At 41.2% G+C, this 72,089-nt stretch overlaps 1 long non-coding RNA gene across 1 annotated transcript; it reads left to right on the top strand.

Moving 5' to 3' along the window:
* Positions 1 to 33,825: 33,825 nt before the first annotated feature.
* On the top strand, positions 33,826 to 44,058 carry LOC132249347 (uncharacterized). Its single transcript, XR_009460776.1, has 3 exons — positions 33,826 to 33,892; positions 38,984 to 39,145; positions 40,051 to 44,058. It is a non-coding gene; the product is annotated as an uncharacterized LOC132249347 (long non-coding RNA).
* Positions 44,059 to 72,089: the final 28,031 nt, after the last annotated feature.

Raw genomic sequence — 72,089 nt, 5'->3', positions numbered from 1 at the left:
TATTTGGATCTAATGACCCATATACATGAAGCCTAGTGAGTATCTTGTGTATTAGTATTCAGAATAACTATTATGAAGCATAAATAATATAATATAGTGATGTATCTAAAGTGAAAAATGTCATGAAAAATCTGATCCTATTATACCTAGCATGGATGATCTCTTTGAAAAGTGGGTGTTTTATTATAGAACAGATGGACAAATAAAAAATATCTATTTTATTTGCATCAATCTTTTAATCTATAGTGTAGTCTTTCTTAACTGAAGATTTGGCTTTAATACATTTTGGTAATGGATTCAATGCACAGCAAACATTGTATAAAATAGTTTTAATAAAATAAGACTAAGATATTGTACTGTTAAATGATGGAAATAACAAAACTGTACCTTTAATGTACATTAATGTAAAGTTGCTACAGTAAAGAAAACAGACTCATAGAAAATTATCCTATTGTTCTCACTCCAAATTTGGGTAATTTTACAAGAAAAAAGTTTCATTAGAAGGAATTTATAATAAATTGAAATTAAACAATTTGCTTAATGTGTTCACAATATTTTCAGCAAAAAGGAATTGTCAAGGTACCAAAAACACATTCTGTTCTAGTGGATCTACTAGAGATGCCATAAAGCTCTCACTTGGAAGAATTTAATAATCTCAACAATAGCTGTGCTAGGAAATGGTAATTTGGCTATATCATCAAATTGTAATGTGTTCAGTTAGCAGATGTGTGCAAATAAAGGAACAACCAAATTTAGGTCTTGTGCCAATTGCTCTTTCATTTGTTTCCTTGTTTTTGAGGACTCCCCGTGATTTTTTCTAATTTACTTTGTGATGTTAACATGAGGCATGGTTTTGAACATACCCCTTTTGGCTGCAGCTCTGCAGTTTGCCAACAGATGGCATGATGCATTTTCATCATACCATGGACTTCAAACAAGATAACTCTTTTAGTACTCAATGGATGGCTGGAATAAATCCAACAAAACACCAGCATGAGCCCCAATTTGCAAAGACTTAAGCATGTGCATAAATTTACACATCAGTTTGACTGAATCTCATCTTTCTTAAAGCATAGCAGGCTGAAATCCTCCCTGCTGTAACTCCTAGTACTCCCAGTGTCAGAAGCCATATAATATGAGATCATTTAAGAATGTAATTATGATGAGGGAGTTGTGTTATGATATTACTATGGAGCTGTTCTTTATAGCATTGTCTAGCTGAAAGCATCTGATTTTAAACACAGAGTTTATAGGAATAATATACATGACTAGCAAATGTTGTGACTGTTTAGTACTTCAGTGAAAATGTTCAACCTGTTCTGTTTCAGATACATGTCAACATCCTAGCTTGAATTAGGGTGGTACATTTTTAAAGTACAAAGCTTTAAACATTTACTGGGAAGATGATATTATCTGAATATAATAGAATTAAATATATAGGTAATATTCAATTAGGATCAACATTATCTGCTGGTATGGATGATGCATATAATCTAGGTATGGATGGAATAATCAGGGATTGTGCCAGGATATTCAAGGAATTTACTTTCAATTAAAACTGAATTTGAGTTTGTAGTTGAACTATGGGATCAGGACTGATGCCTCTCTACTTTGAGATGACCAAGTAATTCCACCAAATTATTTTCTCTTGGGCAAGAACTCCACCCCATAGTTGCTAAAGAATTAAAGCAGGAGCACATTAACACCTGACTGTTTCTAGGACCCTATTAATAGGTACCATGTGGGGTACTCAAGGGGCCAATTGCTCCAAATCCTTCACTTGGGTTGGTCTGTCTAATAAAGGATATGCAAGACTTTTGCCTCCAGAATGCCCTGGAGAAAAAAAAGGTCCTTTGAAAGTCTGAAGAATCCTAAAAATCAATAGGACTAAGCCTTATTCTCAGTTTCCAGGGCAACTAGGTAAAAGAATACAGAAGCAAAATGAAATTATGGAAAAAAATGAAGAATTTTCAACTTAAACTTATAAATAAAATGCAAGAGAAGACCATCCTGGTAGTATAACTAAGTGTCAGTACAGTTAACAGTATGAGAGCCCATGTTTAGTAGCTTCTGACAGGAAGGCTGTCAACATTGTATCCCTAACTATCACTGTATTCTATATTAAGAAAAAAATATTGCCATAATGAATGTTGATTCACAAGTAATAATTTTTGTGTAAAAGTCTCTTACATTAAGTACTGGATCTCCAGTCTTCCTTTTTAAAGAAGCTTACATAGAAGATCATATTGAAAGAACCTAGGCAACATCTAGCATGTGCACATTTCACTGACCCTGGTTGATTTGGTGACAAACATGACAAGAGACTTTCATTTGACATGCATTTATGTGATTTTTAAATTCTATGGCTGCATAGTGTTTCCAGCATGTTTTATATTTCTGAGGGGAAAAAAAATGGTTGGGGTTTTGTTTTTTGTTTTTTTTGACACAGCCCTGAGTAAAGTCTAACCACAACAACAGTAGCCTTTGGGAAGCACTGAACTGAGGAAAAACTCTTCTGAGATACAATTGGATGCCTGATCCCTACTATTGCTGCTGGGGGAATAAGTGAATGCAGTCCTAGATTATCTACAATATACTCCTCACTCTTTTTTCATCTAAACCACCTTGGGCATGTCTACACATTCATAAATGCACCATGATTATGACCTATGGGCACTTTTAAAGGTGTTCCTGGGGTGAGGGGTTCTTTAATTAGAGCAGCTCTGACAGTCACTCTAATTAAAGCAGTGCTGTGTCTCCTGTATCAACACTTAAAAATGGTGGTGGGGGTACTTGAACTAAAGCAGGAGGCTGCTGGAACACAGCAGTTGCCACACTCCAGAAGACTCGATTAATCAGGTCTGCTCCAATACGCTAGAATCCCAGAATGTCAGAGCAGCCTTGGTGCTCATGTATAGGCACCCTATGCATTAGCGCAGATTAATGCTTTTTGTGTGATACTTAATGCCCATTGGACTAATCTACTGCACATTAGTGCATTAGGATGATTTTTGCCAGCCACACTAATGCACACTAGAATTAGTTCAGTGAGCATTAAGTGTCTCATGTAGACATGCCTCCTGAGTCATTAAAGCCAGAAGGAGGTAGCCTTTGATCATCTACCTGACTTCCTGAATGCCATAGGACTTCCCTGGATTTATTTTTGTTTGAACAAGAACATATCTTTTAAGGGGAAAAAACATTCAGTATTGATTTAAATATGGTTATTGTTACAGAATTGACCACAGCTTTTGTTAAGATGTTCAAATGGTTTATAACTCTCACTGTTAAAAAAATTATGACTATGTAGGCATGTCTATATGTGCAATTAATGCGCCAGAATTTTCTTTGCAGAAAATTTGGGCTTGTTAAATTGCTCCAGGGCACACATGTAGAGCATATTGCACCTGAGGGAAACAGTGCAGTCCAGAGCTGTTCCTGCCTTTCTCTGCCCCACTGCAGCAGCCAAGGGGAGCCCCAGGCTCCCCCAGGTACCAGCCCCAAGGCTGGCAGGGCAAACAGGGACCATTCCCATTTCCCACATGGCTGGAAGAGCTGTCCTGCTTGACAGGGATGCTGCCTGCCAACCACATAGGAATCAGGAGGTTCCCAATCCCCACATGGCTGGGAGAGCTGTCCCCACTCAGCAGGGACCATCCCCATTGAGCGGAGACATCTCTCCCAGCCATGTGAGGATTGGGTCCTGACCTGACCTCTATGTGGCTGGGATGTAGCTGCTAACGTGCAATCCCCATGTGGCTGGCACAGCTCCCCCCCTGCATCGAGACTTAGCCAGGCAGCAGTGGGCTCCCTGCTGCCTGGGTTGACCAGGAGCAAATTGCTCCCATTCAGCATTGATATGTGCACTAATGCACAGGCTAAAGTGCTGTTAATCTAGTACCTGTATTTCCTGGTACAAGCAAATGGCACATTAGCCTAATTTACTGTGCAGTAAGTCCCACACATGTATAGACAGTGACACTTTACTGCATGTTAGATTAGTCTGATGCACAGTGAAGCATTATGCATAGATGTATCCTATATAGTGGAAATGTGTCTAATTTCAAATTCTAATAATTGACTTTTGTTATGCCTTTGTTCATTATGTGCAATAGTCCTCTTTTGTATTTTTTACCATGGTGTGCTTATTGACTGATCAGACTTACCTCTAACTATGTGTTGTTTTCAAGGATCTCCATGTGTGATATGTTACGTAAATTGACTGTAACACATGTTTTCTAATTCAATATTCTTGTGCTTCTCTTCTGAACTCTATCTACTATTTTTAACATTATCCTTGAAGTCTAGGCACCAAAACTTAGGAGCTAGTATGCTAGTTGCACCACTGTGTACTTAATAGCAATGTCATCTAGGAACTCAAAACCCACCTCCTTGATGATGATTCTTTGATTGTAATCATATCAGTTAGCCAGTTTGTTAGTCAAGTAATTTTGAATTATTCAAGCTTCTTAATCTACTTTAAAATACTCTATAGAAGTTAATCATATTAGCACCATTACCTTCAACAACCAAATTTGTAACCTCATAAAAATATAATATCAGGGGTTTTTTTCCATAAAACTTAATTTATCAGCCATCGTTTTATTACACGACCTTCTTTAATAGTAGGTCTGTTGATATGGCACCAGCATGGCTGATGGGGGACTCAAAGAATTAATTAACTCATCAAGAAAACAAATAGCAAGGGACCAGCTCAAGGCTTGTCTGTTTCCCATATATTGTCTTCCATCAATTGCTTGTACTGGAAAGTACCTGAAGTCAAGAAATATGTCCCAGATTAAGGTCTAAAGTATGGATAGTTTTAATTCAGTGGGAGCAGGTGGGAGGGGGGAAGCCTTACACAGTTGCTCCACCAACAAAGACTCAGTTACAATCTAACCTTATTTCCTCAGTTTCAGTAGCACAACTGATCAAACTGGAGGTTGGGTGTTAGTGTGCTCAGACTCAATCTACAAGCAGTAAACTTGAGCTGATTTCAGTGGAGAGGAAGAAACAACCAGAAGGACTAGTTGCTCTTAATAGGAACAGTTGCTTCTAGGGACTGGTTGGCTCTCTGGATCCTGGAGTGAAACCGGAAAATACTTCTCATCATTTGTATTTGGCTGCAAGGTTGCAGCAGTAGCTGACATAATCTGAAGCACTCCAGTTTGGTCTCCTGCTGAAGGCAGAGAATTCACAGTGAGGGTCCTTAGCCTGTAGAAGTCATTTTCTAATCAGCCTAGCCAGCAGAGACTGAACCTGTTGGCTTCTGGCACAATTTAAAAGGTCCTTTTTCTCTCTCCTGGATATTTTGTAAGATGAGAAATAACAATTGGTGAGATGTGAGAGGCGTGTTATTGTGGACATTCTTGGCTTATAATTGGTGGCAGTTTTTATAACAGGGTAAGAATTAATGCAAAGTACTGCACAGGTGTATTCAAAAGGAAATTAAATTTAATGATGCAGTTAGCCTCTTATTGTTTAAAGCTTCTTCCCTGCTTATTTTTCATATCTCATTCACTTTTATCCCTAATCTGTGGGATACAACAAGTCCAGAAGTAATGTGCACATATATCTTTCCGATCATATGTTCATGGGTCCATACTATGCAAGAGGAGAGCTGCCTTATTTCTCCAACAAAGAGATTCCCATCAGTACAAGTGCATATGCACACTATTAGCCACCATTTCCATTTTAGTTTATTCTCAATATCTCTTTTTTAAAGTAGTGTCTTTTAGAACATAAAAAACATGAACTGCCATTTACTAGGTCAGACCATAGGTCCATTTTATCAGTATCTTGTGTCACACAGTGGCAGAATGTGGATGCTAAAAGGAAAACTTAACAGGATACAAGTAGGGTTTTTTTTCTCTGTTCCTCTCCCCCTGCAGCCTCCAGCATTTACGGTCTAAGAAGTTCTGATTCAGAAGCTGTACTCCTAACTTCCATGTTCAGTAGCTACTGATGCACCTTTCCTTCTTTTCACGCACCAAAGCTTGAAAAATAAGAAGCTGACACATTCACAAATATGCAGAAAGGCAAATTACTTACAGAGAAGCATGCCTCTTTTTTTATCAAGTGTCTTTAGGTGTACAAGCTTAAGGCCAAATTCTAGTTCCATGAGCAGAGTCTTAAGTAAAAGGATTTTGCCCACAGGATCTATGTGAATCTTCTTCCTGGAGCCTGCCAAAATGTTCTGAGGTACCCAGGCTGCAGCTGCTCCCACAATAGTAAGCTCGAGGCAGAGTACTTGACACAGACTGCTGCTACACCTTTGCAAGGATTTTTGAGAAAATAAATTTGTTCTGTGCACAGAGCCACTGGTCACATCTGTTCCAGACCTCTACACTCTCAAAAGCATCAACTACTGCATATGATTGCAGAAGAGCACGATGCAATGACCTTGATCAAGCTGTCCAGAATTGAGCAGCAATCCTGTGTGCTACAGAGCCTAAATACTTATTGGGCACATATACACAGGCACATTTACTGCGCAGTAACCAAAATTACTGCATGGTATAGGCATGCATCTACATGTGCACACCCGTGCTAAGCAATCAATTTGGTGACTTATGCCCACTTGAGAGTAAATCTGATACCTGCATTATGCCCGATACCTACAACTTACACCTGATTAGTTACTGTGAAGTAACACACATATAGATGCCTTTCTATTTTAAGGGGGGGGAAAAAACTGTGCGAGATGTAGGTAGGGGTTATGGAAACAGCAGAGAGTCTTGCCAAAGCAAATTTGCCAGAATGTCACGCCAGCCACTCTAAGCCTATGATCACAGTATTAGCAAAGCTACAAAAATATGGAGTGTACCTGAGTCCTCAGTTCTACTTGGGTTAATTATTAAAAAAAGGTGGAGGGGGCAAGTTTGAGAGAAATTATGCTTCTTCTGATTTCCCAAATAATCAAAGGGGTATTAGTCTCCCACATGGCATTTGAAACAAAATGAAGCAAAACATTCCAAAAGAGATGCCCTGATAAGGAAACTTCCATACCATGGAAACATTTGATCTCATATTTGTCCAGGTTCCAGGACTGAGTGTCTTTGTTTCCTCATCAGTGCCCAAGATAAAGTGACCAGATGTCTCAGTTTGATTGCTTGAGTTCCAATTTTTAATAGATTGGCCCAGTGTTTAGTGGTTTTTATTAGGCTGCAGAAACATGGTATTGTTATTCTGCCACTGATCCTCCCTCATTACAAAAATGAGTGATTCACAGACCCTGCTCCTCCTCCCCTGTATGTTGTGTCTACAGTAGATGATCAAATTCTCATTAACCCAAGGAAAGTGTACAGCCTGGCATCAGCAAAACATTTTCAAATGTGAATGCTTAACGTCTCTTGGCAATGCTGGTATCTAAGAGAAAGCCAAATGTTGGCACAGCCAAGTGTGTATTCCATGAGATCTCTATCCACAGGCAATTTAACTTGGACATGAGTAACTGGCATAGCAATTATCCACTTTGTTCTACTACTTTGTACTGGCTTTCACTTACCACTTTCCAGACATCCCTTTCCCCTTGTTTAGCTCAGTCCCCTCTTCCCTTTGGCCTCTGGTTTTTACCTTATTACAAGATGGAGAGATTGGTCCCTCCATAAAGCTAAACTCAAAGGGAGAATGTTACATGAAAATGGTGACTTTTTTTGGCCAGGTATGTTCAGAAATTGCTTGCTTTCTTTGGCATTTAACTTTGACTTTTGTAATCCTGCTGCTTGGGCCATATCTGGCAGGATGTCACTAACAAGAGGTTTTAATTTTTTACTTTGTTATTAATGTATTTTTGGGTCTTTGGGACTAACCAATGAATGAAGCCAGTAATCAATTTACACCTGGCCTCCCTGCTTTCAAAACTATGCACCCAAATCTTCTGCTGAGCTGAACCAAGACTCAAAGCACAGCATACAGTTGGTGTGGGAGGATGTCAAAGAGCCCTTTCCAGTCCTCCTTCTCATGGTAGATAATTGCTCAGCTTATTTTAGAACACCCTAACTTATACTACATGGCAATGGTACATAATCATCTAGGCTAGGGACAGACATTACACATAAACCTGTTGAAGTGATCAGAAACTGGTTTAAACCTGTAACAGAACAGATGTTCAGTGCACATAAACCAGTTTGAAAATGACTAAAACTGGTTTGAGAGAAATCTGGTTGAATGTAGTATCAGAATCAACTGATTTGGGTCAGACTGGTTTATGCAATGTCTGTCCCAGGTCCCTTCCTGGTTTAAGTTAAATCAGAGTCCCTCAGCATCTCAGAGGCTTTGCTGGGTGTGTCTCTGCTCTGTGCTCCAGCCCAGCAGGTCTGGCTCCTCCCCTTTGCTCTCTGGCTGCAGCTCCAGCAGAGAGGGCAGGCACATCAGGGTCTGCCTGGCTTCCTCCTGCTCCCCCCAACCCCACCACCACCACTCCCTGCTCAAGCAGGGATTCCCCACTCCCCTCTGCCTTACACAGACACCTCTTAGCATTAGCTAGCATACCACATGCTGGCTACGGTCCGTGCTGTGGAACACGGGACAAAGGCAGACAGGACAATGTTAGTTTAAGGCTTTTAGGAGGTAATCAACAGGTAGCTGGCAATGTCCCTCCATTTCTTCCTTGGAAAAGTTGTTTAAGAAGAGCTTGAACTAATGAGAGAGGCTGTTGTTTTCTTAATGGAATGATAAGCACTGAGTTAGGGGTGATAAACACTGCGTTATCCACCCTCTGGTGGGCTGCTCAGGAGGGAAGGGGAGAACCCCTTCCTAACCAAAGCATCTTGGGGGGCCTGGCCATGCCCCCCCACCTCAGCTCAGTACTATGGAAGGGAAGGGGGGCTGCTCTAGTGCTGCCCCAGCTTCTAGCCTGAGCCATTGTGAGCATGTGCCTGCATATCTTCAGTCCAAACGGGATATCTTTAGGGTTACAAACCAGTTTAGCCTAGCCAGATTAGACTAACGTGCAAAGATTAAATTAATTCAGGCTCAGGTTTTTTCAATGTCTGTCCCTAGCCCTAGGAATAGCTAAAGCTTTGCAGGCTCCAGCTATGCATCTTCCCTGGCCTATACTGGGACTAGGTTCTGGGAAGGGGGAAAAGGGGACCTGAGTGCAGAGCCTCAGCTTGCTGCAGGCGGCTCTAGCATGCCCTGGCGGAGGAGGAGATCCATGCCCCCTGGCTATAATGTGAGGGTTTTTTTGTTTTCTTGTTTTTGTTTCTTAGTAGTTTTGGAGGGGGGTTTTGGTTCCTTTTTTGTGGGGGTTTAAAATGTGTTTCACTTTGAAACATTTCGGCTGTTACGTCTGTTCACACCCCTCAGCCATTTAAGAAATGAACCTCTACTGTCTGGAATTTTTCTCATAAATGTTACAGAAATAAAAATATTACAGCAATTACAACAACTGCATAATTATTCCTCAGTTTGTTTTTTTATACTCTATGGTGATCACAGATTGCAATTTTATGCTTCAAACTGGCACTGGGCTGATACAAAGCTGTGTCCTGATAGTGATTGTTTGTCAATGGCAAAGCAGAAAAATTTGGTACCTGTTCTCATAGGAAACATTCCCTTCCCTTCCTAAAAACCATACAAAAGTTGAAAGTTGTACACTTCACAAACTCTGATGATATGTAACATTAACCTTTAGGCAAAAGGTATACTATCTGATGCCTTAAAACTATAAGTGGTATTAAATTTACTGAAGTGAAAGTTAAAAGCTATTTCAGTAACCCTGTCCTAAATGAATGGGTAATCTATCAACACGCACACAAGATACAGCAGGAGAAAGGAAAACTTATCTATTGTAGTCAATGAACAATAAACTTACCCATAGATTTTGATTTAATTCCCGCTGTAGAAATGTAAGGCTAATTCTAACTTTAAAGAAAGTCTCAAAATCGATCTAGGCTTAACCTTGAATTTTCTTGAAACACAATTCAACAGACCATACATTTTTAGATCACATTTGTATCTTTCATTGTATTTCTAGTCACATTAGTTCAATCTAGCATTTTCTCTTTTTAAAAACACAATATTATTTGGACACACTGTCTAACCACTAAATCAGTCTCTCAGTATGTTAAAATGTATAATAAATTCCTCAAAATGCTGCTTGTCTGACATTTCTTTCACAGAAAAAATTCTAATGTGACCAGGAATAAAGCTATTTGATGCAAAGTACTGGTCCTATAGGCAGATTTCCCCCTGGGCAGATGGTTATTTTTAATAGTCTGACCTAATTTCTTAGTAGTGATCCAGAGATAGCATAAAGCCCTATAGAGGAACTGTTCTATCATATAAAAGTAACAGGAGGGAAGACTAAATATTCATAATAGCAGCATTTGTTGGTTTCAGCTTAGCCTAATGCACAGCTGTCCATCTCACAGCACCATCACACACCATTAAGCAAAATTGACAGTCTCTGGTATTAGGAAGAAACCTTTTAAAATTGGATTATCATAAAGAAGGAATTATTCCTGATGTCCAAGAGGAGCTTGTTCTTAAAAGTTGCATTTTCTCAACAGTAATGCAAGAAAACTGTAGCACACAGTAGTTAGTCGTGTTAGTCTGAGATCAGGAAGAAGACAATTTTATGAAGCGATTCCTATCTATTCTGGGGGTAAAGGCATTGTTTTCTGTTGTTGGTCATATTCTCTATATATCCTGCCTTTTGGAGTTGCTTAGATATAAGGATGGTAAAAAATGTCAGTGAAAAACAATAGAGTGTAGGCCTGCTTCTGCTGTCATGGTCAGTAGGATATATTAGCCCAGGAGGAGCATTAATGTGGCTTTACTACAGTGGCTACCCAAACTAGCTGGCTGTGTATCTATCTCTTATGTAAAACTGTTTTGTACCTAGAATATATGCCTTTAATGTCTGGGGTGGCACATGGCAAAGGAGCACTCAATCTGCAGTAAGCATAGTGAGAGTGTAAGGTTGATATCAGTCCTGAGTGGCCTATGCAAATACAAAATAATTAGATTCCACTCCCAAATTGTATTTTAGGAAGTTTATTTCTGCACTTCAACATTCATCAGAGGCCAGAAAAAGTATCCTACTCTTTCAGTAACTTATTGTCATAATATATAATGAAAAAAAACATTTTTCTGACTATTACTGGTTAAGGGCATCACTGCATTAATTATCTCCATGGCACAGTTGAAAGTTTGAGACACCAAGCATAATCAATATAGCAATTAGATTTGAATAATCAGACAGTCTGAACATCACACATACAGCCTATTTAAGCCTGATCCTTCACTGCAGTTGAGCTGCTCTTTAGAATAATTATATAATAAAAAGGCGAATAGAACCTCGATTCCCTATTTTTAAAGCGGAAGTTTTGCATCATTTTCCCCTTTTCTTTCTTACCATTTAAAATCACTTTTCTTTTCACAGGATCCTGGGGTTGGAAGGGATCCCAATGGTCATCTGGTCTAAGCCCCAGCAGGAATTCAGGAATGCTATTCCTAAATTATCCCTGACCCACTTGAAAACTTCCCATGAAGGAGATTCTGCAGCTTCCCTGTGCAGTCTATTCAACTGTCTTACTATGACAGGGTGGAAGAGATCTTATCTAACTACTTTGTTGCAATTTAAAGTAATTGCTTCATATCCTGCTCTCAGCAGCAAGGGGAAATAGTTGTTCTCTGTCTTCTTTATGGCTGTCTTTCAAATTTTAAAAAATTGCTATTATATCCTCCTTAATCTCATTTTTCCATGCTAAACACACCTTGTTCTCTCAATCTTTCCTCATACAGCTTGTCTTTCAAGCTTCTTTGTCACCTGCCTCTGGAACCTCTCCAATTTCTCCACATCTTTCTTAAAATGGAGAGCCCAGAACTGCACACAATATTCCTGGAAGAGACCTAACCAGGGCTGAGTAAAGTGGTACTTTCAACTCCTGTATTTTACACCTAATATTCCCATTGATGCAGCCCAAAGTTACAATTTATTTTGTTTGTGTTTTCAACTGAGTCATGCTGCTGACTCATGTTGAGTCTGTGATCCATCAAAATCTTCAGGTCCTTCTCAGCAATGCTACTGCTTGGCCAATTCTTTCCCATTCTGTATTTGTACATTTGGTTGTTCTTCCCTGGGTGCAGCATTTTACATTTGACTGTATTGCACTTCCTCTGTTACATCTAGCCCAGTTCTACAGCCTATCAAGATCCTTTTGGAATCTATTCCTATCCTCAAGAGTGTTCTCAATCACTTCAGGTTTTTAGAACAATAGAATCATAAAAATGTAGGAGGGAAATAGACCTTCAGAGGTCATCTAGTCCAAATCCCTACTAAATGCAGGATTGTCCCTATCCAAAATACCCTACATAAATCTACTGTCTGATCTATTAGCCAAACAGTGAACCCTGACACAACCACAAGACATAACACCCTAACCTGCCATAGGTAAAGCAGGAGAATAATGGTGTCCAATTTTCTGTTGCTGCAAGGGTTAAAATATACTTGAGAAATCCAAGGAAGAGGCAGATAAACCCTTCCCTCCCTCTCCATCTGTACTGATCTGACCATGGGGTAAAATGCCTTCCTGAACCTAAATAAGGTGATTGGTCTGACCCTAAGTGGAAAGACATCGTCTACCCAGGAACTTCTGTGTCTAAGTTTCATCAGGAATATACACACATCCCAGACAAAATCCTAAACCTCAAAGGATCTTGAATCCAACACCTAATACATCTGAGACAGTTGAAAAAACCAAACCAAACCAATGCTTGTTCAACATCTTCTTGAACACCTCCAACAATGGAGAACCTACACCTTCCCTAAGCAGTCTATTCCATTCTATTTCTTCTAACAGTGAAGAAATTTAGTGTTATCTGCAAACTTAATCAGAAATCTTCTATCCTGGGATCTGAATTAACCTATTAATAAACATGTTAACACAGGATCTAGGATAGAACCCTGTGCAACTCCATATGAAACCTGCCATTCTGAAATTGATCCTTTTGTTTTCATTACTAAAGTCCAAGTATACTATGTCCACTGCATTTCTTTCATCCACTCGGCTAGTTGGTCAAAGATGGAGATCATGTTGATTTAGCATGGTTTGGTCTCAACAAATCCATGCTTGCTTCTAGTGGTCACCCTTTTCTCCTCCAGATTTTTACGAATTAATTTCTTTATAAATTACCCCAATGATTTTACAGGTATTGAAGTCAGGTTGACTGGTCTGACTTGAATTTTAATGCCCGTATTTGTGGCTGTGACAAAAAGGTAGTGTTGATTTGTGCCACTATCTTGCGACAGACATCTATGTGTTTTAAGGCAGGACAGCATGGGCAGCCCACGGTGAGTTCAGAGGCATGATCCTGCGTACCCTGGTAATTCCCCTTCAAGGAAATAGCAGGTACATTCTTTAGTCATGCAGGATTGGGCTCCTGAAGCCTTTGGAGTGCTCGTCCAGGTTTCTCCATTTGTAGAGGCGCACACAGGGAATCTGACTCCAGGCATGCCGTTGAAACCCCAAGGGAATTTATTTGCAGAGGCATGCCCCGAGTGTTGTCCCACAGACCCCCATTGTTCCTGGGAGTGACAGAGGCCTGACCCTGGAGGACAATCACTGTTTCACCAATAAGTGGGACCTTTGTTGGGACATATCCCAGCACAGCTGATCCACTTCATTTGATGATGTCTCTATATAGCCTATTATTCCCTCGGTGGTCCTTTGAAAATCCTCTGTCCAGTCCTGTTTTCTCAGAACTCTTGTGCTCCCTGCACAGAAATCCTTATTGCTTAGACACCCAGCCCTCTAACATTAGCAGTAAACCTTCCCATTTAAGAACTTGTCACTCCAATGTGACTTTTCTAGGAAAAGAAATGCTACAATATCTTCATTTATATTATTGCTAGCCTCACTCATTACAAATCCCATGACAAAAGAAGTTTAACTAATAAGATGTGTGCTCTACTTTATCAGAAATAAACACCATGGGCTCCTATGGACATACAGAGAGCCTGCTCCAATGCACAGGAAACCTAGTATCCCCATGCATCCCATGCTGAAAAAATGGCAGTGGAGTGCTTTGAAGTAAAGCATGTTCGATGAGCTTTAGTTCAAAGTGCTCTGCTGTCATTTTTTCAGCACAAGGACATGTGGGCTTGCTGATACATGTGATATGTGGCCGCTTTTAATTCACTTGGCTCACTAATTAAAACATGTGGTGCTGCATCCCAGAACACATGTAAAAATGCCCCATTTTAAAGAACAAAAGGTACTTATAGAGACTTTAGAACAGATGCTTCATTTTAATACAGGTATCTTATAAAACTTAATAATAACTAAAGCTAAACCATGATGGGAGATATTTTAAGAAGACCTACAACTAAAGTACTAAAGTATCCAAACAGAACAAATATGAAAAATAGGAACAAAGGGTTCTGAAAAGTCAGAAAGATCTGAGTAGTCAGAGAAAAAGAAGTCTGTATTCAAAATAATAGAGGATAAATATTATTGGCTGCCAGTGTTTTGTATTAAAAAGGAAAAAAAAGAGGAAGAAAAAGAATTTGTAATCTAGAAAGTATTTCTATGTTACATTGTTTAAACACACACACACACAAAACATATATATATATGTATATATATAAACACGTATGTGTGTGTGTGTTGAAAATTACTATTTAACTTTTATTGAAGGAGATCAGGATATTTACATTATTTAATATTAATGTTTTGTAAAACTTTTTTTTAAAGTGATGATATTTTCATCATATCAGGTTGCTTCAAACTCCATGGTAGATCTTGTTAATATCTACCCCAAAAGCATTGATCACCCAAAGTGAAATTAGGACTCCTGCCTTCCATCCTTTCTTAATATTCAAATATCTAAGGAAGATCTGAAAACAATTTCTAGATGTACAGTATAAATTTACATGTAACACATTTTTTCTTTTAAAAAAATGACTAATGTATGTTTGCAGTTTATGAGAAGCCCAGTCATGTGTTTCATACTCAGGAGAATCCTGAATATCCATTTGAAGCATCATATACTTAAGTGTTAGGTTTACAGAGACATAGCAAGAATAAACTATGTGAAAATGCAGTTGTTTGGATTCCTTCTGTTTATTGAAAAAACAATTTAAGATGTCTCTGCATGTTCACCCATAAATTACAGCAGCAGAAAAGGCTTAATGTCATCCTGTATGCTAGTTGCATGTAGAGGTTAAAAGTATGTAGTTGATCTCCAAGAAGCAATAAATAGAATAGGCTTGGAAACTAAACTACCCTTATTGTAACATTTTAAAGACCTTGTAAATTTCAGTAACGGTATGTGGCAAGCAAAATTGTTTATATGTATAGAACCACTGCTCAGAAGTGTTCTTATGAGAAGTCAAGGGATTCATTAGTTATTCTAGAAGGTTAATTATTATTTAAATCTAATCTTCAATCTAAGGTTTGTACTGTTGAAAATGGAATGAATAGCCCAGAAGTCATGGCTTGCAAAAGTGACAAGATGGCCAAATAGACATGGTATTGGGCTGGAAGACAAAGTTATAATTTCAGCTGTATCACTTTGCTGCTGGGTGACATTAGGGAAGTGTGAGCATTAAGAGTTGAGAGCAGACAGCATGGCAGCTGGCAGACGCAGGTCTGATGAGGTGGTCAAATGACCACAAGGGGACCCTGGGATTGGAGGAGAGGGCTGGGTGGCCTTCATTTTAGCTCAGACCCTCAGGGCTGAGCCAGCAGTCTGCTGCTGGTAGTCAGAATAAAACCACCCAGATGAGCTGCTGCTCAGAACATCCTCAGAGGTAAGGGCAGGAGCTATGGGGATGGTAGGAGGCTCCTGGTCCTGGATATGACTTGAAACTACACCCTGTTGGGAAGGATGGCCTGGTGGAACTGCCCATGGCAGGGTACTTCTCCCCAAATTCCAGGCCAGTTGCCTCCCCAGTGAAAGGCAGCTAGGGGCACCGTATAAACCCAGCTCCCACTATCCAGTGGGTAATTTTACAGAAAAGACAGGTGGTGGGGCCAGGCACATCTATGGACACCTGAGTCCATAGGGTATAAGACCGTGGAATCCCCAGAAAGTGGGCAGATAAAGCAGCCCCAGTGAGGGGGCAGAAGTATTTGTGTGGAGGCATGGTGGCACTTGAAGGACTGTGCGTGATGGGTGCAGAGTAGGGTTGCAGAAAGCAACCTGAAGGGCTGCACCGGGGGTGTGCTGAGCAGGGTTCCAGGGGAGGCCTGAAGGGCAGCACATGGCCAACCCCCACATGAATGACAACAGGAGCAAGTTACCCGGCAAGGGGCTAGGGCAGAGTTCATCCCAGTGTGAGGCATAAGGCCAGTGCCACATAGAGTAGGGCTGCTTGAGTGACCTGAAAGGCTGCATGTAGACCAGCAGGAGTGAGAGTAGATAAGCCAGATGACCTCAGGGGTCTGCTCATGGAGCAGGGTGGGTTGTGAGTGGCCCAGAGAGGGGCAGTATGCAAGAGACCCTGCAAGAGGAGGCGGAGTGTGCAAGTAGAATGCTAGAGGCCCAGCAAGAGGCAGAGTTTAGCCCAGCCTCGGGCCAGAGATGTTATCAATTTGCAATGCCATTTGCAAGGCATGGGTCATGGTATAGGGTAGGACGGAGCCACATATAACTCACCAGGAATTGGGGCATTAAAATAGCAGCCTGCTTCATATTTACATCCAGTTTATTATATCAAGTGATGCCAGGTGAGATAGGGCATACTGCCCTAGACAGGTGGGCAGGCCAATGCTCAGACCTGGCCCTGAGATGGCCCCTGTCACAGGAAGCCATTCCACATTTCTGTGCCTGTTTCTTCTCTCATCTATCTCCCCTGTTTACAGTGTACAAACTTAGAAGCTAGAACTGTCTATCAGTACGTATTTATAAAGTCTCTAGCACAATAAAGATCTGACTTTTTCTGAGGTTGTAGTACAAATAATAACAGAACAATGGAACAGAATTTACAGTGTATTTTCTTACTTTCTTCTTAATGACCTAGGTAAACAATGTAGACTTCTGGTCCCATTCCTTTGCTTGGCTCAAAAGTCTTTGAAACTATCTTGGACTGTCTAGCTAGAGGGGATCCAGATAACACGTCCACAAGTCTGTCACTGTAAAAAATTGAAAAATGACGTCCTGGACTTCCTTTCTGTGTAGCTCTGCATGTAACAGAGCAGCTGTTTATGACAGGCCTTTCAGTGCTCCACCCCTATCCTTTCCCCTATCCTTTGCACTTAAATATATTTCTATTTAAAATAAATGGTTTTTTTTAAGTCCATTTATAGCATCTGAGGAAGTAGGCTGTCTCCTAGAAATGCTTATAGGTCTCTGAACCTATTAGTCTCTGAGGCTAGGTACAGATGTTACACTTATGCATTAAGTATTCAGAAAGAGTTCTACAGTCATAACCAAATAGACTCTCACCACACATAGAGCACTTTAAAATTTGACAATCCTGCTCTAAGTTAACCCTGGATGGAAGTGATATTAAACTAAAGTGCTTTAGTTTAGAGTGTTTTATCAAGCATCTGTACCACATCCCATCACAAGTCAAGGTAGGTTGCATTCTGCTGGCATCACAGGGGCCTCTCACAGGACAGCATGCTAGATTTGGCTAGTGCTGACTGAGCCCAGTCCCACCCCCAGACTGTCATGGAGAGGAGACAGAAAAGGCTCTGTCCCCTCCTTGCGCAGCTAGGGGATGGGGGAATGGATCCCCCCTGCCACACCTCTCACCCTCAGCTTGCTGGCTCAGGTCTTGGGTGAGGTTGGGCTGGGTCCATGCACTAGAGAGACTTTACTTTTTGCTCTGCTGGAAACTGGGGGCAGGGAGGAGAAACAGAGCCCACCTGCTGCACAGGCCTGGCTTTTCCCTCACCTCAGGACTTGAGCCAGCAAGATGGGGGGAGTCTGTGTGGCATAAGGGCACACCCTCCAGCCATTGGCACTGACAGCAACCATCTGGCAGGGAGGCAGGGCTGGGGAGAGAGGCTGCACTGGTCAATCAGGGATGACCAGCTGTTCAGCTGGGCTATGCTAGGCTTTGCATTCTCTGGCAGCATTCTGGGAGGCATGCAGGAGCATTGCCAGCCTGCTGGCCTCAGCCAGTGCAAGCAGGTGTCCACCACCAAACAGTCTGTGAACATCTGTACTGTTCACTCCCAATCTAATGCAGAAAGCTTTGAGTAAAGTTCAGTAGAGTTTACACCTTGAGCTTTTTGAATATCTGTACTTAGCCTGAAGTGCCACCCTGCCATATTTTCTGCCCCATTTAGGGACTACTTCAACCAGTCACATGCTTCTCTGGGGGTACACCTGGAGAAAAGCCCTACTGAGAGTGACAGAAGCATGAGTATTTGAAGTGAACTCCATGAAGTATTTAAACTCAGGGTGAAACTCCAACTGGGAGCTAATTAGGTGCAGTGAGTCTTGTTATGCTCAACACCTCAAAAAAAATTTAGGTTATGCCTGATGTAGTCTCTGAATCACAAGTCAGGATAGGAATTTCAGAAATATTCTGCTTGCTTTCTAGGTTAGTTTTGGAGTTTATAGATTAGATGACCTGTGGACAAATACTCTTGATAAATTTGAATTACTTTGAGTCAATTCCTGAATTCAACTGGAACGTCTAAACCCCTCCCCCCCACCCCCGGTCTCGTATAGCTGAGACTCTTATGAACTATGACTATCTGCTCAAGCCCTCACCCTGTCATATTCACTAGACATTTATCTTCTTTATATTTTCCTTTAAACCAGAAAAAATGCTATTTTATTTTTTAAACATATATTTGTTCTTTAAATGATCTGGAGATTTTTCTTCTCCCCTTCTTGAAAAGCTAAACTAACACTCTTTGATTCAGGAGAGATGTGAGATGAATACTCATAAGCAAACATCACAGTAGCATAACTGAGGGAGAGCAGCAGGGGGAGTAGCCCTGGGCACCACCTTTGGGGGAGGGAGGGTTACAAAAATAACAGTCACTGCAGGTGGTGGCTGGCCACTTCACTGATGCCATGAGCAAATAAGAAGTGCTGCCCCATGTGCCATTGTGCCCTGGGGCATGGAGATAACCTGTTATGACTTTGGACATCTTATAAATAATGTCAGAGGAAAGGTTTAGAAGTTGCATGCGTCTAAATTATCTATAGTATTAGAAATATGAAGATAAAAGACAAAATCCTGGTTTGTGTGAGTTTCTGTTCATTTCCTTCTGTCATTGGCCATTAGGGATCAAGCAGAAGCTGTTCAGTTTAAGTTAATCTGTCGTATAAACAGAAACAAAGAGTTTACTATTTCTTTCAGAGATCATCAACTCTATGGCACACATGAAAATTCATGGTGAGCTCTTTCTGCCAGTTCTGTATTTTTTCCTGCATCATTCATCCCTTCAGCCTTCTGCCACTAAATATATACAATTCAGAATCTGAAACAGACTTTTCATTAGCTATTTGTGAGGTCTCATGGACACCCAAAAATTGTGATGGATGAGATGTGGTAATGGTCTGTCTTGTTTCAAATATGTTGGAGCGGGGGGGGGGAAAAATCAGTGATAATATCAGCTGAAGTCAAAGAGAGCATTGGACTATACAAGGTCATGTCTAAAAAACAGTTAGCTTTTAGAATGGCTTTGAAACTAGTATTTCATAGTTTAACCCCTTTCATAGCTACCATTACCTCATGAGAACCAAAAATCATAGAGGCAGACAGTGACAATTTCTCCAGTAACACAACTCTGGAGATGTAATTCAATCCTCTGTTAATTTTAATTGGGGTTTTCAATGCCACTGCCATCAGTATGTTTATTAAGACTGTTCAAATAATCAAAACTCTTCACCATTCATTGAAGTACTCTGTTTACTTGAATTCTCCCATATAATTCACTAGCGAGAATTTTAATATGTCTTTATCCTGATTCCAATCCTTTAAAAATAGGTTTGTACTTTTCTTAGTTTACTTCTGATTTTAAATGACCTGGGATGAGTTTCAGGGCCTATATTTATGCAGCACAGTGTAAGAGTTACACTAATAAGTGATTTTTCTCATATCCCTTTGGACACATATCAGTGTTATTATAGTGCTGTAGTATAGGACACTGATTTAACAAAACACTTAAGTACCATGTGCTTAACCTTTAAGCATGTAAGTAGTGAAGATTAAGTCAATGGAGGTATTCATTAGGGCTGTGCAAAATTTTGCCGGGTGTTTTGTTTTGAAGCTGTTTCGACTTGTTTCAAGCTTGAAACAGTGAAATCGAAATGAAACAAAAGGCTTCGAAACAGCTTTGAAATGAAACAAAGGCACTCAAAATGTTTCAACAGCAGCAGCAGCCTCCTCTCATCCCTGCAATTGTCATCCAAATCAGGCAAAAGGTGACAAAGTTGTAGGCATTTTCATGTTTCCTCATTATAGCCTATGGGCAAAACGTTGAAACTTGTAGAAACAGCAAAACAGTTTTGACTAAACGAAATGAAACAGTGCTTCAAAATGAAATAAAATGATGAAATGAAACTCTGTCCCTTTGAAACAGCAAAACAGACATCTAAACAAAATTATGTTGTTTCACACAGCCCTAGTATTCATGTTCTTAAAGAAAGTATCCCCTTAAATCCTTTGACAAATTAAGGTCTGTAGCATAATGTAAAGACAGAAGCAAAGCAGAGAAAAGAATGAGAAAGAAAAGTAAACTACTTGTGAATAAATACTCCCAGGCAGACATCCACACATGCAGAGAAGCGGGACCAGATTTGCTACTAATTGCAACAAACTGCGCCTGCTTCCTGAGGCCCTACAATGGGCCCCTGCCACCTGGGGCCCTGCAATGGATTCCCCGCCCATCCAGGGCTCACTGCTAGCTGCCCCACTGGTGGATTGGGGCAGGGGACTGGGACATGTGCCACCCTTGTAGCTCTATCCAAGCCTGACACCTCAATCACCCAATCAGGGCATGGGGCTGGGACTTGCCCCTGGCCAAGACAGTTCCCAGCCCCCATTCTGTAATCATGGGGTGAAGCTGGAGAGCTTGTTCCCTGCTCAGCTCTGTGATCATGGAGCTGGGCAGGGACCAGGTTCCCCAGACCTCGCCAATGAGGAGTTTCAAATATCAGCTCCATAACTGTGGGGCTAGTCCAGGGAGATCCTTATCTCCCAGTTGCAGGACTCAGGCTGGGAGACCCTTTTCTCCCAGCTCCAGCTCCATGGTCATGGAGATCAGGCTGGGACATAAGGATCTCCCAGTGCCAGCCCCGTGGTCATGGAGCTGGCGTAGGAAGATAAGGATCTCCTAGCCCCCACCTCTCTGATTGTGATCTTGGAGCAGGGAACTTGGAGTCCCCTGTTGCCAGGGCAGGGGGACATAGCCCCTACCTGGGCTCCCATGGCAGAGCCTGGCTCAACAGGAGGCAGCTCCTGGGGGCAGGGGGCAATCTCCTGTCACCTGCTGGCCAGCTGATTGGAAGCAGATTTGCTTCCAGTCAGGTGTCTACATGAGTGCTACTACACAATAACTAATCACAAGTAAATTTGCTACTTGCATTTTCAGGTAGCAAATTTACTTGCAATTCGCAACGTTTACTGTGCAGTATATGCATATGTAAATATGCATGCTTTCTGTGCAAAGTGCATAGTAAACTGCACTACTGCACAGTAAAGTATCTCATGTAGATGCACCCTGTGTGTCACATCTCAAGTCATGTCTTATCACAACTCAAATTATTATAATCATGGAATGGGTTCTATAGATACTTGAATTTTTCTTTTATCTTGTCGAGTAAATGTAAGTTGCTTATATGATGCTGCTTCTGTTAATAATGCTACCCATTTATTAACTGTAGGTGGTCTTTCCAATATCTAATTTGTTTTACCAGCTTGAGAGATTTTTTCTTTTTTGTGATTTTTCTTTATACATATTATTATTGTTTGATTTTTATAGCACTATTCATGACTCATGGTGCTTTAACAAAATCAACATAGTCAAACTAAAAGGCAATAAGCTTCAAGCATTTTGAAAGATCTTCAGTGTAGAATTCAGAATGGGAAATGAAAGTTAGCAGGATTCCTTTGGCTGTGAACATAGACCCAAAAATTACTAGTGATTTTATCTGCCAAAGTGGTGAGCATACATAACCCACAAAGGTGAACTGGAGCTGTAGGTGTTCAGCGATTTGTAAATGTACCAGGGTTTTAAATGTAAAAATGGCATCAGCAGAAGGATGAACATCAAAGCATAGCTAGAGTGGAAAGAAAACTACCACATTTGTTTAAATATAAGGCAAGATTTTTCCCTCACAGTCAGCATCAGGGGGAAAGCCCGTTGTCTTATATTCACATATAAGGTGGAGCAGGCAGCTGCTGTGGTACAGAGCAGCCTGAGCAGTGTCTGACAGTAAGGGCAGGCAGGGGAAGAGGCAGGTACTGGGGAGTTGCAGTGGGGAAAGGGCAGACACTGGGGGAATGGTTACAGTAAAGGCAGAGGCTGTGCGGAGTTGGGTTGGGGATGGAGCTGGCAGGGGAACAGGAAGGCTGCAGGGGGATGAAGTGGGCAGGAAAAAAGGCAAGTGGGGCCACCTGATCCCTAACCCAGCCGTTGCTTTCCCTGCTGTAGCAGCAAGAGGGGTGGCATTCAAGACAGCCCTCCAGCACTTAGATTTTATATCTGGAAAATTATAACAAAAGTACACAATTTCCATCTATAGAATCTAATTATCGGGGGGTCATCTATATTCAGGGTCATCTTATATTTGAATAGATATGATATGTAAAAAAATGAATTCCTGAAAATGAAAGGTTCTGAGATCTGAAAAAGTCAATAGTATGTTTTGAACCAAAATCTCACCTACAAGCATTGCTTCTGTAACAACTAGCATTACATTAATATTTTTTTACTTGCTTTATAAATCTAAAAATCAAAGAAAAACATTCATTTTAGCTGTTTTCCTGCAAAATGTTGAGAAAATCCTGGTTTGAGTTGCCTAATGCTTTTACAAATTAACATTTTCATTGTATTTTTAGACAATTTTTAAATTTGTATGCATTTCAGGCAACTTTCAAAATGAAATATTTTGTAAGGAAAAAAAAAAGCAATATATTTCAACTTTCTTTTTTAGCCAAAACAACACACAAAACAACACACGTTCAGAAATAGTTTTGTTGATATTATTTTCAGGAAAAAAAGTATTCATTAAAATGATTTAACTGTTCTCCAGTCAGAACTGCAACCTGAAAGATTTATAAATCTCTGCCAAATGTTTAAGCTAGTGATTTAAACTTGATCAATTTTACCTCTGTTATTCCAGTTCAGAATGAATTACTTGTCACTATGTCTACAAAAGTTGTAAACTAGGTATTAACAGATCATAAAAAATGTATGGATTTGGCGTTGTAGATCTTGGAATCCCCTGGACAGCCCCTTTATCTCAAGGGCAATTTGGATGTCAGGTATCCCTCCTTTGCATGAGTGGAGCATGTGTCTAGAGATCAAAGTTTTGGTTTGGGGAATTACTAAGAGGATGCAGTAAACTATCATGTAGAAGTTTCCTTAGTTTAGGGTCTGCTAATAATTATTGTAGAGCCATAGCAAGGAGGTAAGGTTGCTCAGGGAATAAGATACCAGGAGTGACTAGTGGTTCGGAAGTCAGGTTCTCTTCTCATCTCTAGAAAAGATACTGTGTCATCAAGAAAGTTTGTGTGTGTCTTCTATTCCACATTTGAAAAAATGAGCATACCCCTCCATTGGTTTCGAAAGCATTTAAAAACTTTTACATTAAAACTGCTATAAAACAATATTCCTTTTATATTAGGGATATGTTAATCATTTATCATTTTCTTGTTTAAATAACTGTGTTAGACCTATTTTTACCATGATGTCTATAAATCATGCCATCTGGCATAGTGAGGCTGTTGACCACTTGTGACTACTGAGACTACTGTTATGACTAATTTATGCATACACACCTGTCTCTACTGTGGCCTTGCTTTTCTGCCCTCCAATTCAGTTTATTTACCTGTCATGTTTTATCTAAATCTTAAACTGTAAGCTCTCTGGGGCAGGACAAATTTTATCATTAGCTGTTGGCAGAGTGCTTAGTTTATTGGGATCTGGACCACTGACTGGGGCCTTTGGGCAATACCATGATAGAAATCATTAATTTATAGCCTTGGTAGGGTAGAAAAACTCAGATGTAAACAACTTTATTTAGTGTTTGAGGCTTGTGGAAATTGAAAGCAACGAGGTATTTTTAAATCTGTATTGTTAATTTCATTATCTAATCAGACTAGATACGCAACAGCATTATGGTGTTTTTTTTCCTTTTGAGATGTAGTATTTTAAACTCTATTTTGCTATTGTGGAAAATGAAATTATTACCATAAGAGATGCTTCATTCATAGTGCTTACATCTTCCAAACACTTTTTATAGGGGCAGCTGAATAATGAAGTCCTGACTGTGATAAATGTTTTGTACCAAACAACACAGCAAAACAATACCCCTTCTCACAGAGAAGGATACAAAGACAAATACCAAGTAATGACCATTTGTCTTGCCAGCAGGAAAACACAACATAAAACATACATTTGATATGTAAAACAAGAGCTCTTGAAAATGTCTGCATATGGCCTGAAGCAGTATCTGTTTATTTTATCAAAATGTTTTAAATATACATGCAATATTACATTGCGGTGTTTTCATCCTTTTGGTTCTTGTTTTTATACAAATTTCTTATTTCAGCTAGAGAGGTGATGAATACTTTTTGTTATTAATTACATCTTAAGTAGTAGGAATTGATATATAGGGACCAACCAAATTTGCGATTGCACAATTTTCGCAGCAACAGCAATTGGGGGGGGGGGGGGGGGAGGTTGTTCCACAAAAAATGGTGGGCTCTACAATTTTGTCAGCTTGCTGCTGCTGCAAAAATTACCAGCAAGCAGATAAAAGGGCAGGAAGCCTTGCAGTCTTGGAGCACAGGGTGGGAAGGGAAGGGGGATAGGGAGCAGGGAGGAGGGGGGTGAGGCTGCTTGCAGCAGGAGGTGCAGATGCTTCAGGCAGATGCATCATGGGGCACCATGCCCTGCCCCCCTCCCTTATCCCCTTCCCCCACCCCCCATCCCCGCTCCAAGACTGCAGAGCTTCCTGGTAAGTTTTTTTTTTTCTCTATCAGTTGGCTGGTAAGGTGTTTGGTTTTTTTTCCAGCAACCCTGCCAAAATTATAGAGCTTGCCACTTGGGGATGGCCCTAAACCGTGGCTTAATTAGCCTTATTAAGATCAGGGAAGTCATTAATCCACACTTAATACCATGTGGATTAATAGCTTCCTCCAGTTTAATCAGGGTAATTAAGCCACGGTTTCAGGCTATGTGGTATACTTCTCATAAAATCAGCTGGCTGCCTCCTCGAGTTTGGTAGACTCCTATTGATATACACTGAATATCAGTATTCCAGGACATAGTAGAGCCAACTCTACAGAAATGCAAACTCCCTCCATAGGTACTTTCTTTCTTGATTGACTGAATTTTTAATTTTGCTCTTTTTTCATCTGCTAAGGAGAAAAGGTGGGGAAATTGTTTTAAATAGCCAGTGTGGTTTCAGTTACATTTTAATAAGAGGTATCCTTGCTAGCTGAAAGGAAAAACTCAGGATGAATTACAGAGAAACTGCTTCTTCCAACATTCCATGATTTCACTAAATCATGAAGAAGTTGAAAAAAGTGCCTCCTCTCATCTTGACTGGTCTGGTTCATTTTGTTTTGTGGCTCTATGCTTGAACCATAAAGCAGTTTTAGGAGACTTTAAGAGCAATCTGAACATATTTTAAATGCTTTGCAGATCAGATGCTTGTCTAAATTTGAAAGTAGCTGTAATTTAGATTTAAAAGAACAGCTCTAGGAGGAAACATCTATACAGATAATCAGCAGTGAACCTCTACTGGCACAAATTGAGGACTTTGTTGTACTTGATAGTAACAAATGGCATAGAGCTTTACTACTTTAAAACATTTCTATAGTTCCAGAGGGTGTAGCACACTCCTTGCTTGTGTAACTGGACAATTTTAACAGCCACTGTAATGCAGGAAGATTAAAACCTCTCCTTTGTCCCTTCCCTTTTGGTTGGCATTGTTGCCCCCAGTTGCACCTAATCACTATTAGTAGGGGTCTCCTAGGCCTGTGCAAAGTGGCAAGTATTCGCTTCAGATTCAGATTCAGCCCATTTGGAGGACAGTGATTTGATTCGGAGATTCTAATTACTGACTCGATTCAATTTGGCTGAATCAGAGCCAAAAGATTTGGTGCCACTTTGAAGATTCATCCATAGACAAATCAAGTACCTGAGACACTTGCCTCCAGCTGGCAAGTCTGTTGGGGTTGGGGGAGGGTGGGGGAAAGGGACTGGGGCTGAGGCTGAGGCTGGGACAAGCTGCCCAGCTGGGCTGGTGGGGGTGCATTACTCAGGGAAGGGGCAGGGGGCACGGGATGTGGGCAGCACTGAGAGCAGGGGCTCTGCCCTGCTGCCACTTGCCCAGCCAGGGCAGGGGAGGCGGGATGTGGGCACACTCTCTCTAGATGGAAGGGGGCAAGTGGCAGCAGGGCACAGCCTGCACTCCCAGCACTGCCACACCTGCATCCCACATCCCTCCTTGCTGGCTGGCAAGTGGAGGCAGGGTGAGCTCTCAGTGCTGATGCGAGTGCAGGGCAGGGAAGAGCCCCCGCTCCGAGTGCTGCCATGCCCCCCCCCCCCTCGGCCCACCTCCCTGAATAATGCATCCCCGGCTGGGAAGCTTGTCCCAGCCCCAGCTCCAATCCCTCCCTCCCCCACATCCCTTCCCTCTCCATCCCCCAACCCAAACAGACTTACCACCTGGAGGCAGCTGTGTTAGCTGCCTGTTTAGTCTGTGGCTGAATTGCCAAATCTTTTCTGAATGTTTTTCCAAATCAATTTGGATAGTTCAAATCGATTTGGAGCTTAATTGGTCTCCCGTTTCAATTCAGTTTTGGAGATTCGGTCCCCAAATTGAGCTGAATCTCCTCCAAATCAGATTGGCTACCAAAGCTTCGCACAGCCCTAGGGTCTACCCAACTTGAAGAGATGGGCAGTCAATTTAATGGGCAGATCACAGGAGTAGCCACCATTTTCATGGGCTTATTGTGGTACCCCCCCCCCCACAACTCTGATTCATTGAGGGACCCTAGTGGCCCTGTCCCCTTCCACTGTTTGGTGGAGAAGGCTGTCCAACATATGGCCCTGCCCCTCACTTGATTGGTGGAGAGGCAGGGCCACACATCAGACAGTCCTCTCAGTTAATCAGTGGTGAGAGGCAAGGGGAGCAGCTATCTGGCCTGTTAGCTTTTGATCCAGTAGCCTCCTTTGTGCTGGGCTATGTGGCCTGGAGGACTGGTGGTTCCCACTGGGGAGCCAGCATTTTCTTTTCAGTAATATTTTTGTTTCTGTTTTCAGGGGTTATTCCTGCAGATTTTGCGGAGATCCCCCAATTTTGTGATTCCCCTGAAATCTGTGCAATTGTGATTAGAGTAGGTCCCTAACTATAAGGGTAATGTTAGGCAGGGAAACTTGTTATACAGTCCTTTTCTACCAGTCCAGTCTGGCCAATAATCAGATGCTTCATATATTTTAGTCTAAAAATGTTTTATTAAAGTTAAGTGTTTGAGAGGGATTCCCTGCCCCCCCCCACCCCCCCATACACATACACAATGCAATTGGGGGGGGCACAGATTTGATCTTAATCTAGGTATTTGCATTGGAATTATAAAACTATTTAACATTACACATATTCATTATTCCATTCACCCAGCAGGAAACACTGAAGAAAAGGTATTATTTAGCAATGGATAAAAATGATATGAGACAACTTTCTAGAAATGTTGAAAACTGAAATCATTATTACTCTATTTCCTAGTGGGAACACTTCTCTTTATTTGCTGTCTTTTCTCCTACTTGTCTGTCAGTTTTTCTTCTGTCACTGCCAGATAAAAGGAAATGCAGCCATACATGTCCCTGCTTTCAAAACTTCAAATACATCGCTGTTCCTGGTTACTGTCAGACAATAGCAGTTATGCCCTGCTTCAGCAAAGCACATCAACACATGCCTTAGTTCTGTTGGCCTCAGTGATACTAAAACATATACCTAACATACTTAAGTGCATTGCTAAATAGGTTACTGAAGAGCGTAATGACCAGAGCTATGAAGGTATGTAGGCACTTAATCATATTTACTCTCAGCTCCTATTTAAATTGAATCCCTTGAGTTTAGTTGATCCTACTGATTGTGGAACATTTCCTAAATCCCTTAATCGATCTTGTTCCACCTATCAGATAAGCTCATTGGCAATTTAATATTAAATTATTAAATCATCAATTTATCTGCAGTTTTCAGAAGCCTTAGTAAGAAGTGTTATTTTACAAACATCTTTTTTTTTCTAAGAATCTGAAAATGTTTCAGTAATAACAAAATGCCCAGAACCATTTTTTTCTGAATTACATTTTTTATAAATACAATTATCAATATTTCCTGCTGGTACACACAAAAAAAAGCAGGAATCTGAAAAAAACCCATATTCACTGTTGGATGTAGAACTGCTCAGAGAATCAGCTGTGCCTAGCTGTGTTGAATGAAGAGAAGTTAGGAAATGCCTGTTGCTAACAGCAGTTGAGCTGAGTTTGAGATTTTTTTTCTTTTCAGTGGAGTTTAATAGCATATTTTTCACCATGGCTATTACTGCTGCAGGTAACTCAATTTCTTCTATGCAATATAATTATCACTGGAGGAGAAAAGAGGGGAAAGGTACCGTTCCATCTAATTTTCTATGACTTCCTCATCCAGAACTTGTTTTCCTCCCACCCTCTAAACACAATGCTATACAATTTATTTTGTGTGACTACACTGGCTGTGGGACACAATAAGGTTCAGTTTTTAGCACTGCTGTCTTCTACGGTCAATGTGTATAAATCACAGCAGAGTTGGTAACAGTGTGTGACTGACAATCTTCCTTGATAGACAACCTGTGATCCCTTCAGCCTTTTACTAATAAGCTCATTAGGATAGAAGGACTGAAAATACTTTCTAGGATATAGCAATGAACCTCAGCAAATTCAGTGCATGTCTGACCATTCAAACTTTAGAGAATCAATCTTTCTTCAATCAAAACTTTGTCAGGATTTGCTGAATGTCTGCTGAAGGTTACTATGCTTTTTCTCCCCTTTTCTCTTTCTCTCTTTCTTTTTTCCCCTTTAATAAAGTTTCTGAGCAAAACCCAATAAGCCTTCCAAACTAATGTAGGTCAAGGTGAAAAGTTTTCTTAACATTTTTTTTTCTTTTCATAAATCAGCATTTGGAAACTATTCTCTAAAGACCCTCTTCTTTTTGTCACTATTTAAATTTGAGAATAACTTTAGGCGGCTGTTTTCCTAAGCACTGCTTTTTTAAAAAAGTGATGCAGGCATTTAGAACTTTGTCATTTGGGACAGATTTTCAAAGATGCAGCTAGGCACCCCCATCAGATTTTTTAAAAAAGACCAAAATCGTTATTCCTCCTATTTCTACTGAAATCATTGAACCCAAACTGTCTAGACACTTTTGAAAATCCCACTAGGGTTTCATACTATATGTATTCAGTCCCAGGATGAGGGTTTTTTTCTCCCTACATTCAATATTAGGGAAACCAAGCTTTGTCTTAGAATCAAGTATCAGATTGCTCCAGTTGGGAGCTGTGGGGATTGGTTGTGAAGGGAGTCTGGCTCAGCTGGGGATGGCAACAGTAGTGGTGCCATGCAAGTTCCTCCTTCTCGTGTGTGCTCCCTGCCTCATCCGCCCTCTCCCTGCTGTCAGGAAGCAGACACTGGAAGCAGAAATCTACCTGCCACTAGTGCAGTTCCCAGCCAACTACCAGCTGATGCAGCCACTGGGCCACTCCTGCCCTGTCCTATATAAAGCAACTATAGAAGCATGTAAGTTGTTTCTTCTAGCCTGCCAGCTTCTGCTGTTCCCTGCAGTACAGGTCAGGAATAGCTCTGGGGCTTTCCCTGCACCCCCTGCACCCAGATTATCCAGGGATAGTAACAGAAGGGGGTAGGGCAGGTGGTGAGGGGGACAGGCATAGGATGGGCAAGGTTTTGAGTGGAAGGGGCAGGAGTTAAGCTACCTGTCCTTCACACTACTTGCTGCCCTTCTGAAGCCCCCAACTGCCTGCACCTCCCTGCTTTTCCTACCATTTGTTCCCCCCCCCCCCCATTGGTGCTTTCCAGATAGTGGCAGGGGAGGAACATACTTAAGATAATCCCCTCCCCCCTATAATTCGATTCTAGACATGGAAACATCATTTTCCATGTCTAGAATCTGAAGAAATCTAGAAATGTAAGTTGTCTTTGATTCAGATAAATACAGTAGCTGCATCTTCTGGCAACTCAATACCTTTAAAAAATTGGTTCTACATGCCTAAGTGTATTTTGAAAAATGCACTTAGCTGCTAAGAGTTTTTTAAAACATTTGTGTAAGCAGATTCTTAGCTTGGCCAGCTATTTCATAGATTTCATAGATATTAGGGCTGGAAGGGACCTCGGAAGATCATTGAGTTCAGCCCTCTGCCCCAGGGGCAGGAAGTCAACTGGGGTAAAAGGATCCCAGCAAGATAAGTGTCCAAACATTTCTTAAAAGAGTCCAGAGTAGGTGATTGCACCACCTCTGAGGTGAGACTATTCTAGGCCTTGGGGGCTTGGACAGTAAAGAAGTTTTTCCTTAGTCCAGCCTAAAACGGTCTTGGAGGAGTTTGTGACCGTTGGACCTTGTCATCCCTTGGGGCATACTGGTGAACAGGTGTTCCCCCAGATCCTGATGCACACCCCTTATATACTTATAGGCTGCCACCAGGTCACCCCTGAACCTGCGCTTTTCCAGGCTGAAGAGTCCCATGGCTCTCAACTTCTCCTCATAAGGCCCGTTCTCTTGCCCTCCGATCATGCGCATGACTCTCCTGTGGACACTCTCAAGCTTCTCCACATCCTTCTTGAATTGTGGAGCCCAGAATTGGATGCAGTAGTCCAGCTGTGGCCTCACCAAGGCCAAGTACAGTGGAAGGATGACATCCTGAGATTTGCTTGAAAAGGGTTTTGTTTGCTTTACCAGCTGTGACATTACATTGGTGGCTTATGTTCATTTTGCGGTCAGTCATGACCTCCAAGTCCCTTTCGGCCATGGTGCTAGTCAGCATAGCACTGCTGAGTTTATACGCGTGATGGGGGGTGGGGTAGAGGGGGGTTTAGCCAGAGGCATTAATAGAGAGATCCCTTAGGGCTTGTGGACTGACTTACCTCCTGATGTTTCTACTATACAATGCAAAGAGAGTAAAAATCTTCAGCTTTAATCTCTCTTCCTCTGGTGTGACCACCTCTCATCCTGGAAAGGAAGTGAGCAGAAATAGGCAATATATTCCCTGTGGATCTGCTTCACTTCTTTTATTACTATCACTTACCTCAGCATGTTTCTTTTGTGGGACAGAAGAGTTGGGAGATAGTGAAATAATGGTCCCCTTTTGATGAATTAAAGCAACATGACCAAAAAATGGTGACTCTTTTAAAGAAGGTGGCAGCAGTTGCATCAAATGTGTTGTATTCTCTTTGGTTGACAGACTAGATTGATGACTAAATATGAGATATAGGTCACTTTTCTTGAAACTTGCATCATGGCAAACACCATTTCATTCTTCCCTCTTCCTAGCTTATTTTCTATCTCTTCATCTCCTACTCAGTGGGTTCCGTTGAAGAACAAAACTCCAATAATACTAAATCACCAAATTTTGTAGTGCAAGGCAGCAAACTAATTCTGCACTGCCTAAGTCACCAGTGGATGACTGTATTTTAGAAAGAAGATGAAGCAATTCTTATCATGTGTACAGTCAGTAAAAGTTTGTGCAGTGCTCTGGGAATCTGTGTGAATGAAAGGCATTATCTATATGTGCAATCATTATAGTGTGCTCCCAAATTAATTGTTGGGGCAATATAACCTCACTATGTGTATGCTCTTAACATTTACCAAAATGACTTCTGGTAATTGGATAAGAAGAGCAGCAGATGGGATGGGGGAATTTAACCTTTCCCCAGCACAGCCACACACATCTGCAAGAAATTATTTTTCTTGCCAAATGTATAATAATGTTTATTATTGCACTTCATTTCCATCTTATTGTGAGGTCTATAAGTGAGCACGACTAATTTCTCATTTAATTACTAATAATAGGCATTCCCTTGATATGACAGTCTTTATAATATGTGTTTTATTTTGCCAAAATGTAAATTTGGCTTAATTTAAAAATATCTTATTAATCATGTTGTTTTAGAATGGAATTGCACATTTTCCTTTTTTTTTTTTTCTTTTTACTTTCTATCTCTTCATTAGTATATAGCAGTAATTATGCTTATCTAACATCTAGGTAATTGGACACATAAAGTGCAAACAAGTTAATGATAAAATCTCTTACAGGTCATATAAAATCAGTCTTATGCCAATTAATTAAAACTTGCAAATTATAGGCAGAGGAAATAACTTGATTGGAATGATAAAATAGGAATGAAGACAAGAAAGACAAGTAAACATAACTGTGAGGGTCTATTACTATACTATGTCTCAGGATACTGCAGTTTAAAAAAATCAATTGTATGCAGTGTCACAAATGTTAATGTGCATCAAAGCAAAGGTACAGTATCATTGCAGGCTAAAGTCATGCAATATACATTACAGATGTCTACTTCTGAGCTTCCCTGCCACTATACCTATCCTTTTGATGTACAACCTGGCAAGTTGCACCCCCATTCTCTCAAAGGAGGTGGCACCAATTGCATTGAATATATTGTATTCTCTTTGGCTGACAAACTAGACAGGTGACTAAAAAAGAGACATAGGTCAGTATTCTTGTAATTTATAGAAGATGTAAAGCTAGGTATAAAATTAATGGATAAAAAAAGAGAAACAAAGTCATTGTGCTGCCTATAATAGCATGTAGACATCAAGAAGCTGAGTTCATATACAATATTTTTGGAGACAAGCATTTCCTTGAATAGCAAATTAAAAATGCTGACAGTTACTTGTTTTCTTCTTCATGCAACCATCAGGCTTTGCAAGGAGGCCACGTGTTAAGACTAATTTATTTATCATATAACTATAGGAGCTGATGAGAAAGACAGAAAAAATATTGAATTATGCAACAATAATGAGTAAAAACAAACTGTTAAAGAATTACAAATTAATGTCTATTTGGTGCCTTCTTGCCTTGCATGTGCATAAAATTGATCTATGATTGTACATTACATGATACACACTTGTGTAAATTAATTTATGTGTAGGTATGTGAACAAATATACAACCCTACCTTTGGCTAGCTGGTCTTTAACAGTTGTCTCATTTTTCCCCCTCTGTAAAATAGAAGGTGCAATACTCACACCCTAACAGAGGTATAGAAAGTCAATTAATATTTATACAGTATCTTTAACAAGTACTATATTAGTAATATTAATATTATTCATTAGAAGAACTTTGGTGTTTGTTAAAATTCACATCTTGTCTTTGAAAATCTCATGGTGCTCTTTATACTATATTTTATTATTATTCTGTATTGTCATTGTATTATATTTATATTATATTGTAGGATAACATTCTTTAAAAGGTAAGTTTAACCAAACCATGACACCATCTTTGAGCAGTATCTGTGGGATCACAGCCATTAGAAACAGCAGGTTAGACTCTGTAGCAGGGCACTGTGTGGGCCTGCCACTTTAAGGGCCTGGAGCTGGCAGTCACCAGGTGCCTGACAAGGGCAGCCATTTTGGGAGGCAAGGGCTGCCTATATAAACAGGGCAGTTTGGCTGCTGGAGGCCAGGCAGCAACATCACCTGGCCGGAGGGCTGCTGAGAACAATCTGGAGGTAAGGGAGGAGCTGTAGGGGATGGTAAGGAGGCTCCTGGTCCTGGGCATGACCTAAAATTGCACCCTGCCGGGAGTGGATGGCCTGGTGGGGCTCTCAGTGGCGCGGGAGCCCCCAGGAAATGCCAGGCCAGTTACCACCCCGGTGAAAGGCGGGTCGGGGTGCCTTAACCCCTTGCCCCCACCACTGGGTGGGTAACCCTGTTTGTTTGAGGGGCCCAGAGAGTGGACCCTGGGAGAGATTGGGGGCTAGAGACCCAGCCCGAACAAGAGAGTACCCTCGACTGGCCCATGCTGGAGCCAGGGCCAGGAGGGTCAAAAGGGCCAGGGGCCCACCATGAGGGACGCCCAAGAGCCAGGGGCCTGGGGTCCCGACTGGCCTGGAGGTGGGCCAGGGCTAGTAGCTGAAGGTCCTGGGGGAAACCACACCAGAGAGGGGAAAATGGCTTCGGGGGGCTAGGTAGCCCGGATGAAGGCGGAGAGGCCGCCTGATTGGAGGGATCATGGAGGGGTCCTGTAGGATGATTCTGGGGCCCAGCATGGGGGCCGGTGACTATGTGAACACCAAGATGCCATCTGCGAGGCTTGGGCTGTGGTATTTGGGAGGATAGGAGCCGCAGAGAGCGCCCCCTGGCATTGGACACTAAAATGGGCAGCCTCCCGCTTGAGTGACACCTATAAATGAATCAATTTACATCAAGGCGTGGCGGGCGAGAAGGCAGGCGGTTGGCCCAAGAACAGGTGGGCGGGCCACAGAGATCGGCCCCGAGGAGGCCCCCTGTTACAGACTCCAAACAGCACCAATTGCAAATGATAAAGAATATGAGATTCCTGCCCAAAAGAAAGAAACAGCTCTAACTTTCCTGTTCTCATAGGCCAGAAAGCAAAACACATTGTTTCACAAAAGATTGGTTAATATATCTGTATTCACTTCAATAGCTATTTTTTTTTCCCCGAATAACAATTCTAAAGTGAGATAAAGTACAAAGGCTAAGAATTGCTTGCTGCAGTAACTTATGACACTAACAGTACATCTGTCTATAAGCATTTCTTTTTTATGGACAAAACTCTCATTACCAAACCAGGGGGAAAAATTATTTAAAATGTGAAACGAGAGGCCCTGATCTTGCAATGGAAAGCATGAGATGGGATTTCTTTTCAACAGAAAAACAAAAATGTAAGCACCACTGGTGGCCATGGTGCCAAACAGTAGCCAAATCCCATTAAAATAGAGGGCTAAAATCCAGAACCAAGTATTCCTTGCCTCCCAGGGCAAAGCTTCACTCTACCACAGTGTTTTCCTCCTTTCTTTTTTCTCTCTTTTCTGCTTGCTTCCCCAATGGGTCAATTTCAACAGGAGAGCTAAGACCTTCAGCCCTGCCTAGTTTGTGGCCTACTGGCTAGTTTATGCTGCTGGGCCACAAAGTGTTGGAGTCTAAAACTTTCAGGGTGGTTTTCTTGGATTAGATATGTTTCTGACCTTCTGGACAAAGCTTAGACCTGCAGAATGAAATGAGAGCTCTGTAAGGGATGAAAATAGTTCACTGGACTTCAGGCTGTAGTGTGGGTTAAAGCAAAATCATAGGGTTCTGGGTTTTACTGTAAGTACTAGGGGCATCTTTACATGTGCTCCAGGATTGGGGGGGGGGAGGGGGGGCTAATTAGAGTGGCTCGGAGAGTTATTTTAATTAAAATGCCCGCAGCGTCAAGTGGTATCCTGCACTTCAAAATGGTGGTGGGGGCACTTTAACTACAGGTCGTTCAACAAGCTTTAATTAAAGCATCCCTACCACCATATTGAACTGTGAGGACACTGAATGCATGTGAAGCAGATGTCCAGCATATTTATAGATTCCCTCAGTGTCTAACTGTAGGCTCTTAAGCCCTTTCTTTGAACTAGCTCATCAGCAGGATCAAGGCAACCTACTTATATACTTCTATGCCATGTATATCAGTTACAGAATTACTAAAGCATATAGTTGGGATGATGTCTTTCTACTTTGACATTTTTGGCACCTGAATTATACACAAAGGAATGAATTGGTCCTTTGTGTAATGTCACTGCTTTAATTGATTCTACCTGATAACATAAGGGCTGCATTTAGATTGCGGTATTTTGACTGTGTTTTATATTCATAAATCATGTAGTTGTTCTGAATTTGGCAGAGCCTGAAATATACTTTCCTCAGAAATGTTCAAGTACTAAAAGGTTTTCTTATTCCCCTATGTTTCATTCCACTTTGAGATTAAGCAAGTTAAATAAGCCTTCTTCCCACCCTCCCACAAACCTGAAAAACTCATTTGTTCCCATTCTGTACTATCATCTCTGTGTTTTGATTGTCTGATTCCAACTAGAATTAGGCACTAATAACCCCACTGAAGTGTAAGAGTTGTGTGCATCAGGGCGATACAGAATTTTGGAAGTCAATATCTGCTCCGCAAGTAGCATTTTGGTATGACAAAAGAAGAGCTTTAAAAGGAGCTTTTCAAAGACACAAAAGGGGATCCTGTTGACTTACAATGGGGAGTCATTCATCTAACTCTCTGAGCCTTGAAAAATTACCTGCCCCCCACCCCGCATTTCTGAGTCAATAAACACAAATGCAATCTCATATCAAAGAATAGAAGGTCCTTATACAGTGTCTTGGAAAAATATGTTATTTAAAATAAAAGCAATTACAATCTTAACAATAGAAAGCAAGCAAGTTCTACCTTCTATCAGATAGTAATATATGCAGAAAAGTCATTTTCCAGAGTTGGGGAACCATTCTTTCCTTAAAGACATGTGGGAAGACCTCTTCTGAGATTACATAGGGGTGTGTGTGTGTGTGTGTGTGTGTGTGTGTGTGTGTGTGTGTGAGTGTGTGTGTTACAAGAAATTTGGGGGGAAGGTAAGGGGTTTTATTTTCCAAGGCTCAAAAAGCAGTTAGATACATGACTCCCCATTGTAAGTCAACACAATCCCTTTTACTATGATTTCTTTTGTGCATTTTTAGTTTAATAAGAATATATATGTGTGTGCATGTGTGTGTGTGTGTGTGTGTGTGTGTGTGTATATATATATATATATATATATCTGAGAGGAGATTATATACACACATATACATGTGTGTATACACATATATATTATTAGAAGTAAAAATGCAGAAAAGAAATCATAGTAAAAGTATAACATGTATCTAAAATAACTTTAATATTCTGCTAGTACAAAGGATCAACTGAGCTACTGCAACCAAGAATGAGGCCCACTTTGCATTGCTGGGCTCATGAAGGTTGCATTGCTAAAACTCTTCCAGTGAAATAAGAATATGTCTGAAAGGATTTCATTTAAACAAAAACCAGTGAAAACCAGCACTGATGCTGTAGCACTAATTCCAACCTTAATGAACCCTGATGTACTTTGGTATACTTGTCTCTGATGTTTTAATTTTCATTGTTTTATTTATTTGTAATATTGCCACTCTTCTGTGTTCATGAAATGCTTAGGCAAAGCAGGATAAGTTGAGGATGCAGGGGTAGCTCTAACTCTGAATTTCCCTGCTTCGGTTACTCTAAATGACAGCCATAACAATATACAAGCAGTTTAACACTATCAGTGTGGGATTTGGGCAGCAGACTTAGTTCACTGTTGACAAATATAGTACTTGAGCCTGAGCCATCTATCCTAGGATAGAAGATAGTATAAAAGGTTGTTGACTGGAAACTTTGAATAATTCATAACATATGCTCTCTTTTCGGTGAAATAGTAAGTCCCGTTTTAGATCAAGCTTTGCAGTACGGCAAGATGTTGTCACCTAGAATGATTGGAAACATTTTTGCTACTCTTTTAGTTTGAATTGAGTTCTAAAGGGAAGTTCAAAGGGCCATAGCTGACAAGGATATTCTCTTATAATATTCCTGGCAGTATGAAATTCATGTAGATGCCCACAGGAGAAAAGAAATAAATCTTGTTTTATAACAAAATAGAGAGAGACTAGAAACACATGGCAGTGCTTCTGTGATACCACTGCTTGCTGTTCAGATCACTGAGAAGTGGATCTACTACACATAAATGCGTGAGACAGACCTCTATTGCTAGCTCCAAGTGCTTTTATCCTGGATCAGTTCTGTCTGTACGTGCAGGTTGTGCATGACAGGCTGTACTACCAGAAGCATGATGGTATCACCTCAAAGCATCAGCAGAGTGGTAATGTAAACAGAGGCAGGAGAGTTCAAATGCTATTTCAGACAATCTGGGTTATTTTAAAGTATAATACTAATGATCTCTGCACTCAGCTAACACTTTTTAATCCAATGGCTTCAATTCAAATGGCAGTTTATTTTGATGCCTCTGTTCAATGGTAAATCTCCATTCAGACCTTCATTGGAATCTGATACAAAAAGAATAATGACTTCTAAAGTGGAAAAAAAGGATTTTTTTTTTTAACCCAGTAATACAATCAAAGTAAACAGGCACAACGTGTCTTCCTTTCCTTTGCAGATCACCTTTAAAAGATCAAAATGCAATATGCATTGAATGGTAAAACATTTGGCATTCTACTAATTTGGAGGGTGGGGGCAAAATTTCCTACCAGGATGTCCCAGTAGCTAAAAAAAGGATGCAAGAATAAAGTGGTGCAAAGCACACAAAAATAGCATGCACCAGCACAAATGGAGGCGTATCCCTCCAGCGCAATGCTCTGGCATCCATTGCAGGCAGCATGAGTGACCATGGTGAGGCAGGTGGGGAGACCCAGCTAAAGGAGTCTGCCCAGGCCAGGCACCTAGGACCCAGCTGGTGCCCCGAGGAGGTTATTGACTTCTTGGCCATTTGGGGCCAGGAGGCTACACTGCAGCAGTTCATCCAGCGACACTGTGTGCATATTTATAGGACAATTGCTGCACAGATGCCTGAGCAGGGACATGACAAAATCTGGCAGCAGTGCAGGGTCAAGACCAAGGCATTGTACAGCAAATTTCATGCTGTGCATGATGCTAACCAGTACTCAGAGGTGAGGAATCTACTATGCCTGACTATGAGGAGCTCGCCAGAATCATTGGCTCTACAGCCATGAAGCTCCCCCACCTCCCACCACTATTCTTTTGCCTCCAGGGGAGGAGCACTGCAGCAACCAGCCCTGTGACCTGGATTAAGTCCCCAGAGACATGGCTCTCCACCAGGCCTGCAATAGAACTACCATCCAACCGTGGCAGGAGTGACAGCGAGGAGGGACTCATGCCACAGCCAGGACCTGCATCCACAGCCAGACCCAAGGTGACACCAAATTGGCAGGTCACCTAGCTCCTGCATGACACGAATGGGAGTAGGGAGGGGCCTGAGGAGCAGGCTGGAGTGTTGCACATCTTGGCAGAGGCAGCACCCTGGCAGGCTTGCTGCCAGGCCTCTCCCCCATCGGAGACTAGATCTGGATCTGGCTCCCCCCACCCCCTCCCAAGCCAGGGCCCAGGAACTGCAGTCTCTTAGCCAAGATGACTGTCTGCCACTGCAGCCTGGTAAAAGTCCCATACAGATCGTGGGGAACTGGGAATCTCTCTCTGCCACCCCCTTCCCTCCCTTCTCCCCTGAACCACTCCTCCTTGTGCCGTGCATGCAACCCAGGCCCATGTCTGTTACTACCCTTCCTTCTCCTTCAACTCCCACTCCTCTGCCATGCAGAGGCTCCCTTCCCAGCAGAGGCAGGACAGCCTCTCTTCCTTGCCAGCACTTCCGGCTGGATGGAACTGGTCTCAGCCATGAGGGCAGGGGGAAGGGTTGTGGCACCACCAGAGCTAAGTGCCCATTGGGCCCCAGCTTCTCACCCACTGAAGCTGGTGGCCTAGGGTCCAAGGGTTGTGGAATGATGCATCTATCCTGGAAGGGTGAGAAGCTGTGCACCAAAGACTGGGCTGGCTATGACACTTGGCCCTGTCTGGAGAAATCTTCCCAGGGACCTTAGGGCAGAAGGCTGCTCAGACACACAGCTGGAGAGGACAGGCAGATCCCAGGATGGCTGTGGTCCTTTTCAGGGTGCTGGCCCCACATGACTGTATCTTGGGGGCCGCCTGTCTGGTCCTGCACCCAAGAGTTAGGATACTCCCTGGGGACCCTCACCAAGGCCTGTTCTTGCTCTATTCCATGTTTTTTGTATCTGAAGATGGACCTCTATTTGCTCTCTACAGACAGCCTAGCTGCCATGGAAGAAGCCAACATCCAGTGCCTGGGAGCTGCCTGCCCACTCTCAGGTACTCCAGGGGCCATCTGGATGCACCAGCTATGATGGGAGCAACACTCATGGTGGGACTGTGTCCAGGAGCTACTTCAGAAAGAGTGGGCATGCCTCCAGGAGACCCAGGAACACTGCCAGCAGGTCTTGGCCAAGTTCTGCCAGTCCTGCTGTGACCATGCCCCTGTCTCAGAGGAGCTCCTGGCTGGGAGAGTAACACTGCAGTAGCTGGTGGTGGGAAAAAAGGGAGGAGCTACAGCTGGCCTGGGACAGCTATGAGGAGCTGAGGCAACTGCAGGGCTCCAGTGACATAGCCATCCAGGAGGAGGACAGTGTATCGCATCAGCTCTTGGCCACTATCCCCACATCAGCTGCTCCTGCTACTGTGCTCCAGCACATGCCAGTCCCAGTGCAGGAACCTGGCCCTGCTGGCCAGCCTGCCTTGCCAACACCAGGGGCAGGGCCTGGCTAGGAGCATTTTGCTAGGCTGGTGGCTCAGAGGGCACCCCAGTAGGCCCCATAGGCCTGCCATGGTCATCAAGGGGTGCTGCTTCTGCCTCCCACCTTCCCAGTCCTTCTCTGAGGAGGAGCTCCCACTCTCCTCCCCAGATCAGCCAGGGCCTTGGCCACCACAACATTGCTCCTACACACAGGGTGGTGGCACAGAAGGCTGAGGCCAGACTCTGGGCTGAGGGGCTGCTGATCCCTGATTACCTCCTCCCTGTGTCTCCTCCCCAGGATTTCCCCTGCCCCTAAGAACTCTCTCTCTCCCCAATTCTTGCATAAATAGTTGCAGTGTATTTCTGGCTCTGAAAGGTTTGGTATATGGCTCTATCCTCCCCAGCAGGGGTAGCTTGTACTCTCAGGCTTGAGGCAGTTGGCTGCCTGTGGCCCTAGACTGGGCTCCCTGGATGCAGTGGTGTTGCTCCAATGGTGCAGCAATGGACCACTGGCAGCTGGCCCAGATCATCAGGTAGGTCTGCTGGAGTATCCATACCACAGCCCAGGTGGCCATGTGGTCTCCGTCTATGTCCGGCAGGCATGCAGCCATGGGGCCACAGGTCTGAGGGCATGGATGCTGTAGCAGGTGGCATCAGGTCTCTACAAGGTGGCAGTCCCTTCTGCCAGACTTCTGCAGCAGGCACAGGGTGCAAGAGCCATTCTAGGTCTGGGCTGCTGTGGCAGTCCAGCTAGCATAGGGGGCTTGTGTCCCATATCAACTGGCTAGACCTGAGAAGCTCCTGAGAGCAAGTAGCCCTGAACTGCTCACCAGGCCACCAGTTTATTCTGCTGCAGTCAGCACAGGTGCTGGCCCCAGCCTCCAGCTCTCCATGGCTGAATAGGTAGGAGGAGCTGGGAAAGGGCAGTTTGCAAAAAGCAGCACAATTTGCTGTATGACAAAGTGCATGTTCAAGCACATGCGCTGAGGCACAAATATGTGGTGCTACTATTTGTCACTACAAGTGCACACCCCCTGCATGTGTGGATGTGGCCTTAGAGTGTACATACCCATTCAGTGGGAAGCTGATTTTTCCTTATAACTAACTTTTCAAGAAACAATTACCTTTTAACTTATTTTATGATACTTGATTCAACATGTGAAATAAAGCAGCAATTGATGTAAAATGACAAAATTCTGTTTTAGGATTATGAAGTGTCTGTCCCATTGAGCTTTTCCAGCCTATTAAGAACCTCTTACAGAAATTTTTTCCAAGCTTACTATTTCTAGACTAGCCCTTTAAATTTGGCAGAGTCAAGCCATTTTACACCTAAAGAAGTCATTTTGACATTAGATGCTGCTTGCTATATCTTCTCTTCTTTCACCTGGTAAGTGTTTTTAAGTCTTTTCATACTTCTTCCTAATATCACTCTCCTTGCTTTTGAAGAGATGATGTGTTTTCACTGCTTGCTGCAGTTAGTTTGATTGGCTTTGTAATTAGTAAAATAAGAAAGAGTTAAGGTTGGTATTGGTTTCCTTTAGGTATGATGAAAATAAAGCTTGACCTTGGTATACCTACCCTGAGACAGAAGAGGTATAAAGTTCTATTGACTGGGCATACTGAATAATAACTAAAATATATTGAATGAAATCATATGTCTGGTTTAAAAGAAGTTGCCCTGCCTGGTAGAATGGTATCTCCTACAATGATTGGATACATTTTATTGTTACTTTTCCTTTCAGAGGTGTATTAAAAGGGAAAGTTCAAAAGGCCACAGCTGACGCACACGTTCTCTCCTATGAATGATTTATCCAAACCTTAATGATGTTCAGAAAACTAGTTCATTGAAAAGTAGAAAATATTTCATTTGCTTTCTGAAAATAATGTTAATTATTTGCAAGATTCAACCTACCATTTCAATTGCTCTAAAATCTAAGCACTTTAACCATGCAGCAATTTACACACAAAGGCAAACCCATTCTTGATTAAATGTCTTGCTTAAAAACATTTTAAATATACCAGAAAAGAATAAGGACTATGCAAAATAGAAGCCTGAAGTCTAACAAAAATAGGATCATTAAAAAGATGGTCCACAATTATAAATACTATTTCAAGAAAAAAAATTAGTTTATTGGTAAACAGACTTCCCTTTACCCTCTTTCTAATATACCTATACTCTGCTACATGGACAAAAAAAAAACACAATAAAAAGCCACTCACTGGTAGCCTAAAAATAAGAGACCTGCTGGGTCATATTTTGATAGCAACTTCTCAGCCTTCAAGTACAATTACATCTTATCATGGGTAAAATATCATAATGTAATTTGTCATGTTGGAAAGAAAAAAGAAGGATGTTATCTTCATCCTATAGATTTCAAAACCCTTGCTATGTGCTATAGAGATGACAAATGAGTCAGATTCCAATACTACTGTTTGGAATGGTGGAATGTAATTAGCAGATACCCATAAAACACTTTAATGAAAACCCCCTTCTGTACTCTTACACCTGTTGGACACTATTACAGTGAAGCTCATCTGCCACCAGAGTGCTGATCAAATATACCACAGGGGCTTGGCAAATGTGTTTCAGTTATATTCATATAAGCAGTGAAACCATACAAATGGGAACAAGGCGTCTGTGAAATATTCAGCATCTGCCGCCTTCCAGAACAACAACTGGTTGTTCTAAATTTTTCATAGACTTACTTTGTGGCTCACTTCACAATGTCACATGAGAGATTAATCATAAGTAAAAAATATTTACAAGAACAATTTGTAATTCTGAAGAAAAATTAAAAGACCTATTTTATAGGCAGTAATTCTTCAAAGAAAGCAAATGTAAATGGTAACTTCCAGAAGCTCTAACGTACTGTACAATTTCAGTGTTCCTTCCTAAAATATGTTTCATGGTGGCAAAATAAGCATATTTGGCTATAACCTACATTTATGCTGACTTCTGTGAATAAATTATATGGGTAAAGTGGTAAGAGCCCAACATTCTTCAAATGGGCTTTGGCCTGAGTATGCACTTGTTCAGCACATCTAGCTTCTCTGCAGCTTCTAGCTGTATGCTTCCTTTGGAGACTCTAATAAGATTAAGTCTGCTTTCCCAGACAAATTATTCAGAAGGGTGGAAATAGAAAGAAAACACCTGCTCCCCTCTGTGATTAAATCTCAACTGTACACAGTTCAGCCCCTTTAGTGCAGTTCAGATCCTGAATGCTGCTGTGCATACAAGTTTATTTCCCATCTTCCTGTATATGTATTCTATTCATGTTGTTCTAGCTCACTGATGTCAGTGGCACTGAACTCCTTGCAAAGCCACATTTAAGAGTATAATAAGATGAGCATCTGTTACAAATGGGTCTAATCCTTAAGGGAAATACTGACTACCTTTATAAATATTATGTTTAACTTTATGTATACCATTGTCTGTGTTTTTTTTTCAATAACCATCAGTTGTATACCCAATAAGCATTCTCCTCTGTGGCTCAAGCAAGAACTAAGTGTGAAGTTAAGTGTTACATGTAGACCATACTAAATCTGTGCAGTGTTAAAGTTAGAACACACCATTTCTTTCCTGCACAGCTCAGACTTGCCCTGAGGAGACAGGGAGTGGCTAAGAGCCAAGACACATGGGCTGTATTCCTCCTCTGAGGTGGGGGTGGAGGCAGGATTGGGTGCAATGCATTCTGGAGTTGTGGAGGGATGCAGATTGCTCATTTTCATCTCCATGGAGCCATCTGAAGTTACCCTAACATAAGTTAGGTAGCCCGGCTCAGATTTAATTATCCCCCATCTGCACTGGCATAACTTTGAGACACTCAGAGGATACTCAGCATGAATTAATGAGCTTTAACATGCAGACGCTCACATTTTAGCACCCTTAGTATAATCTAAGTGTAATGTTTACCTTTACCCTGGCTAGGTTTTGTCAGCACGGAGACTTGCGGCAACCCTGATGCACATGATGCATGAGGCTGCTGGAGCCCATCAATTTCTGTGCTCCAGCAGACTCGATAAAACAAGTCTGCTCCAACATGCTGGAAATTCAATGTGTTGAGGCAGGCTCCCTACATGTGTGTAAGTGCCCATTAGTTTGGTCTCCTCTTGTTCATCAGACACAGAGAAGAATGTATAATATGCACTGACCAGCAGACTTGTATTTGTGAAAGCAAAGTCATGCTTGAAATGGAAAGCGATGAGAAAAAAAAATGGTTCTTGTATGAGTGAATTCTCTGAGTATGGAGAAGAATGCCCTACTCAGAAGAAGAATGCCAAGTGAAAATTTTTTGGTCTCATTAAAGTCAATATAAAAACTTCTGTTGACTACATCAGGCTCAGGATGTCACCCTTTATCTTCTGCACAAATGGATTTTACCAGTGCAGTTAAGATGTGTTCTTGGAACCATGCACACAACCCCTGTAGTAAAGGCATACTTGGGCTCAGGATCTGCAGAGATTTGAAATTTTAGCCTATGGGACAAGTGCTACAATCTCTTTAAAATTGTCTACCGGGTGGATATTTGAGATTTTTAGCAACGTTATTTCAAAGACAAGTTAAAACCTAAAAAGCATGGCAATTCATGTTACAAACTCTTTTATTTTTTTCTGGAAAAGCTCACTTGTTTATAACATGGCTATATTTAAGCTACACTTTCTTACTTTCTCACCCACTATCAAATAAAAAGGTATTGTAAATTTTATTGTAGTGCTTCTAAACCTGACATCGCAATATGTAAGGCACCCTCATAGTTCTCTACTTTATATATTATTTTTATGGTGAGAATTAAAGGTTTTATGAGGCTGTAATTTCTGACATTACTATCTATTCCAAGGAACTCACTGTTATCCCTGGTATATAGAAACCAACAATAGGCACATCTTTTCAAGGTCAAGTGAACGCTATGAATTGGGAAGTCAGAATACAATGAAAAAAACCTCTCTCCCTGTCCTGCCTTCCCCCCCACCCCCACCCCAAAAAAAGTTCTATCTGAAAATTGTTTCACTGCAAATGAACAAAGTTAATGTAAATACACAGACTCAATTTTACAAGGAAACCTATTTAGGGCCTCATTGATGTTATTGTGTCTCTGTGTGGACAAAGGATGTGCTCACATAATAGTTTTCCTGGGTTAGTTCTGTAGTGAAAGAGGACCTCCTAAGAATCATTAAGTGCATACAGTGCTAGCTGTTAGTGGCATCCTATTCCCCATCCCATTCCTGTGGGGTGCTGTGTAAAAGGGGAATTGATTGCTTGTGATATCAGGGAACTCAACTTAATGCAGGGAGTCCCTTCCAGTCTTACATATCCGTGTGTGTGTGTGTCTGTATTAAAATCTGTAATTGTGGCAACTTATATCTTTAGAGAAGGAATTAGTTGTTGAGAGGAAATGGAGCTTTTCTTTGTTTAGAAATGGTGACACTCATCTAGGCTGCCACAACACCTGGAGTGCCTTGAGATCCTTTCGAGGGTGCCATGGGGTGCCACACAATGTTAGCATTGTTAAGTATGCAAAAATGATTCCCAAGATAAACCCCGAGATTTCAACTAGGAATTCATAGATGTGATCTTTCTGAGTTCTTTGCAACAGAAAAACTGTTTTTTTATAGTAAAAAAAGAGTGATTACTAAAAGCTGCCATTGTCAGCAGGGTGCTTCAAATCTAAAAAGATTAAGAGCTTGCTCAGTTGCTTGGTTTAGAGCTTGCTTAGGACGTTGTCATTCATCTTTTGCAATTCTTTAGTACTGTTTGGGGCTACCTGCTATGATAAGGACTAGTGGAAGAATTTGGCACCATATTATTTTCTTTTGGAAGACTCAAGATGTTTATATGGTACTGGCAAAATCATAATTTTGTAAATTTAAATATGTTAAAAAATCTTTCTGTACTTCTTTTATATGATCAATAAGAATAATGTGAGCTATTTTGAAGTATATACTTCATGACAGATTTTGCTTTTGTAAAGCTTGTGTCAACATAATTTTTCACCAGTCTCAGGAAACTAAGGGACATGTTACACATTATATTTGAAATGTGCTAGCTGCACTTAAAGATGAGCACCCATGCATTCAAGCAATAAAGCACATACTAAGTGCTATCGTACTGTGGCAAAGTTAAGACTTTTCACAGGACGAATATCTCCAGATTGTATCAAGTAACCCATGTTCAGATATCATTGGACTGCTCCACAGAGAGTTCAAGATCCAGTGTAGTACATGGCTTGGGAATGAACGTCAGCTGATTTTCAGTCCCAGTACTTCACAGGAGCTGGTTCAAGATTGCCTATAGAAGAGACCCAGCTTGCCCTGCAGAACCAGTGACAGGTGTGGATCCAGGCACAGGACTGGAACCTTCTCCCAGGCTTGGTTCCTTGTGTTCACCTCCAGTAGCAGAGACTCAACTCACCCCAGCATGCCAGGGGCAGGTGCTCCTGGCCTGGGCAGAGATGAGCATGTGGCAGGGAAGGCAAGGACTCTGGGCATGGGGGTTGTATGTCCTCACAGGGTGGACAAGCAAGCTGCAGCACCCAGTGCTGGAGTCAATGTTGAGGGTGTTTGGGGGGGAGAAGCACAGCTGACTGGGGCACAGTCAGCTCCAGTACTGTCCAGAGCAGGCTGAAATTGTAGTAAGCATTACTGTGTGACTGCTCAGGATGCCTTATAACTTTTCATACATCATGGCAATGCTTTCTACAGCCTAAATAAAATGTGCTAATTGTCCCATTCAACAAGGCCCTAACTCAGTGGTTCTGAACCAAGGGTACATGTACCCCTAGGGGGCACATGAAGCCTCATCAGGGGGTATGTGAGATATATTTCATACATTATCTAACACAGGTGGAAGGGCCTAAAAAATTAATTTCCCACTGAAAGGGGGTATGCAAAGTCTTTCTCTGAGACCAAGGTGTACGTCGACTGAAAAAGGTTAAGAACCAATGCCCTAACTTCTCATATTTATCTGAGACCTGCCTTTTCCCATCACTGAAATACTTATTCATCTGAAAAAAAAACAAAATTGCAAAGCAAAACACAACAAAACACACTTAAAATTTATTCTGGACATTTCTAATATGCAACAAAAGTGGACTATGGGCCTTTTTATCCCCTGATTAGTGCACTGTAATCTCTTACAGAGACACTTCTAACTCTATTCTTTATAGAATTCCAAACTATACTATTTCTCCAGTGCAATTAAACTTTGGGACAGAGTATAGGATTGGAAATTAAGGAAAATGTTCCACAAGAACTGCTCAGCAAATCACAATGGAAGCCGTACCAACTTTCAGTGCCTTTCAACGTGCATAGTAGTTAAAAAAAATGACATCCTTGTTTTTTTTATTTATTCTTTAAAAAATGGCTCAAAAGAAACCTTAATATTGAAACAACCATAAATGTTGACAGCTCTCAAGTGTATGTTTGAAGCTCCTAGCAGGTGTGTATAAAACAGCTAGGATATAAAGTCAGGTATTCAGTGAAAATAACCTTCTTAAAATATATTTGAAGTGTAAACACACCTGGATTTGCTATTGCAAGTCTTAGATGCAAATCCTAGGTATAACACCTCACTTGTTTTCAGGTCCCCATGGTTGCAGACCTGCAAACTAGTCCATCTGGATGGCATGTCCTTCCAATAGATGCAACTGTTTTTGCACATAATGTGTATTTTCTTCATTTTTGTGAATATATTAAAACAAAAAGGGATTTTTTTAGTTGTTTTAGCAAAGTATTTGATTGATAGCTCCAGAAAGCAGTGTCCCCTATTAGTCCACAGAACACATGACCTGCCAACAACAATGCAAACCTCTATAGGGTAACTTGCCAATGAGATTCAGTCCCATATGAACTACTGCAGGGAAGAGAAAGTAGCTTAGTAGTCATGCCACTAAATCCTGGTTTCTATATAATTTTTTTCAGCAGGGGTCCTAATTAATGTCTGATGACAATGACCTAACTCCAATATAAAGCTATTGTTAATGATGGTGAATCAGCTCTGAGGGTTTTATTCCTGATAGTAAGCTGAATTTTTTTTTTAGTGTTCATTTTTAACATGGTCATTTATGTGCCATGAACCAGCCTAAGGCCAGCTAGCTTAATTCTACAGGGTGCTGAACAGAACAGCCATTAAATGTTAACGTGCCTTGTTCATTATTGGAATGAGTTATCTAAAAGTGAAAAGCTCTGTATTCTACCACCACTATCCTGAATCAACCAGTTTCCCCCTTATTACAGAGGCGTAACTAGCAAGTTTCATGCCTTGAGCAAAACCAGCCAGAGTAGGGAGGAGGGAAAGCTGCCAAGTGTCAGAACAGTGGAGAAGGGAAATACTGTTTCAGTCTTACCTGCCTTAAAGTATCCAGCTTCTTGTGATGTGGTGTGGTGTGGTCCACCAGTCCCTGCTACTGATACCACAGCACAGGCTCCCCAGGGGCACTACCACTTTAGTGCCCCTTCTAAGTCAGCACCTGGGACTAGTCAGTCCCCAGTTCACTCCCCTTTTGTGACATTAATGAATATTTGCAATTCTTATTGCAACGTGAACTTGGGGCATGTAAATTAGAGCTGGTCAATGATTAGTCTTTTTCAATGAAAACAGTCCCTTTGTTTAAAAAAAAAAAAAGAAACATGATTTAAAAGTAGACTTTTTTGGAAGACATGCTTGTTATTTTTTAAGGAACTGATATTTTTCAATTACAAGGGCAAGTAAACTTCATGGTACAACACCTCTAATTTACTGGGAAGTATTTTTAGCTACAAAGTCAAGTATCTTTTCATAGAATCATAGAAAATTAGGTTTGGAAGGGACCCCAGGAGGTCATCTAGTCCAACCCCCTGTTCAAAGCAGAACCAGCCCCCACTAGATCTTCCCAGACAAAGCTCTTTCTAGCCAGGTCTTAAAAACCTCCAAGGATGGAGATTCCACAGCCTCTCTGGGAGTGTTTTACTACCCTCCTAGTCAGAAAATGCTTTCTAATATCTAACCTGAACTTCCCTTGCTTCAACTTGAAACCATTGCTCCTTGTTCTGCCATCTGCCACCACTTCCATCCTCTTTGCAATCCCCACTTCAGGTAGTTGAAGGCTGCTATCAGATCCCCACTCAGTCTTCTCTTCTGCAGACTAAATAAGCCCAGTTCCCCCAACCTCTCTTAAATCATGTGCCCCAGCCCCTGAACCATTCTTGTTGCCCCCCACTGGACACTCTCCAATTTGTCCACATCCTTTCTCTAGTTGGGGACCCAAAACTGAACATAGTACTCCAGATGTGGTCTCACCAGTGCTGAATTGAGGGGAATAATCACTTTTATTTATTTATGTCTCTCTTTCCTGTAAATGTAAGCCTACAATGCAGCAATATAATACTTGACTTTATCAAACAAATCAATGTGTCATTGAAAGAACTTAAATGTCTTATTTTGTTCTTTGGGGTTTTTTTATATTACTTTTTCATGTATATGATAATTATAAATGTGGTATATTTCCATTTAAATTTCAAGTATTGCCCAGTAAATAAGGTAGAAAGTGCATCATTTATTATGTCCAGTGAAACATAAGTTATACACTCTGGGGCCAAATACAGAAGTGCATACTGATTATGCTCTGTAATCAGAGATTATAGTGAAGTGGCATCACTCTAGAGGGTACTGGGCATCATTCTGCTTCTTAAACTACGTCTGGCTTCTGCCCACAAATAAACAATTAATGCACTACATTTTGGCTTTCATCCTTCTGTTCCATGCATGTAGCTCACTTTTTGTGGTTTATCCTCCTCTTTGAAGTACTGTATCCTGTGGATTAATAGAGGTGTCCTGCCAATGGTACCATGGAGAAGATCCTTGTGCCTCCCCACCCTATACTGAGTAACTCATAAGGAGCAAGCGAAACCCAGCCTCAGTTTTCAGTTCCCCTGTGTAAGCAAAACACTTATTGAGTCAATAGGATTCTTGACCAAGTAAATACTTACTTATTTGGCCCACTGTACCCAATTCATCTAATAGAAAATCTAGTTTGCCCTCACCCCTAACTGCAGACAATCATGGACATTAAAAAATCATTTTCCTTAATAACTGATTTCAAGTCCAAGAGTATTTTGTTATATAAATGTTTTTATCATACAGCAAAGATCCAAACAGAAAAATTTACTGGTTTAGGGATGAATGTCTCAGCACTGCTAACAGACTATCCTAAGAAACATTTTTTTTTAGAATGTAAAATACCATCAAAGTTTTAAATATAACGCCTTATTTTCTGAGGACAAGGAAATTATTCAGGACAACATAAGAACATGGATAGAGGGATATATATGCATAGCATGTGTACATAAATATGTTCAGAAATGATATTTGTGTTAAAGGTTTAGACTATGATATAGAAAGGGTTCAAACAATGATACTCTACTTTTGTCATGCTATTTTTTTTTAAGATTCATCCATAAGGAATCTATTGGTTTGATCTAAGTTATTCTGGTCAGTATCAAACAGTATCAGACTTTTGAACATACAAATGTACCTTCTCACTGTGAGTCAGCAGAAAGTTATGTGGATCCTTCTTGTCTAATAAAACTTCCAAGCAGTATAAAAGAAAGTGGAGAATAAATTGATTCCCACCCATTGGAAAAGAACGGATGGAGAACCACTGATGATGTCCTTACCAGAATAAGGGATTTGCAAGGAGGAAATTATTTGGATTGGTTTTGATTGTCATATTCACTTACAGAGTTGTACAATTTATATATTCCATACTCTTTGCATGCGCTCTGCTTACTAGCAGTTAGACTCGCAGAAGATGGCTTGTAATTTTTGCATGTTCATTTGTTCTAATGAACTCTGGAGGGTACATCCAGATGAGCATGCATGTGCACTTTGCAGTGCCTCAAAGGCTTTTGAGGAGCCCCAAAATGCATGCAGCATATATGAAAGGGTTCTCTGCACTGCATATTTGTGGCAGAAAGGCAAAATTAGATACAGGGAACTCTCAGTATCTAAAAAAAAACCCACTTCAAAAAAGCAGGGCAGCACATGTAGCAGCAATAAGGCTGCTGGGGCCAGCCCAGGCACTGGCCCTAGCCTATCGTACCCCATCTGGGGCAATTTGTCACATGCCAGAGCACACACGAAGGGGCATGCCTGGAGACAAATTGCAGTGGCACTGGGGAAATGCAAGTTTCTGGGGAAATGCAAGTTTCTGCTCATGGGGACGTGCCCTGAGTGTACAAAATTCAACACTTCTACCCACAAACAGAACTGGAGAAAATCTGAATTCAAATTTAGATCAACTCAAACTATTCCTGAATTCTTACCAAATTTGGATTATAGTTTTTTCAGTAAGAAAATGGGTGGCGGGAAAGGTTTTAAAACTTGAAATATTTGCTATTTCAATGTTGTGTTTTAAAAAAAATATTTCAATATTAAATTTACCTAATTTTACTTTTTAAAGTATTACAAATGTAAACAAATTCATTTAAGGTCTAGCAAAATATTTTTTGTTTTCTCTTTCAGGAAGAAAAATAATATAAAAAATAAAGTTTGTTTTGGAAGCCATTCACCTCACGCAACAATTCATTTTTGCCCCAGAGCAAATGTCCCTGAGTGCTAATTACTGTTCATCTATAACCTACCTATGTATATGTAGACATGTCTCTGATGGCTCTAAGGCAGTGGTCTCCAACCTTTTTATGGTGAAGATCACTTTTTGGCACCCCAGGATCTACTATCCCCCCACCTGCCCCACCCCTGTTGCCCCCCCCAACAGGCTGCCTCGGCTCTGACCCCACTCACCCAGCCCAGCCCGGATGGCAGGGTCATGGCTCAGCCTAACCATGTGCATCCTGCCACTCCTGACTGTGGAACCTCTAACAGACTGAGATCAACTGTGAGAGGCTTCACAATTGACCACTCGATCAAGATCGACTGGTTGGTGACCACTGCTCTAAGGTGTCACTGAGTCACAAATATTTCCTTCTCAGTAAACTTACATACTGTGCTTTAAATGCATACAGCTAGCAATGGCAAACCAGAGCAATAAGCTGTGAATAGCTTCTTTTAGTTTTACTTGCAAACCTTCAATGCTAGTCACTTGCAGGCTTCACTCTTGCTACAGGGCAGCTCTGAGTCCTACTTCAGGAGAGGCTCAGTTCAAGCAATATTTCATACGAATCTCAGCTTATATAAATGACAGAGAAAAACAGTCCTGGTATTTGTTCATCATTGTGGTCGTGCACCATTCAGCCCAGAATAATGGTGCACATTCACAATGACGAACAAATCCCAGCACTCAAACTTAATTGATGGCTACCAGAAAAGCTGTCACTTTATCCTTGTGTTAGCAATGTTTCTATTGCTCATGACTTCATCCTAAGTCTTATAATGTGAAGCGGTAGGGGAGGAGGGTTCTCAGAGCTTCTGATGCTAGAACCATGCGTTCAGATGCATAACTGGTAACATTTGCACTCTGGACATAAATCCCAGTGTCCATTCTCCTCTCCTCCCCTGCTTATGGAAGACACCACTGCTATGAGAGGGAGGTGCTATGAGGAATCCTATCAACCTGGGGACATCACAAAGCTGGATTTGGCACCATCTCCCTCACCACAGTAGTATCACCCAGCCCATTCCTGGGTGCCACCCTGAATCCTGTCACTGGTGCCCACTTTAACTTGGTTGGTGCCCCAATAGCCCACTACTAGTTATGCTACTACATATGGTTGCAGGAAAATCCCAAAGTTTACTTTTAAAAGTTCTAGATCTTGTAGTGACAGAGAGTAGCATGAAAAAATGATGACTGGATAAACACTGGGACAAAAGGGAAAGAACCCAGAAATGATTGCTGGCCTTCCAATCATAAAATACACATCTTTTTAAATTTCATTTCATGATTTTAAAAGAACCTACTTAAAGTTTGTGAATATCTGGAGTATAGGGTTCTCATATTGACTTAGGATAGGGTTTGTTCTGAATCCTGAAAATGTCTTAAGAGTAGGCTAAATCTGGAATCATCTCACCTTGACAGTGCCAAGTTCAGGGTATATTGTGTTCTTAATATATGATTAAAGAGAATCAGGACTGTAAGCAACTGGAGGTCACAATGCAAATCAGCCAGACTTCCCATACTTGAGCTGAAGTGCAGCAATGTTCTTCTATATTCTTAATTGGTTCCCATAGGTTTCACATTCAATAGTTATTGCTCTTGTAGCTCCTACTTTTATCTTTCTGAGAGAGCTCTCTTCATTGTGCTAGCTGCCATAGTTAACAGCTAACATTTACAACAAAGACGTTTATTCTGCAGCTGTAGAAGAAGTAAATCCAGCCAAAAATAAAAAAGCTGGTCTTGAGTTAAAAGTGCTTAGGCAAGCCCCACACTTCATTTGGAGAGGTTCTTAAATGAAGTGCTGTTCAGGTGCATACAAATATTTGCCTACAGCAGCTGCTTATTTCTCTCTAGGGTGCAGCATGTAACTTGCATTCTCCCACATATGAAGCATGTCATTGTTTTTAGTATGTTTACAAAAAACTAATGCGAAGGTTTTACAAAACTACAGAACTTGGAAGTGCAAAATGTTCAAAGGTTAGAATAAAGCTGATGTATGCAAAGCCTGGGTAATAGAAAATATTTCATGTTCAGGGAATTATATTAGGAATAAAAGTGATGTGGTATTGAACTGTGTCTCAAACAGAATTTTCATACGTATTAGAATTAAATTAATTGGAATGTATAAACTCTTTGTTTTTTTGTTTATTATGCTTTCAGGATAAAACAGATGAGGTTGGCCTGTTCCTCTAATCTCTACAAAAGAAATCTCTATGAGTCTGATCCAAATGAAGTGGAATTTTTTGCATGAATTTTAATAGACTTTGGATCACACCTTCTGAGCACTTGCAACATAACTTTTCCCTTTCCTTAGTGACAGATGACAATTAAATGATTACATACTTGTGAGTAGGGCTTTGATTTATCCTGGTACAAAAGGAGTAGGATTTTTTAATGAATATTATAAAAAGAAAGATAGACCATAAGTAAGCTGGGGCCTCAGAACAGTGCCCAAAATAGAACATTTTTAGTTGTCAAAAAGATTTGCCTTAATTTAAAAGGAAGAAGAGTATCGACCTCAAAACTTTCAGGCTTCTATTAGACCAGAAGCAGATAGATAGTGACTTATGCTAGGTCACCTGTTAATTGTGGTCACTTCTCCTAACAGCCTATAAAATATTCTTCTTTGTGTGAGTTCTAAATGTTAATCACATTGAGTTATGCAGCCAGCTGTTGCAACAGCCATAGGGGAGAAAACTGAGGAGAGGGGGGGGAACACCTGTCCTTTTCATGGCTGTTATCAACAATCTTCCTTGTAATATTCTGCATAAAGTGAGAAAAACTGTTCCCATAGTATTTGCAACACAAGTGAACCAGAAAACATTGGAAATCTCATTAGGCAGCTTGTTCCCATGGGTCTTTCACAAAGACATATTGACTGAATAGACTCTGATAAGTTCTGGGCAATGAAACTCCAAACCTTTTGAGAATCATCCCTTGCTAATTATCATGCAATATGTCACAAATTCCCCAGCTTATTCACCTCCGACAAATAAAAAAAAGTGGCAGGATCCATGTGAGTTGACAGAACTATTCCAAATCTCAGCATTTTTTTTTAAACTGTCAGTTCCCTGAGATGCTCACATAGGAGTGTAGGAGGAAAATGTTTGCTGAGGTGTAATTGTTTTTTGTACTCTGCCTTCCATTACCTCAGGGAATACCACCTTCCAATCCATCTTCTCCTTTTGCTTGATCCTTATCTTTTATTTAACATACAGTCTGTTTATATTGTTATGTATTTGTTCTTTGGATGAAATCCACCCCCTCTGCTGATGGCCAGCATGGGCTAAGCACCCATTTAGCACAGAAAGAGTGAGGAGGAACTTCTTTCAGTACTATTTCACTTCAGAGTCAAATAGTAGAATACAGGCATAGAAGAAAGTGTGTGTGTGTGTGTGTGTGTGTGTGTGTGTGTGTGTGTGTGTGTGTGTGTGTGTGTGTGTGTGTGATGAACAAACAGAAACTAGATGTATGGTTTCATCTAATAGGTAAGAAAGATGTCCCTACAATTTTCCCTTTATGAAGTGAACTGACCCCTGAAAGACTTATTTGAGTTCCACTTTACAGGACACCCCAGTTGCTGATGACTCTTCCTATTGCCCTACAAGACCCAGCTCTTTCTCAGCTTTTTTATACTCTTTGAACATATACCAACCTGATGTCCCCATTTTCTTTACTCCATGATCTGAGGCAACTGGGTTTATTTAATCTGCAGAAGAGTAGACTGAGGAGGAATTTGATAGCATCCTTTAACTACCTAAAGGGGGTTTCCAAAGAAGATGGAGCTAGGCTGTTCTCAGTGGTGGCAGATAACAGAACAAGGAGTAATGGTCTCAAGTTGCAGGAAAGGAGGTTTAGGTTGAATAGTAGGAAAAACTTTCTCATCAGGAGGGTGGTGAAGCACTGGAACAGGTTACCTAGAGCAGCATTTCTCAACCCGTGGGTTGTGACCTGAACGTGGGTCACAAGAATATAAGTAAGGGTCATGAACAAACTTAAAAAATGGATTCTCATTTAAGGGAGAAAAACGTAGGAAACTGTGGCTTTTCCCTTGCAGGATGGCAGAGTTGCAGTTTGTGAGGGGCTGCTTGTGGTCCTCTGTGCCCCACCACTCACCCCCTGCCCCACATGCTGGGGTGGGGGGCGGTGGGTTGGGAGTGAGAGACACTGGATTAGGACTGGCCTTGATGTTTATAAATGGATCCTGGTACAAAAAAGGTTGAGAACCACTGACCTAGAGAGGAGGTAAAATCCCCTTCCTTGGAGGTTTTTAAGGCCCAGCTCGACAAAACCGTGGCTAGAATGATCTAGTGGGGGTTAGACTTTGAGCAGGGGGTTAGACAAGATGACCTCCTGAGGCCCCTTCAAACCCCAATTTTCTGATTTGCCTTGTATACTTATAGGGTACCACCAAGTCCCCTCTAAGTCTTCTTTTCTCCAGGCTAAACAGTACTATGTCTTTCAGCCTCTCCTCGTATGACCCGCTCTCCAGACCCCTAATCATGTGTGTGGCCCTCCTTTGGACTTTCTCAAGCTTCTCCATGTCTTTCTTGAAGTGTGGTGCCCAGAACTGGACTCAGTACTCCAGCTGAAGTCTCACCAAGGTCAAGTAGACTGGGAGGATGATATCTTTAGTCTTGCTTGAGATGCATTGGTAGATGCATGCCAGTGTTTTATTCACTCTGCCAGCTACGGCATTGCATTGGTGGTTCATGTTCATTCTGTGATCTATCATGCCCCCCAGGTCTCTTTCTTTGACTTCCTGCCAAATCCTTACCCATTCTTAGAAGGTAAACCTTCACAAACATCTTACATTTACCCTGTGTGGTCCTATCCTAACTGTTATATCAGGAACCAGCACTGACCAAACAGATGATGAAAAGAGCATATATTGGGATCGGGGAATGTCAACTGCAACAGGGAAATAAATTGAACTGGAGATTGCTTCAAGCAGAAGTATTAACCCAAATGCTTTCTTGTTGTCAAAACCCCTCTTTTCACCCCCTTGTGCATCCCTTATGCATCCAGATTTTGTAAGGTTACCCCTTTTCCTAAAATCATTATAGCCTATTAATTAGTTGTAGTATTTTATTATTAAGTTATCAGTACTGTCATTACCTGATATCAGCTAATGAACTACCAGCTCAGTTCTGCTGTTTATGAGAGATTCTCATTCAATTTGCATATACTCTGAATAAATGTATTTGCACACCAGAGAGCTACATACTCTATATTCTCTTTTGCCTTGGGCAGACATAATCCCAGAAATGAAACCATTAAAAATGAACATATTTTCTAACACTTTATTACAATACAGCAAGGTAGTTAATAAGCAAAGTAGAACTTCTTCAAGAAGATATATTGAGAAATCCAATGTAAAGTCCTTGCTAGCCCAATGTACAGGGTGCTCTTGTGGGTTCAAATGAGTCCTCTAAGTAAGACAGGGATCATCTACACATGTCACTATGGTGACATTGTTACTGTGCCATGATTTAGTACTTCCTTTTGGAAGTACTAAATCATGGTGCTGTAACAGCCTGTACTGCACCGTACACATGGCATAGTTATTCTTAGCAGCTACTTCACTATAGTGGTGCGCTATACTGGAGAGTGTGTCTCTATAGCAAAGTAGCTGCTGGTCACATGTAGATGCCCATGGATACTATGTCACCATAGTGCATTGCTACCATGATGTAGTGTCACATGTAGATGCACCCACAGAGAAGGAATGTGAACCTGAACCTGAGTGCTTCTACTCTGGGTTATTGGTTAAAAGGGGGCACCATCACCACCTCCAAGTCCATGCAAGAGACTGATCTGTTTTAGAACATCATCCCAGAATTCATGGTTATGAATTCTGAGTGGAAACAGGTATCTTCCTCCAACATGATGGTAGGTGCCTGTCTTTGGGAAGTGGGACCTAACCATATGCCCCTCCTTGGAACTTTCTTACTAGCTAGTTTAGGAGGTTCCCTGCCTAGCACGAGAGTGCTAGCTCTTGTGAATCCTGTTCTGAGACCTTAACTTTCTGCATGCGTTGGATAAGGAGCTTAAATTCCTAATCTGGGTTCTAAATTAAATTTGGCAAAATTAGACGTTTCACTGAGGAGCTAAATCCCATTTGTGAATCTTACTATGTATGTAAAATGCTTCTTTATGGCCCCAATCTTTTCAAGATTTTTGTATTTGAGAATCTCTTAAGCATGTATTTTCACAATATCCATGTAAGATAAAGAAATTCTCTTATTCCCATTTTACATATGAGGGACAGAGGCTTTGAGATTTATGTGACCTATCCAAGGTCACAGTAGGCATGTCTACATGAGATGTTTACTGCACAGTTGACTAGCTGTGCAGTAAGCATTTCCGCATCTCCACGTGTGCCCCTATTAGGGTGCATTAAATTAATAAATTCTGCAGCAGGGTAGTACTTGTAAATAAAATTACTATCTTACTGCAGAGATTTTTTATGTGCAGCAGCACACGTGTAGATGTGCAGATACATGTGTAGATTCTGAAACTGGCTGGGGAACAGGGTGCTTCAGTCTGGGATTAGCTGGCAGGTAGTCCCTGAATTGAAGCGCCCTCATTCCTCAGCCAGCCACTCCGCAGCATGTGGATCCCCGTTGGAGCAGCCCGTGGCTGGCAGGCTAATCCTCCTGGGTCCCCTGCCATCCTGGGCTTTTTGGATGGAATAGGAGTTCATTGCTTCAGTGTACCTTCAGTGAGCTGCAGCTCAGATATGTTAAGCCAGGCTATCTTCTGCATTTGATAGTATGAATTTCTCTTCTTAGAACATCAGAAAAGAAACACAATACATTCCAATATGCCCTCCACACAACCTATTAGCATGCACTGAAACCAGAGAAACCAAATTCTGCATTAGTGAATGTAATTGACAGGTTTACCTGAATTTTAAGTTTCCAAATCTATTATTATTTAATTAAGGTGGGATCTTTGAATTCAGCACTCCCCATAACCTCTCTCCTATACCTTTTCATATTACCCCACAGCAGGGAATAAGAACAGGGAATAATTGTCTCTGTGGATTTAAACCAAGTCTTTAAATTAAAGTCTGACTCATATAAAATGCCATTAGGGATCTCTGGGAAGACAACTTCACTTAACCATCTTCCAGGTTTGAAGGACCTCATTAATCGAAATAACCCCTATTTATTACCTACTCCAGGTGTACCTGTAATCAAAAATTCTTTTTGATTAACAGATTGACAAGATGCTCTGTGACCTCCTATTCCAGAAAAATATGTCCTTGATTTCTCAGAAGGAAAGTTTCTTGGGCATTTGAGTCCTCACATTTCAGCCATTTAAATATTAACTTCTGACTGTGTTTCACCAAATGAAAGCCAACTGGGTACAGGCAATTTATGACTGTGTACATTGGAATGCATTGTGTTTCTTTTCTGATGTTCTGAGAAGAGAAATACATACCATCAAATGTAGAAGATAGCCTGGCTTAACGTATGTGAGCTGTAGCTCACTGAAGGTACATTGCCGCAATCTTACACTTACTAAGGAGGAAAACTCACAAGTTATAACATTCTTCAGAAAGGTAGTTTCCATCAGGTTTATTTGATCATATGTTTCAACAATGAATCAGGATGGTACTATAGTTTTACCATCTCTCACTCTAGAACCAGTGTATATAAGACTATGGGGCATGTAGCTCTGCAGCCAATGGACATCTTGCTAGAGCCAATGCTAAATACTTCAAAGAAAAATGTTAACAATTTACCCAACCTGCCCACTACATTCTGTAATGCATCTAATTATGCAGCACTACCGCACAGAGAGAAAGTCTTTCTTAAACCACCTCATGGATTGATAGCCCTTGTAATTTATTTTATTCCAAAGAATGTAACTAAAGCTATTATTCTAATTCATATGAATGTCTACTTCTCTTTTTTTAACTTACTATTTTTAAAGCAATATCCCATTGGCTGATCTATTAGAAATATTCTTGGTGAGAAAGTGAGGGAAGAAAAGGAAGAAGAAAGAAGCCTAAATGTATTTCAGCTACTTAATGCAGAAATGTAGTATGACATATACTCATTAAAAGTGAACTCTGCTGTTATATGAAAATCTGGTTGTTACTGCCTGACTTCAAGGACAAGTCTATTACTTGAAATTTTTCCCTTTGAATATATTGTGTCTGTTATCTGTCACTAACCTCCCTTATAGGACTGTTTTGAAGATGCATTCATTAATGGGCACATCTACATGAGATGTTTACTGTGCAGTTCACTAGTTAACTGTGCAGTAAATTTCTTGGTGTCTACATGTGTGCTCCTATTATAGTGCATGAAACTAATAAACTCCGCAGCAGATAGTACTGTATTACTCCGGAAAATACAAGTACTACCTGTTGCAGAGTTTTTTTTGTGTGCAGCAGCGCATGTGTAGACGCTGCCACAGCTGGCTGGCACATGGTGCTTCAGTGTGGGGCTAACCAGCTGGGAGCTCCCATGCTGAAGCACCCTTGTACCTCAGCCAGCCTCTCTGCAACACATGGAGCCCCATTGGAGCAGCCCTGGGTGGCAGGCTGACCCACTGGGTCCTCTGCCAGACTGGGATGCTCCAACCAGACTCCACGTGCTGTGCACAGATAAACTCTGGAGCATTAAGCCCTGGAGTTTATTCATTCATATTAATCAAACATGTAGACACACCCATTAAGAAATATAACAAAATAGTTCTATCTTTCTACTATAGGTATACACTGTGATAAAAATCAAAAGCCTTTGCATATGGTGGATATGTTTGTAAATACTAATTGGCTAGTAAATACTACTGAGAAGGATAGGTACTTCTACAAAGGATGAGAACATGAGATTGTTTTTTGTTGTTTTAAAATTATCCACTGCCTTGAATATGTGCCAAGTCAAAACAAAATGTTACCAAAACTATAATAATCACTAGCCCATCGATACTTTTCACAAAAGTAAAATCAGTATACAATGGACAAACCAGGGGGGAATGAGATGCAGCATTTCTTACACTGTGATCTGAGGAGGATTCACTCAAACCCTTCCTGTCTGCTCTTTGATTATTCATATTGTAGCATGGTTGCTGCATGGACTGTGGTAGTGTGCTAGAATCTAAGCATTTGGGAACTCAGTGCACTCTATCAACAACTCATATTACACATGACAGTCTCTCTTTTGTGAACTTTTACAATATTGCTATATTACTGAATTACTCAAATGGTAACTGGAACAAGATCTGGGGAAGTTATGTTTAAAATCCTTCCCAAGTCTGCATCTACAGTTAAGTGGTAATCAAGAACCTGAGATCTAAGTGTGTTATTCAAAAAATCTACCACAGGTAGCAGCATATATCTATGTACCTCATCCTCAGAGCTAGCTAAATGTGACTGTCATGAAAGATACAGATAAATTAAAATTGAATTTGCCACACTGACACAATCCATGGCCACATCCCGACATGCAGGGGATGATCCAGAATTGCTCCACACATCCAGACATGTGCAGGCTACATCCAGACATTGCTCTGCATGGTCCAGCCTCCATGTGTGTTGTGCTATATATCTTGTGCCACCTTTTGTTCCAGGTTTCTTTTGTCTTGGGGATTTGGGGGGATTTTTTAGTTTTGGTTTTTGTTTGCTTTTTTTGTTACTGAGAAATCACAGTAACAAATTTTGGCCCCATGCTGCAAACTTACAGGGCACATTTTAATATTCACCACGTGCAGTTTGTAGCACCACAAAACTCATGCCCCTACATGTCTGGACGTGGCCCATATGCATATGTATTTATACACAACTGGTATAAATACAACTCAGAGTTCCCAATAAGATGGTATGATTTCATAGACATTTGGGCTGGAAGCGACCCCGGAGGATCATCAAGTCCAGCCCCCTGCCCCAGGAGCAGGAAGTCAGCAGGGATCATAGGATCCCAGCAAGATAAGCATCCAAATGTGTCTTGAAGGTGTTCAAAGTGGGTGCTTGAACCACCTCCGGTGGCAATCTCTTCCAAACCTTGGGGGCTCGGACAGTAAAGTATTCTTTACTTTGAGAAACTGAGTCCTAAAATAACTATCCTAAAATAAAATACTTTTAGTGATTTGTCCCCAAATTGCTACTCTTTCTTTACATTAAAAGAATCAAATATAGTAAGCCCCACTCTCATGCTGATATCCCAGAACTTCAATCTCTGTTAGTGGTAACTGAGAGAAAAATCATATGTTATGGACATTTTGTGATTTTAAAAGAAAAAAACAATAAGCTCTCTCTTTTATGAGTAGAAGAAAGTGACAGTGAAACAGGTTCCCCACCAAGTCAAGAAATGGATGTTATTGAAGAGATATTTACATTCAGATGAATACAGGAACATAAAATGTTTTAGCTGGAGAGATTTACCCATCAGGACTATTGGCCCATCAGGGCTCATCCATGTTAAGTATTCCATTTCTTTACAACAGCACCTAATTGTTTCTTGAATGATCCTTGTGTTTTGCCTCAGCAATAGTGCCTGATAGGCCACTCCATATGTTTATTATGTTCTAAGTGAAAAAAAGTCTTGCTAACATCTGTTGTGGGTTAGCTTCTCTTTAATTGCCATTTATGTCTATTGAAATTCATACTGTCTGGGAAACAGTGATTCAGGTTGACATTCTGAATTTTCATTAGATTCTAGCCTAATCTGATGAAGTCCTGTAACTTTTTTTTTCCTTTTTATGAGTTGATTTTAATTTGTCCCACAATTTTCATAATTGGTATTTTATGTACAACCAATATAAAACTATATATTTCTTAATTCTTGATATAGGGACATATGGTGCAGTATGTATCATGTGAACTGTATTATTAAAGAGGAATTGGAATTGGAGAGACAGCCTAAGCTCCAAATTCTTTCATTTTGATAACTTATATTTGTCTGAGTTAAAACTTAATGCTGTCGTCAAAAACATTAAAAAAAAATCATCCATGATACTTCTGTCTTCATTGTGCTATGGGGCTTCCAATATCGAGTCTAATGTTTATGCAACCTGAGGATGTCAGGAATGCCTAATGAAACAACTTCCTTAAGGTGTAATACCAGGAATGTTCCATAATCTGTTGTTGATTTTACAGTCTAGATGTAAGCCTTTTATAGATCTGTGATGAGGTTATATTTCCAACTTGGATCTCAGCCCTGTTTTGTATTTCCTTACATCCACGGATCTTACAGGGAAAAGATTAAAGTCACAGCAGTAGTATTTAAACTACTGCCACTACTGTTTCCACTATGCTACTTTGTATGCCCTCAGCCATTCTGAAGAATGCTGCTATTCCCATCACAGCTCCCTCCTGTGCAAGACATGTTGTCACAGAATGAGGCTGTATGGCTTGCCATATGCGAGAGAGGTTTCTCCCTAACCCTTTGATGACTCCAAAATATTGGAAAGGAGAAACTCCAGTGAACTGTGATAAGAGTATGAATTATTTTTCCCCTGCGATTCCAGTGATGTTCTTGTTTATGGGAAAAAGTGGAAAAGCAGCGGGTTGCTCTCTTTCCTGTATGGCATAGGGAGAATGTACAGGGTAAGCATCAATGACCATTACTATCCCAGAACTCCCTTGAAATCTGTGCATCTTTGAGACTGCAATGGCCAACATGCCAATTTGTTTTGTTGCCAATGAAAATATGCTTATCTGTGCATATGTGTTCACAAATATGTTCTCTAAATTCTGAGGCTAGGTACAGACATTCAAAAGCCCAAGGAGAAAGCAATTTAAGTTACGTGGTTTTCTATAAGTGGCATAGTTTAAGTTGGTAGTGAACAGAGCATATGTTCACCTTTTGGTGGAGGTGCCAAATCTTAGATTGGGTTTCACCATTTTTAATACAGTCTGCATATGCCGAACTTCTGTTCTGTTATGGGCATAGATCACTTTCCAATTACTTATACTGGTAAAGATGTAATGTCTGTACCTGGCCTGATTATTCTTTACAGCTGATGCTACTGTTCACTAGCGATCCGTGTTTATCCTCCTGACCTAAATTTATACCCTCTCCTTTTCTTTCCTTTTTACTCAGTGTCAAGGGCGACATGTAGGGGGTGTTCATGGGTGCACGTACACCTCCTGAGTGTGGCAGTGCACCTCTGTGGGTGGTCGCTGCTTGCCACCCTGCCACGAACACAGCGGCAGTGTCTGTGGGTGGTCTGCAATTGCCGCTGGCCGTCACCAATGCCACTGGTGGTGTCTGTGACCTCTAGTCAGCGCTCACCACCCCCACCCCAGGCCGCTGACAGTGCTAGCAGTGTCTGTGGGAGCTCCCACTTACCGCTGCCATGCTTCTACAGCCACAACCAGTTTCCCCCCGCTGCCACGGCACACTTGCCACTGCCATGCCCCCCCAGCCACCAGGGGCCCTCATCATTCATGCTCAGTATAATTAAACTCTGAAAAGTCCCTAAATAGTAATGAAATTGTTGAGTTCTAGGATTATTGCAAGCCATAACCGTAAAAGAAAATTGATCAATTTACAATTCAGATAATTTATGTTTAAGTTGTTTACTTCTGTGACTTAGCCTTGTCTCTAAAAGTCCGGTGACTTTTTTTCTTCTTCTTTTTTTTTTACTTTGCACACCTTTTTTCCTTCATACCTATAACAGTCATGTGCAGGCACATTTTAATGCTTACTCCACTTTAGTCTGTATAAGTCCCCCACCTTCCAATTTGTCCTCAAATATATCTGAGCACTTTTACCACCTTTAACACACCTGTGCTACTGACAGTAGTATTTGGTCATGCAGTTTCCAATAATCTACCAGTTTTAATAATGATTTGTTGTGCATGGGACCTAGTTCTCTGATTCATGTATATGGTGAGGAAATTCTGATTATACACAAGTAGCATCTGTGAAGTAGGATACCATGCAAACAATCACTTTTCCTTGCACAAAAGCAATTGTGAAAAGCTGACAAAAAGTGTAATTCCACTTTGTTCCTTAACATTTTCATTGTGAACCCATGAAGTTGTGTGGGTAAGAACAGAGATGAGAATCTAGCCTGGCTCACTTTGGAGGAAAAAATTTGAACAGGAATAAAAATGTCTGCAACAACATCCATATGCTTTCTGTCTCTCTCATTCCTGCCCTCTATCAATAAACTCAGAAAATGTTAGAAAAATAACATGACCAGCAAAAAACAGGGGAGGTTCTTTCTATTTTCCTTCATGTTCTTTTGGTGTTTAAGTGTTCACATTTTTTAGCTTTCCTTCTCAGCCAAAAGCACTAGAAATGCTTCGCCCTTCCCCCTCCCACCCTACCCCTGCTCCCTGCCAAACCGCTGGAAGGCAACAGTTTTACAAAATTACTGAACACCAGGAACTTTGTCTGTAAGTAAAACATCAAAAATCATACAGTGCATGATAAAAAGTGCTAACACTGCAAAGCAAAAGGAATTTCAAATATGTCCTCCCTGTTATTTATACTTAAAACTTTGAAAATGTGGACTTTGAGCAAGTGAAAATAAATAACGCTCTGAAAAATCACCACTTTCACACACCTCTGCCAATATACAGTTTGGACTGAGTAAATACATATCTATATCTATGATCAAGGGAAAATACATACATGCATACATACATACAGATATATGTGTGTTTGTGTGTGTATACACACACATATACATACACATACACATGTATGTATGTATGTATGTATTTTCCCCTGCTCATTGTAACCAGTGCTAGCTTGGTCATGTGCAACCAGGTGCAATGAGATTTAGTCCTTGCCTTCTGGAGTCTTGTTCAACAGTCACTGCTCATCTTGATATCTATGCCTGTTTGCTAGGCTTCCTTTCTTGCTTACCATGACTTGGATTTTATTTATTTAGACCAGGAGGCTTCTACAGGTTAAGGTCATCAGGTGAAACTAATGCAGTTTCCTCAGGACTCCTACCTCCCCTTTCACCCCAGCCATTCACCAACCAGATGTTACCTCATAAATGCTCAAAGTCCTTTTACATCAATTCCATGTCACTCATAATAATCATTCAATTAACTTAATAAAGTCTTGTTATAATTTATAAAGGAAACTGTGTTATTAAAGAACTCACAATTCAATGTTTTCTGGTACCGTATCTTTATTCCTTATTATGTAACTCTTTCAGGAATGCCATAGTCTGAGTCCTGCTCAGGTGTCCCATTGGCCAGTCCCTTCTCCTTGTGACTCAACTTAGAATGTTTGGCCTCTGTCCTCTCTCTGGGGTAGACTACCTATGCCAGGCTAATCTTGGTCCCTCAGCCAGCTGGTTTCCTCTTCTTGGATCCTGAGCTTGCATCAGTCTTCTCTGGCCTGCTTGCCCTTATGCCGGTCTTCCCTGGCTTGGCCCTGCTAGTGCCAGTTTCCCCTGGCATATAGGCATGACTGCCCTTGCCAGTGTTTTCTGGCTTGCCCGCTCTGCTGCCGGTCCTCCCAAGCTTACAGGTACAACTTCCTTCACTGGTCTTCCTTGGCTTGCCTGCTATGCTGCTGGTTCTCCCTCCAGCTGTTTGCCAGCTTTCTTTTAAAGTCAGTGTGCCACTTCTGGCCACACTGGAAGCAGCTGACTGCTATGCATGCAGACTTCCCCACGCAGCCCAGAGTTGGCCAGGAACTGTTCTGGTCAGGGGCAGGTCCCAGACAGCTTCAGGCTGGTTGGGGAATTGTCCCCATGCAGGGAGCTCCCAGTATCCACTCCATAATCATGATCATGGAGCAGAAGATGGGTGCTTGTTTCCCAGTCCCTGCTCTACGACCAGAGTGGAGGCTGGGAGCTCCTTGCTTCTGGGCCAGGGAGACATTGTCCTCATCTGGGCTCCAGTGGGGAGCCCATCCCAGCAGCAGGCAGCAGACAGCTTCCAGGGACAATCTTCCACCACCTGCTGGGCAGCTGACTGGGAGCAAATTTGTTCCCAGTTGGCTGTCTACACATGCTGTACTATGCAGTAATTAATCATGAGTAAATTTGTTACTTGTATGTACAGGTAGAAAATGTTCTCATAATTAGAGCAAATTACTGGACAGTAAGTGCCTGCACATTTAGACATTTCATAGATTTCATAGACATTAGGGCTGGAAGGGATCTCGGAAGATCATCGAGTCCAGCCCCCCACCTGAGGGGCAGGAAGTCAGCTGGGGTCATAGGATCCCAGCAAGATAAACATCCAATTTTCTCTTGAAGGTGTTCACTGTAGGTGCTTGAACCACCTCCAATGGCAGGCTATTCCAGACCTTGGGGGCTCAGACAGAAGAAATTCCTTATGTCCAGCCTGAAACAGTCTTGCAGGAGTTTATAACCATTCGACCTTGTCATCCCTTGGGGCACTCTGGTGAACAACCATTCCCCCAGATACTGGTGGTCACCTCTGATAAACTTATAGGTGGCCATCGGATCACCCCTGAGTCTGTGCTTTTCCAGGCTAAAGAGCCCCAGGGCTCTCAGCCTGTCATCGTAAGGTCTGTTTTCCTGACCTCTGATCATGCACGTGGCTCTTCTCTGGACTCTCTCAAGCTTCTCCACATCCTTTTTGAACTGTGGGGCCCAAAACTGGATGCAGTACTCCAGCTGTGACCTCACCAAGGCCGAGTACAAGGGGAGAATAATGTCCTGGGATTTGCTTGAGAAGCATCTATGGTAATTTGCTTTAATCTCGAGTAAAAAAAAAACCACTGTGCATTATATTATTCAAAAGGTTCATGATTTACCATATATAGTTCATTGGGCTGGGCCCCACCAGAGTCAACAGCATTTCAAGCCATGGTGACCCCAGAGCTTAGCACTGTTCAGTATGTGTGTGTAATTCAGATACCCACCACAAAGGAATCATGTGCTAATTAGCCTGTACTCGTGACCATGAGGGGAACTGGGTGTTGGTATGAGTCCTGGGATCCTTCAAAGGGTTTTTATGCAGATGAGCCACAGATCAGCCCGGTCCAGCTTCACCTCATGGAGACCAGGGCCACACTAATCATATGCACCAGGCTGAGAGAGGGGGCAACAGAGGGATTCTGGGTAAACTGTTTGGGGCCCTGTTTAGTGATGTTTGCCAGATTTAAGGTTGGTGAAAAAACAAGAATCATTGAAAATGGGAAAGAAAACTGTAGCTCAGCATTGGGAGTTAAGAGGAAGTCAAAATGTGTGCAATATAGTGGCAATGTAGAATATGTCTTATTCAGATGGGCTGCGCTGATCTGTCCTTGTGGCAGATTCTGATCAGCATCTCAGCTTCTTGGCTAAGATCATTGGCACTAGGGACAAGGTGTCAGGGCTGGCTCTTGTCTTCCTGATACCGGCCTGGTATTGCACTATTTCCAGACCTAGTGCCAGTTCCCTGTGGAGGGAACACCCACACATTTTTTCAGGGCCACACACACACACACACGCAGAGAGAGAGAGAGAGAGAGAGAGAGAGAGAGAGAGAAAAGGTTCCCATCAGTATGTTTGCTTCATATAGGTCAGGTATTTTATTGTCATACTCAGTCTTGGCTATAAACACTGATATAGATTTAATCAACTTCATAGCTCAGTTCCATTACTGAGCATATGCTGCATTTAGCCAAAGTTCAAAAATATTCAATGTATTTATTGTGGTTTCCTTGTAGGTGAATGTAAAAGGAGGGGGTTTTACCCCCATTGATTAGGGGAAAAAAATGTGTCTTATATTCAAGTAATTATGGTATATGTGAAGTATAGTATTCTACTAGGTCTTTTTTAAATTATTCATGGAATGTTTCCATCTCTACTGAAATGTCAGTGCTTTTGCCAATTAACCATGCCACTCTTATCTTGTTAAATTGTATAATACAACATGAAAAGGTACCTAAATTCCAGCTCCATGATCTAAATTATTTTTTTTTTAAAGAAGACAGTTGTTTTCAACTAGGAAAGGGCTTATTTTCTAAAGCAGCCTTCTTAGCTGAAATAGCACAGGAAACTGGCACAAAAAGCTTTCTTTGGGATGTGCAATCTTCTTCCTTCAAATTGAACACACAGGATTCTAGTGAGGGTCAGCACAACTCTCTTTAATTGTATCACTAGGGGTTGACTTTTCTCTCTCTTTTTTTTAACCTCAGTCAAAAGGCTGCACCATTGTAAGGTGTCAGCCATCAAATGAGACATTACCTATTTTTGCTGTCAGATAGTGCTGCAAATTAATTGGTGGTAATACAAATGTACAGAGCTGTGTAAAATGCATTGCTAAGTGCACTACATTGGTTGTGGTTGTCTGCATACTGTGAATGACTTCTAGGTATATAGTTAACTTTTTTTTGGAAGCCATTACATTATTATATGGCATAATACCATGAAATCTTCTAGCAAGTATTACTGTCAAAGGAAGAGCACACTGCTGTCAAATTTAAGTGACCATCTAGACTTCCAAGGCTCTACTCGTTCCACATTAGAACAAATTTGCTGTACAACCACACTCCCAGCACTTGCTTACCTATGTCCTGGTTGTTCATTCACTCTTTGTGCAAGACATATATTTACAAACTGTGTAACAGTACAACTGTTTCTGTAAGCCCTAGCTCCTGGTTTGATGGTCAAAGGAAAATCATTTGGATCATCATCATTCTGGTTATCCTGAAAAATCTTTATTCAAATACTGCAATTATACCAAACTTTCTGACTGCTGTGGTGTAAAGAACTATAGAGAAAGTATAAAGGTTAAATAAAGCAGAGCTGATGTGTAGATTAGATCAATGAGGTGAACCTACTGCAGCACTTATGAAATGGCTACCTTCTTTGTTTGGATAAAAATCCAGAAACAGGTCATAATAGCCAATCAGAGAAATTTACTTTATTCTGGTTTAGTTCTATTTATTCTTTGGTTGCTCTTTGTGATCTGTGAGTACTAGGCCATTCTGTTAAATGGTGTATTTTAGGTTTCTTCTGCATGTTGGACATACTGAGCTATTAATGATTTATAATGTGTAAGAATAGTCTGGAATCAGTTAGTCTGAATTGTGCTGCTCCTCATTTTCCAAGTTACTTTCTATCTTTACTGGAAAGAAGCGAAATTTAGTCTATAGTAGAATGGCATACAGGACAACACAGTGATTAACTCTCTTACCAAGAAGTGCAGATGAACTGGGGAAACATCCCTTATTACAGTTTCTAAAGTGCATGCATAGTCAGGCTATTGTCAAGTTTTATTTATTTATTTGTTAGAATGATTAAGAGCCTGCTCCTTGCCCAGAACTACCATTAGAAATCTACAAGTGAAATGATGGTAAATTTTTAAAAATATAAATAAGGTCTTCTATTTGTTGATGTGACATTTCTTTCATAATTGAAAAGTAAATCCATCCATGTGCATAAAATATTTAGCACTTTGTTGTTGTTTTATATTTGTACTGTAGTAGCACCCAGAGCTTCCAATCAAGATTGGTGCTATTCTGTTGTAGGTTGTAAATAAACTGATCTGAAGACATTGCCCCAGATCCTGTGCAGCCTCCAAGATATTTAAGTCTTTGCTGTCACTAACCCCAAATGCACACATCTTGTCTCAGAAGTGAGATCCTATTGTATTTAAACAGATGCAGGTTTCTCCAGGGTACCCTCCAAGCCAATCCTCATCCATATTCAGCAGTACAAAATTCAGCTCTTCCATTTTGGCAACAAGCAGCAAAAAAACTTATTCTAGTTCTGCCCAGGGACATGCATACTCTCTCCCATTCTCAGTTGTGTAGCTATATGTACTGCTGGTCTGTTGGCATCCAGCTCAATCTAACTTTCTCAAAACGAAGGAATTTGGGGAGGAGGGAAGAAGGGCAAGGAGGAGGAAGAACCCCTCACCTTTTATTCAAAAGCCTAATTGTTAGGGAATATACTGAGGAAGTGAAGGCTCTTAGCAATTTTGTACTGCTGAATGGGGTGATCTAGTGTTTTAGATGATTAAAAGCTATGTAAGTGCCACTTACACATCTTAGAGTCAGAACAGAATTTAGAACATAATATTTGCTATAAGCTTGTCATATGTTCCAGTAGGAGAGGAGCAGGAAAGTCTAATGGGAAAGGAGCAGGGTGTAGAAAATTCTGTACATACCCTGTTCACCCTCCTCCTCAGCATCAATGCCCTGACACTGTGAGACAAAGTACTAAGTTTGATGAACATATGGTCTTAACCAGTGAATGGTATTTCTGATGTTCTTATATAATTTGCTAAAAAACCTCGGGTAATTAGGTTGACTTATCTAGACCAGGGGTGGGCAAAATGCAGCCAGTGGGCCACATGCAGGCCACCGGGGCATTCTATCTCGCCTGCAGGGCTCCTAAAAAATTTAGAAAATGAATATCTGCCTGTGGCTGCCTGTCACGCAGCTCTCGATGGCCTGCCAAAACTTAGTAAACGGCCCTCTGCCCGAAATAATTGCCCACCCCGATCTAGAATATAACATATTTGATCTTAACAAGTATAATGTGGCACAAGTCTAGTGTTGTTTTTCTGGGGGCGTGTAGACCTCTAACTCTAAGAGGTTCAAGAGACTTGAGAATAAACTATTTGGAACTGAATGCTATGTTATACAAGGCTCATGTTACACAATGCTCATGAGTTCAAACTCAAACACTAATGAAGCAGATTTTCTGCCACACTCCTTATCTGTTAGAGGTTACTTCTAGTAACATGAAATGAATAAAGAAAATGCCAAGTAGAAGAAATGGATCAATTTAAAGCCATACTAGACTGGAAGATCTGCGGGGCTGCAGAGGGCAACTGGAAAAGATTTACATTGCTTTTTGCTCTGTATCACAAAGAAATAGCTGCCAGTACAGTGACACAGCCTGAAAATAGTCTAATTTCTGACAGCATCTACTTCTGAAATACTTGATGCATTAATAGTTTTTAGTTAATTTAGTCATAGAAAGCTAAATATTAAAGAGTATTAAAAACATATTCAGTAAACATCTGAAGCCTACTGAACACCATGTGAAAAATGAAGCATATCAGAAAGAGG

The sequence above is a fragment of the Alligator mississippiensis genome, chromosome 3, assembly GCF_030867095.1.
Source record: "Alligator mississippiensis isolate rAllMis1 chromosome 3, rAllMis1, whole genome shotgun sequence".
In the NCBI taxonomy this organism is placed as follows: Eukaryota; Metazoa; Chordata; order Crocodylia; family Alligatoridae; genus Alligator; species Alligator mississippiensis.
The sequence above is the reverse complement of the archived record's forward strand: the minus strand, read 5'-3'. Positions and strand labels throughout refer to the sequence as shown.